This window comes from Anolis carolinensis, chromosome 3 (assembly GCF_035594765.1).
Source record: "Anolis carolinensis isolate JA03-04 chromosome 3, rAnoCar3.1.pri, whole genome shotgun sequence".
In the NCBI taxonomy this organism is placed as follows: domain Eukaryota; kingdom Metazoa; phylum Chordata; class Lepidosauria; order Squamata; family Dactyloidae; genus Anolis; species Anolis carolinensis.
Genome location: NC_085843.1, coordinates 32,723,203 through 32,795,291, shown reverse-complemented (window position 1 = coordinate 32,795,291; position 72,089 = coordinate 32,723,203). Strand labels below are relative to the sequence as shown.

General features: G+C 40.3%; 1 protein-coding gene and 1 long non-coding RNA gene across 2 annotated transcripts; one reads left to right on the top strand and one right to left on the bottom strand.

The window, feature by feature from the left end:
- Positions 1 to 21,087: 21,087 nt before the first annotated feature.
- On the top strand, positions 21,088 to 25,638 carry hmgb1 (high mobility group box 1). The gene is made up of 4 exons (XM_008107934.3): positions 21,088 to 21,237; positions 21,376 to 21,521; positions 21,735 to 21,909; positions 23,800 to 25,638. Exons 1-4 carry the CDS (start codon positions 21,088 to 21,090, stop codon positions 23,968 to 23,970), a joined length of 642 nt encoding a protein of 213 aa, XP_008106141.3. The 3' UTR covers positions 23,971 to 25,638.
- Positions 21,742 to 71,232, bottom strand: LOC107982679 (uncharacterized). Its single transcript, XR_010004096.1, has 3 exons — positions 69,092 to 71,232; positions 37,227 to 37,533; positions 21,742 to 22,568 (listed from the first exon to the last, which is right to left on the bottom strand). It is a non-coding gene; the product is annotated as an uncharacterized LOC107982679 (long non-coding RNA).
- Positions 71,233 to 72,089: the final 857 nt, after the last annotated feature.

Here is a 72,089-nt window from a genome sequence, read left to right as displayed (position 1 = left end):
GATTCAAATTGAAGGAAAAAGAATCCACCTAAACATTTAAGAAGGATTTCCTGATGGTAAGCGCTGTTTGGCAGTGGAATATGCTGCTTCCTTGGAGCATAATGTTGTCACTTTCTTTGGAGGTTTTCAAGCAGAAGCTGGATGGCCATCTGTCGGGAGTGCTTTAACTGGGTATTCCTGTATGGCAGAATAGGGTTGGACTGGATGGCCTTTGTGGTCTCTTCCAATTCTATGATTCTAGATAGTGCTCTAGCTTAATATAAAGGAACCCAGCTATCCAAGTTTTTGGTATCTGTGGAATGGTTCTGGGCTCAATCCCCCATAATCTCCAGAGGGCTGACTGTAAATTGCTGCAGCCTGTCCTATTCATATGCTCTTCCTCATTAATAACCTTTTCCATTTTGACAATTCTTTGATTTTGCCTGGCCACATAGCCTGTATACACTTTTCACTTAATATAAATTACAGCACAGGATAAAACTTAGCGAGTCAGTATTTCAGGCATTAAGGATGAGGCAATTCCACTGTTATAGACTCGGCAGCATCAATCAGTGAGATTTTTAAATGTTTATTGCATGAATTGATTCCTTGTCTCCCAACCTCCTTTGCTGACCATATCAGGGTGACCTAGGAACATATGTTACTTACTGAGGACACACACGTATCTCCTGCGCGCATTTATTCTTTAAGATTCCAGTGAGTCATATCTAAACGGACTCCTTTTCAGCAGTGAATTTTTGCTTTAAAAAAACAAAAGAAAAACAAAACTGCACTACCTGCTTCTGCCATTGGATGGCTTGAGATCTTGTCTCTGCATATTCATATGTACATACCATGTTACTTATAGTTGTAACAATCAACATTAATTTATCCTGATTTTTTGTAGATGTCATACATTCTATCCCCCAAGCCTCTACAAGTCTTTTGTGACCTTGACCACTGTCTATAATTCAAAACTGTATTTTGTGAAGTGTCTATCCATTGCATTTGTGCTTTATGTATTCTCACCAATATTAAATATAGACTTGAAATAGAACCCTCACATTTAAATGTTGCATTAATCTCCATATGACTGACTTAGCATGGGCTCATGGTTTCGATTGCAGGCATCCTATACAGAGAAAGCCTATAAAAGCTATTTGGGCTTTAGACTATATTTAATCTGAATATGTAACAAAAGGGAGCAGGGTGGTCTTCTGCCTCCATCATTGCTTTCTTTGCATGGGATGGAGAAAGGTAATGTGAATAAGATGGCATCTTCTCACCCAGAACATACATAGGGCAAACATTCAATGCCGATTATACAATTAACAAGGACAGATGAAACAGAGGTTAAGGCAGTTTTTCCCATCTTATTTTTGGCATCTTGGAGGCTGTTCACAACTCGGGGGGATGCTGTCGCTCTATCTTCCATGCCAAGGAGCTTTCCTCCAATCCATGTCCTTAAGGGCACCTTTATTACCTCCTCAGTAAAAGCGGTACCTACTTACCTACTCACATTTCTGCTTTTGACCTACTAGGTGGGTAAGTGTGCTGGGGCCAGCGGCGGGTGCTCACCCCCAACCCAGACTCAAACTACCAACCTTTTGATTGGCAGGATCTTTCTGTAGCACAGCAGTTTAGCCTGCTGTGCTAAGCCCAGCCCCTCAATAGATACAGTCCTCAATAAACACTCCTCTATTGATAGTGGAAATTCAGAAAAGGCTCCCCCAATTAGACATCTCTGTGTCAGTTTACATGGTAGTGATTTTTGGTATTAGAGGTGCTGAGTATATGCAAAATCTCTGTATACATTTTTGTCAGGAAATGCTCCTGAAAGTGGTGGTCTTTGCATTTGTGTTGGTCTGTGAGATATCCGCTGATGGTCTGGGGAGAGTTTCCAAGAATGAACAAAACAACTATAGCCAATGGAATAGAGTAGCAGTCCTTGGCACATTTGGTTGAGAAATAGCTGGTCCCTTTATATAAAAAAAACTTAAGAAGCACTGATGTAGGGTATACCTAAGTTTTCTAATGAGATTATAATGAGACCTCAATAAAATTATGAGGGTTTGAACAAGGGAGAGATCTTTTTCTTGTCTCATAGAACGCTCTTTCCTGGAAAATGTCTGATTTATTTCAAAATGTATGCAATTTTAACTGTTTTCACCTTTTAATCTCTTTTAGATAGTGGAATTATTTTACATTTTTTGTTTAATTTACTCTTCATTGTAATAAATTCTGCATTGTTTTAAAATGCTTAAATTGATTTCACTTGCATGCCACTCTGACCCAAGGTCATAGAATAAAGGCTATGTCCAGGCAGAGATTTGTATGTGATTCTCCCTGTTTCACTACCAGTGCTTTACTGGAAAACTTTTCCAGTAACATGCTAAATTAGAATAAATTGCATGATGTACAAATTAGATGTCTGGATTTAAGGAACTAAAATACGGCAACCCACTTCCAAATAGTTGTCATTGAATATGAGATAGTGTTAGAATAAAAAAATATGCAGGCATAAAACAGAAATCTGGTTGTTATTTGGTTCAGAAATTTTCTTCTAATCATGGATATATCTGATTGACTTGCCTGTACCTCTGAAATGACAAACACAAACTTCAAAATGTAAAGTTTGCAAAGCTACTTTTAAGGAGAATGAGTTGAATAACACGCTGAAACCATTAGTTAGCTGATCAAAGATAGAGACTCAGAGCATCATCCCATCCCCGACCAGAGTTATGCACGGCTTCAGTATATTGTTTTGTTCATTCCTCTTCAAAGCAATCTTTCAAACTATCCTTCCACAATAGATCTTGAAAAAGTTACTTTTTTGAAATACAGACTCATACCCCTAGCCAGCTTAGCTTCCAGCTGAAGTATTCTGGAAATAGTCCAAATGAGTAAAATTTTAAACTTTTGCTATACATTTGCCCTAATGTAGCGGAAGGAAAGGATCAATCATTGTGGCCATGATTGCAGTTGATGTCAGGGAAGCAGCATGTCTTTATTCATTACCATCTTTATGTTTCAGTTTTGAGGACGAAAGGCCAGCTTTTGGATGTCTAACCTTCCTCTTTGTTTGATTTCTATGCCACTTTTTGTTACTCATAGTATATACATTTACAGAACAACCACAAATATAAACACATGAAGCAAATAAAACATGGAAAATTGTTGGCCAGAAATATTACCGGTGATTGTTTTCAGGTGATTGTTTGATAAATGGAATAAAATGCTTTTTCAGTAATGTAAAAGCCTACAAACATAGAACCATGTGCCCTTTTCTAACCCAGGACTTAGGAAGCAGTGTTTCTTCAACCCTAGATGTGTTTCCCTGCTCCACAATTGGATTGCTGTTTAAAAGTTGGGCAGCAGATATAAATTATGTATTTGCTAGTGCAAAAAGTGTGGTCAGATTTGAGATTGACAAAAAATTAATATTTCGGTTTATACTACCAAACTACTCACGCAGCTCTCATATAAATGCAAGCATTTTTGCCTGACAAATCATCTTTCTTTCCGGCCCCATCTACATGGACGATTTAATGCAGTTTTAAAGAGGTATTGAAGAAGGTGGTTTTGCTGTGCAGATGATTACATAGGAAATCCTGGCATCGGTTTGAGGTCTGGATGGCAACTACACAAACCACAGAGCAGTGATGCACATCAAATACTTTATTTCATAGGAGTTTGTTGACAGTTTGAAGCTAAATTCGAACTACACTAAATAATCAGTGTAGATGGTGCCTCTCTCTCATCTCTATTTTTTTATTGCTGTCAACACTGGGCTGCATGGGGCTCATAAACAGAAGCTGAGCCCAGCTTTAAAAGGATGCTCTCAACCTATGGTTTATTGGATTGTGGAAATAGTATTTGGTTTGAACTGAACGGGGTTACATTATACAGGCAAACGTAAATTCTGAGAAAGAAGTTCTTATTTGCAAACTCTCTTTAAGCCTACTCAGCCCTGCTCCATTTACCTCCTCATCCTCTGATCAGACGGATTTTTAAAATAGCATTACAAAGATGGCGAAGGAATACTCAAAAGACATGTAATTTTAGTGTTTGTTTCCAGCAGAATGACTGCAATAAGCAATGCAGTAAAACTTGGACTGAGAGACAACATCATTTTAATTTAGCAGTTCGACTGTAGACATTTGTGCCTCACTAACATAGGTAAGGTCAATAGCAGCTGCCCTGAGATTCCCTGAGTGCATATGAATGAACAGCAAAAAAGTGAGAAAATACAAAACCTGCCTCACCAGATCTATAAGCTTGGTCACCAAAATGAAAATCATAAGAAAGGTGAAGACTAATGAAAAAAATCATTTTGATATATTTTGGATGAAGCTTTCAAGTGGTCTCCAGAAGGCTTGCAATGTTTTTGTGTAGTTATGCAAGCCTTGCCAGACTTGGCTGTTTCATTTTTCATGTGCAGATTTCTAGTTGTGGATTTAAAAAATTGTTGGAACACATTGAACTGCTGTTCTTTTTTAAGGCATAGGAACCAATCCCTATGTTTCTTGTTATTTCTACCTCCGGTACCAATATTTCTGTTAAAGGAGTAATACCTATGAACATATTTACCTCATTAATTGAGGCAGAACTGCAGTTGAAACTTAGCTGTATTAAGTTGGTGGAGAGGGACAATTTTCACCCCCCACAATCTGGAAAGCAACTAAAAAATGACTAGGAATAACTTCTGGTTTGATTTCTGGATGTTTTTGGTGGACTTAAAATGTTTGATGGCTATCCATTACTCAGGTTGACAAATTTGGGGCAACATCTTCCCTTTAAACTTGGGGATATATAATGTGGCAGGTGGAAGTCATTATGATGTAAGGAAAATAAGAGGGACTTTGCTACTCTGCTGCTGAGTACGCATGCCCAGTATGGAATACATTTCAACATGTAAAACAGTGGATGTGGCTCTAATGAGACATGACACATTATCACAGGATGTCTACACCCAACACCACTGGAGAAATGATATTGTTTAGCTGGTATTGCACCACCTGATATCTGCCGGGAAATAGCAGCCAGCAATGAAAAGACCAAGGCATTGACATCTCCAGCCCACCTATGTTCAGATATCAGTCAGCGTGCCAACGACTTAAATCAAGAAACAGCTTCCTAAGATCTATAGAGATACTTGCAGGAACACCTCAGCTAGCGAGAGTCCAAAAGTGGCAGGTAAAAACCTGAAAAACCTCAATCATTGGCTGATAAAGGGATAAGAAACTCCCTCCTGTGCACACAGAAGACTGGGCGACTTGGAAAGCACTGAACAGAATGCGCTGTGGTACCACAAGATGCAGAGTCAATCTTAAGAAATGTGGCTGCAAAGCAGAGTCCATGACATGCGAATGTGGAGAGGAGCAAACCACAGACCACTTACTATGATGCAGTCTCAGCCCTGCCACATGCACAATGGAGGACCTTCTTACAGCGACACCAGAGGTACTTGAAGTGGCTAGCTTCTAGTCAGACATTTAGTAAAATGCCAAGTTTTTAACTTTGTTTGTGTTTTTTTAAAATACATTATAACTGTACCGCTCCGGCGGGAAGGTAACGATGCTCCATGCAGTCGTGCCGGCCATATGACCTTGGAGGTGTCTCCGGACAACGCCGGCTCTTTGGCTTAGAAATGGAGATGAGCACCAACCCCCAGAGTCAGACATGACTGGACTTAACGTCAAGGGAAACCTTTACCTTTTTAACTGTATTCTCAATTTGCTTCTGACACGATAAACAAAATCTCCACCATTAAACCACTGTCTTCAATACCTGTCTGAAACAGATTTAACTTGGGAATGTAGAAAAAAACATTTTAATCACATCAGTGAATCAAATCTGCAGAAGTCAAACCCACAGATGTGGAGGGCTGACCGTAATGCAGTAAGATCTGGGAGTCCAAGGCTGAGCAGAGCTGTTAGGCTGTCTTTCAACAGAATCTGGAAATTCCAGTTTATCAGAGCTCATTAACCAACTTTGTAACTGGGTTTAGACTCACTTTGATTTACTGTAAAGGTAAAGGTAAAAGTTTTCTCTTGACATTAAGTCTAGTTGTGTCCGAACCTGGGGGTTGGTGCTCATCTCAATTTCTAAGCCGAAGAGCCGGCATTGTCCGTAGACGCCTCCAAGATCATATGGCTGGCATGACTACATGGAGCACTGTTACCTTCCCTTCAATAAAATGGCAAAATCAAGGTTTTCTTTTAGTAATTTATTTAGGAGGAAGGTTGAATATATGGATACAGAATTTGTGGATACAGAGGGTCGTCTGTGCGCACTTTTATATATAAAAAAGGGGGTACATATCTAAATCAAAATTATGACTAATTCTGGCACATTGTTCCTGTAGACACATCAGTTGCAAGTATTAATTTATGCAAGTTGTATAGTCAGATTGTGTGTAGAAATAACTCTTTGTTCTGTTCATAAAGTCTGGTATAATTAAATACAGACCTGGTATGAATGGAAGGTCTTTTGTAATCTTGATTCTAATTTAATGAAAAAGCCCAACTTGGAATTAAAAGCGTCTCTACAATATATGGAAATGTTGATGTTAGATGTTTCTTAAAAATAACTGATATATTCTAGGAGTACTCAGTGTCAACATGCTGCTAAGAGCACTTAAGATGCATCTACACTGCAGAATTAATGCAGTTTGACACCATTTTAGCTGCCATGGCTCATTGCCAAAGAATCATGGGAATTTTAGTTTTATAAGACCTTTAGCCTTCTCTGCCAAGGAGTGCCAATGCCTCACCAAACTTCAAAACCCAGATTTCAAAGCATTGCGTCATGACAGTTAAAGTGGTGTCAAACTGTATTAATTTTACAGTGTAGACGCACCCTTTGAAGTCTTTTAAGCACTTGGAAATAACCTAATTCAATCCGAGGCCACTGAAAATCATTTTGAAAAGTCCAGCTGTTACTGCCAGTCAGGCCCGTAGCCAGGATTTTGATTCGGGAGGGTGGGGGGCTGGGATTTTTTGGGGGGGAGCTGAAGCCCCTCAAGCCCCCTCCCCCCTGCTACATGCCTGCTGCCAGTATATGTGGACTAAAAAGGTTGAAGCTCAGGGCAAAATCATAGGCAGGTTTCCTTGGTTTTGCTGCAAATCTTATCATTTGAAGAAATGGGAAGATTACGGCATAATTCAAAATGTATTACTATTATGAACTTCTACTTATGTCTAGTGCTAGCCAGTGGCATGTTTCACAAAATGTAACATGCAAAGAATCTTATAGCACCTTTGAGACCGAGAGGAAGACCTTGGGAGCATAAGTTTGTATAGATTTGGTAAGTCTCCTTCACAGATACATGGCACGAAGTCTATGAATGAACATGTGTATTCAAAATACAAAACGTGTAGGTATGCTAATGAGGTGACAAGTTCAGTTTTAACTATGGCCATTTGGGGACAATGGCAGGAGGGAAAATGTTGCCTTAAGCACAATATGAATGGTGGAGGGAGGTATTGGAATGTGGTGTGATGCTGGCTGGGAACCAGAAAAGAGATGTGTTAAACCAGGGCTTCTTAAACCTTTTACACTCTCAACCCCTTTCTACCTAGGTATATACCGTAGGTATATAAAATAGGTATACAAACTAACATTTAGTGATAATACTTAAATAAGCATATATATGGCTTGCTAAACAGGCTAATTGTCCTTTTTGTGGAGTACAACTGAAGTATTTTCTACACATAGTTGGTAAAAGATTCCTGCAAATGGCTTAAACAGGCTTTCTGACATTCAGAAACGTTTTACTGTTTCCTAATTTTTCATGATCCCAACATTGAGCTAAGTCCCGTCCCGTCCCGTCCCCCCTCCCCCCCGGTTTAAGAAGCAGTGTGTTAAACGAATACAGTAGAGTCTCACTTATCCAACATCCGCTTATCCAACATTCTGGATTATCCAATGCAGTCGGCCTTTTAGTAGTCAATGTTTCTATAGTCAATGTTGTGATATTTTGGTGCTAAATTCATAAATACTTTAATTACTACATAGTATTACTGCGTATTGAACTACGTTTTCTGTCAAATTTGTTGTATAACATGATGTTTTGGTACTTAATTTGTAAAATCATAACCTAATTTGATGTTTAATAGGCTTTTTCTTAATCCCTCCTTATTATCCAACATACTCACTTATCCAACGTTCTGTCGGCCCGTTTATGTTGGATAGGTGAGACTCCACTGTAACACCATGTAACAAAATTTGGAATTTTTTTTTGTTCCTGTAGTTGTTAAATTCCTGAAACTTTGTTTTTGTGGATGCTACAAACTATGTTGAATTGGCTGAGACTATGGGATAGTCATTGAAAAGCTATTCCAAAATGTGCTGAAGGATGTTCCCACGAAAACAAAGTTTTTTTGCAGTTTAATAAACGTTTTCCAATGTTTAAGATAGAACCAATTAGGAAATGACATTAATAACCTAAGAATAATATTTGTGTTACATAATGTAATATAACACATTATTGTAGAAAATGCTACACCGTCTTATAGCAACATCAGAGGCACTTCAAGTGGCCAGCTACTGGTCAAAGGACATTTAGTATAATGCCAAGTTTAAACATAAACATATACAGTGAGATATCTTGGAGACCGGACCCTAATCTAATCATGAAATTCATATTTTCTTAATGTACACTTTACATAACATCCTGAAGGCAATTTCAAACATATTAAATAAAAGGATCTGATCCTCTGAAGATGCCAGCCACATAAGCAGGCGAAACATCAGGAGAAAATGCTGCTAGAACACAGCAGTACAGCCTGGAAACCACATAACACCTCAGTGATTCCGGCTGTGGAAGCTTTTGACAAAACATATTAAACAATTTTGTGCATGAAACAACATTCATGTATGTTGAGCCACCAAGAAAGCAAATATACCACTATCCCAGCCACCCCAAATTTAGGGTTTGGGAGCATTTTGGATTTCGGAATTTTGAATTCAACTTGTAAACAGGAGCATTTGAAACAGCAGTAGTGTACTAATGTACAGTACTAATGTATTAAACTGGGATTTTGCTTTAGTTCCAATGAAAATTACATTAATACTTCAGAAGAAAGGAAGAAATGGTGAGGTATAATGCTTACGTATTTCAGTCATTAGGGAACAAAACCAGAATTGTGTGGCTCTTAATTCCTCTTAGTGTAAAATGTCAATTTTCACTTTGCTTGGTGCTTGCCCTTATACTGCTGCCAGTTGTGTTGAAGACTGACACAAAGATGATAGTGACTGAAATATAAATAGAATAATTCTGAAAAACTGTATTGACTTTTGCAGAGAAGCATGAATAAGCTGAAATGGAAATAGTTAAAGACATAAAAGTGTTAATTACTATTCTGTGCTGGGATATTCAGTATTGACTTGAGCACAACCCTCTGCTTTGTAATCTCAAGAGGGTTCATCATAAAGGTATTTTAGGAGTCTATCATGCCAGGGGAGAATGGTAAAAAACGTGGTATGAATTGTCTCATATGTTTAAACTTGTTTGAGAATTAACTTATTTTTCTGGCGGAAGAGCGTGTTGGTGATGACAAGGTTGTGTTCTGCACATTTGGTGAGAAGCAGGATGCCATTCAAGTTGCTGTTTCCAACCCTATCTTTTCCTATGGTCCCTGGCCATAGGTCACAGTCTCGTCCTAACTCTTGTGTTAAAATCTCCCAGGATGATTTTGTCCTCCTTAGCTATCTCTGATAGGATGGTGTCCAGCTGACAGTAAAAATGTTCCTTGATGTCTTCATCAGCATCTAGTGTTGGTGCATAGGCACTTATGATGGTGGCCTGTTGATAGAATAGGGCTCTATAGTCACCTATGTACCCACCACCAAGACACTATACTAGGAAGGCCATCATATTCAGACAATGGGGGTTCGCCTAAGTAAGTAAGTAAGGTATTAACATTAATGACAATAAATGGGAATTGCTCATTATATTTGGGTCTATCTTTTTGAAACACCTTCATTGCATTTTGACAGCCCTAGAAGACAGGAAAAGCTTGCTTCCCATTCAATAATTGGATTGCATGTTTTATGTGCAATTTCACCTTAAATGATATGTAGGTTTGTGCTATTTTGAGAAGGAAGGCTGAAAGTCAAGCTACCCCTCTATTCTGCCTTGGTCAGACCACACCTGGAATACTGTGTCTAATTCTGAGCACCACAATTTAAGGGAGACGTTGACAAGCTGGAATGTGTCCAGAGAAGGGCAACTAAAATGATTAAGGGTCTGAAGAACAAGCCCTATGAGGAGCGGCTTAAAGAGCTGGGCATGTTTAGCCTGCAGAAGAGAAGACTGAGAAAAGACATGATGAGGGCCAGGTATAAATACAGTAGAGTCTCACTTATTCAAGCCTCGCTTATCCAAGCCTCTGGATTATCCAAGCCATTTTTGTAGTCAATGTTTTCAATATATCGTGATATTTTGGTGCTAAATTCGTAAATACAGTAATTACAACATAACATTACTGCGTATTGAACTACTTTTTCTGTCAAATTTGTTGTATAACGATGTTTTGGTGCATAATTTGTAAAATCATAACCTAATTTGATGTTTAATAGGCTTTTCCTTAATGCCTCCTTATTATCCAAGATATTTGTTTATCCAAGCTTCTTCCAGCCCGTTTAGCATGGATAAGTGAGACTCTACTGTATGTGAGGGGAAGTCAAAGGGAGAAGGGAGCAAGCTTGTTTTCTGCTGCCCTAGAGACTAGGACGCGGAACAGTGGCTTCAAACTACAGGAAAGGAGATTCCACCTGAACATTGGGAAGAACTTCCTAAGCGTGAGAGCTATTCAGCAGTGGAACTCTCTGCCCCAGAGTGTGACCATCTGTCGGGGGTGCTTTGAATGCAATTGGCAGAAAGGTGTTGGACTGGATGGTTCACGAGGTCTCTTCCAACTCTATGATTCTATGCTTGCCCATAGAAAATCATGTTTACCCTATCTAAGAAACTAGACCTGATGTGGTCTATCCAATGCAGTTTTCTGAATCGGTGCCCCAATGAAACCTAGAAATAGGCCTGAAAATCAAGACACCAATAAAGAAAATGTTGACCTTTGTAATCATAGTTGATTCTCTAAGTTCAACAAGCAAAGCAGGGATATCCTGTGCTTACAGCTATAAAAAACATGTTATTTTAAAATATTGTCTTGTGCTACATTTAAATAGAAGCTGTATCATCAGATTCCAAATATCATCAGTTTCAGAAAAAACATACTTGAGCTGCAGGCAAGAGGGCAGATTCCAAAATCTTTAAAATGTAAATATATTAAGTGTTTCTGCCTATAAATTCCATTAGGAATATAGCTTACTTCGTTGTAAGAGCTTGCAATAGGAGATTATTGTAAAAAATAGTATGCAAAGGAGCATTAAAGCAAGGGGTCGTTGGCAACAAAATGTATTTTGTGGGTAGAAACTTCCCAGCCGATGAGTGTATAATTGGACCTCAGTTTATCCATACAGAAAATGGGACTAGGCCTTGCATGACTGTCCTGTTACTTCTGGAGGCAAATTATCTAACACAGTGAAGTGGGATATGGTTATATATTTCACAGGCAGAGAAGGTTTAATGAAAAATGGGGTCGAGGGGAGTAGGGCTAAAAAACCCCTAATCAATTTTTTCTGCCTGCAGCAACTGCGTCAGGACCCGCGTGTGGCGTGGCTTTAGGGCCTCTCCTACAGCCTCCGAGGAGGCCTATTCCACAGCGGGCCCGACCGCGTAGCCAAGGCGGCGAGCCTCGTTTGGCCCCTATTGAGATCCGCGCCTTTGCCTATGAGCCGCTCTCTTCATACATTGCATTGCAGCAGCACTTCCAGCCTCATAGAGCTGTACATCCCGCTTCAGCCATCTCCCTCTCAGGCAGTTTTATATTTGCGCGCCTTTTCCATCCCCGGTGACGTGTCTCCCGCCGCGACCAATCGGCGCGCCGCTCTGGTCAGGACAATGGGAGGCGTTCCTCCAATCGGCGCGGCGCCTGCCGCGGCGGCAGCCAATCAGAACATCCCTGTGTTGAGAGTAATGTTACCAGCGCTGGAGAGAGTGAGCAGGCTGCGTATCGATCCCGCTCTCAGCCATTGCAGTGCATTGGTCTTACATAGAGATCCAGCAGCCGGCGGCGTGACTTGTGTGGAAGGAAACTGAGTGAGGTTCTGGTTCTGGGAAGAGAAGAGTGGTGAGTACGGTGAGAACAGGGAGAGAAGAAGAAGGGCGGGAAGAAGAAGAAGGGAGGGAGGCCCACGCAGGCGAGTGTGGGGCCAAATCCCCACTCCCCGCTTCCTTGGAGGCACACAAAGCGGGGAAAGGGATGACAGGGGGGAAGGAAGGAAGGAGAGGCGCTTCAATCTCCTTATACATATATATTAAAATATCCCTATTTGACAGATTTTCATTAAGGGAAGCTTGCGAGGATGGTGGTCATGAAAAGCGCTGCTTGGAGGGCTCCTTATAGAGGAGAAGCCGCGAAAAGGAGCGGAGAGGAGGCGGAGGAGGGCTCCACGGTGAGGGGACCCATTGAGGACCCCCACTTAAAGGGAGCGCCGCCTCTTTTCTGCTCCCCTCCAGGGCGTTGTTGGCCTCCCGGCGATAAATCACCTCGGGAGCTGCGCTTGCTGTAACATGGCTGACTAGAGCCGTGTGGAGAGGAGAGGGAAAGGAGAGGAGGAGGAGGGAAGAGGGAGGGAGGGAGGAAAACAAGGCGAGAGGGGGCCGGCTTTGAGGCGGAGAAGAAGCGGGAGGAGGAGGGAGAGGCGTCAGTGACTGGCCGGCCGACGGAGGGAGCGCCTCTTTCTCTCTGGACCTGTCTACACCGTTCTATCTTGTGGTTCAGTCCTGCTACAACGCATTATAGGACTCTTACGGCCCTTCTACACAGCCCTATATCCCAGAATATCAAGGCAGAAAATCCCACAATATCTGCTTTGAACTAGGTTATCTCAGTCTACACTCAGATAATGTGGGATTTTCTGCCTTGATATTCTGGGATACAGGGCTGTGTCCTATATCCACAGAACTGAATAAATCCCACATTTTCATGGCAGAAAACCCCACATTATCTGCTTTGAACTAGGATATATGGCAGTATGGACATAGAACCCTTCCACACAGCCCTAATATCCCAGAATATCAAGGCTAAAAAATGCCACAATATCTGCTTTGAACTGGGATATATGGTAGTATGGACTCGGCCTTCCACATAGCACTATAACCCAGAATATCAAGGCAGAAAATCCCACATCTCATTTGAACTAGGATATATGGCAGTATGGACATAAGGCACCTCCACACAGCCCTATAACCTGGAATATCAAGGCAGAAAATCCCACATGTTCTTTGAACTATGGCCCCATCCATACAGCTGGAAAAAAAATCCCACATTTTCTGCTTTGAACTGGGATATAGAGCAGTGTGGACTCATAACTAAATTCACAGTAGATATTGTGGGATTTTCTGCCTCAATATTCTGGGACTCCTTCCACACAGCTGAATAAAATCCCACAATATCTGCTTTGACCTGTATTATCTGAGTCCACACTGCCATATATCCCGGTTCAAAGCAGATAATGTGGGATTTTATTCAGCTGTGTGGAAGGAGTCCCAGAATATCGAGGCAGAAAATCCCACAATATCTGCTTTGAACTGGATTATCTGAGTCCACACTGCCATATATCCCAGTTCAAAGCAGATAATGTGGGATTTTATTCAGATGTGTGGAAGGGGTCCCAGAATATCAAGGCCACAATATTTACTGTACTTATATACTGCTTTTCTCACTCCAAGGGGACTGAAAGCGGTTTACAACATGAATAATGGCAAAATTCAATGTCTTAAGATACATATAAAACTAAAACATGAAACCTAAACAAAAAACACAGCTATGGATTACAATCAGTGTGGTATTTGAAACCTGTTTGGACAAACCAGTTGGAAGTGTGAATTTACAGCTTGATGGTATCTATTTGGCTTTTAGACAACACCAACAACATGATCATTTTCCTTCTCCTATATGGTTCTTAACATTTTTACCCAATGAAGGAGCCAGTGTAGCAAAGAGCTAAGGCATGGCAAAGAACTAAGGCACCATAAAGCAAAGAACTAAGGCACAGTGAGTGTGATCTGAGTCCACACTGCCATATATTCCAGTTCAAAGCAGAAAATGTGGGATTTTATTCAGCTGTGTGGAAGGGGCTTCAGATCACCCAGTTTAAAGATGTTATTGTGGGATTTTCTGCCTTGACATTCTGGGTTATATGCCTATGTGGAAGGGCCCTTACACTTCTAGAGAAGCCACATCAAGGATGTTCAAATGCATCATGTGGCAGATTCAGCTCCAGAACTGTGAAAGAGATTACTTAAAAGCCTCACTGGTTGTGTTTTAAAAGGAAGGGGCCTGAGACTATTAGGAATTGTGGGAGTTGAAGTCCAAAACACCTGAAGAGAGGGCTGAAGTTGGCCCAGGTCTGATCTATCGGGTTTAAAACATGTATACATCTCTATCTCTAGGCCTTTCCACACAGCCATATAACCCAGAATGTCAAGGCTGATAATCAGCAATACCCGTCATCTTTAAGCTGGGCCCCCTTCCACACAGCTGAAAAAAATCCCACATTATCTGCTTTGAACTGGAATAGATAGCAGTGTGGACTCGGGGCACTTCCACACAGCCATATATATGACCCTGAATATCAAGGCAGAAAATCCCACAATATCTGCTTTGAACTGAATCATATGGCAATATGGACTCAAGGATAACCTAGTTCAAAGCAGATATTGTGGTATTTTCTCCCCGGATATTCTGGGTTATATGGCTGTGTGGAAGAGCCCTGAGTCCACACTGCCATATATTCTAGTTCAAAGCAGATAATGTGAGATTTTATTATTCAGTTGTGTGGAAGGGGATTTAGATAACCCAGTTCAAAGCAGATATGGTGGGTTATTCTGCCTTGATATCTGGGTTATATGGCTGTGTGGAAGGGCCCTTGGTGATCTAAGAGCTCTTCTATACAGACTCTATATCCTAGGACCTGATACTGCTTTAAACTGGATTATATATAAGTCCGCACAGCCAGATGTGGGATAAACATAAAACCTGGGCTAAAGGACCTGTCTGGAAGGGCCCTGAGGCCACTTCCAAACAGCTGAATAAAATCCCACAATATCTGCTTTGAACTGGGTTATATGGCAGTGTGGACTCAAGATAATCCAATTCAAAGCAGATATTGTGGGATTTTCTGCCTTGATATTCTGGGTTATATGGCTGCGTGGAAGGGCCTTGGTTTTTCAGAGTCCATGCCATATATCCCACTTCAAAGCAGATGTGGGATTTTATTCAGCTGTGTGGAAGGGTCCCCAGAAGCCCTATATCCCAGAATATCAAGGCAGAAAAATACCACAATATCTGCTTTGAACTGGGTTATCTGAGTCCACACTTAATGTGGGATTTTCTGCCTTGATATTCTGGGTTATATGGCTGCGTGGAAGGGCCTTGGTTTTTCTGAGTCCATGCTACCATATATCCCACTTCAGTGCAGATAATGTGGGATTTTATTCAGCAGAGTGGAAGGGGTCCCAGAAGCCCTATATCCCAGAATATCAAGGCAGAAAAATACCACAATATCTGCTTTGAACAGGGTTATCTGAGTCCACACTGCCATATATCCCACTTCAATGCAGATGTGGGATTTTATTCAGCTGTGTGGAAGGGGCCCCAGAAGCCCTATATCCCAGAATATCAAGGCAGAAAAATACCACAATATCTGCAATAACAATAACTGGGTTATCTGATAATGTGGGGTTTTCTGCCTTGATATTCAGGGATACAGGGCTGTGTGGAAGGGCCCTGGATTATATGGCTGTGTAGTGTGTATGTAACCCAGTTCAAGGTGAATTTTATGCAGCTGTGTGGAAGGGCTTGCCTATGTATGTATGTATCTTATGTGGAACAATGAGAGGTTTTAATGGCTTTACTTCAATCCCAAACCCGCCTGACTGAGGGGGGCGCCCTTGAGGGGATTTTCCCCCTTCTTTATTTCTATTTCTCCCTCAGAAAAAGCCTCTCCGATGGGGTTTTAATATACATATATATACACGTTAGGAAACAATAAGGGGTTTGGTGGTTTTAATTCAAGAGAAACCACCCCTCCTTCCCCTCAAACGCCGCCTGTCATGGCTGAGGGAGGGAGGAAGGCGCGCTCCCATCCACACAAAGGGAAGGCAGCCAGGAGCCATATTCTCCTCCTTCTCGCTTCTCAAGAGGAGCGGCCATTCCGAGAAGGCAGCATGTTTTCTCAAGACATTAATAAATAAAATAAAAAAAGGGAAAGCGGGTTGCGCGCAGGAGACAGTCGCCGTTGGCTGCAATGGAAAAGAAGAAAGGGAAACAGCCTGGGAGCCGCGCCTTCCCCCCCCGAAGAGCTCGTGTGGAGGGAGGGGAGTTTCCTTCTCTCAGCAGCAAAGGCGCCTCTCTCTTCACACAAAATGGAAGGAGGAGGAGGAGGAGGAGGAAGGGAGCTGTTTTTGCCGGGGGTGACCTCCTTAGGCAGAACGCCGTCGCCATTGTAGAGCCAAATAAAACCAGAAATCTCGAATAATAATCTCCACGGTTCTCGATAGCGTATATCGAGGCAGAAAGAAGCCACAAGCTGTACGACTAATTCTATTTATTGTCGACCTTGCCTTTGCAGACAGGAGGATTGCCATAAGAAGCTTATGGCAGGGCGCATGCAGTTGCTACAGGCAGAGTGGGCTTGGGATTGCTTCAGAATGGGCTTTTCCCTCAGCCAGCTAGCTAGGGATTGCTTCAGGATACTTATTTCAGCAGTGCAAGATGTTATTTTTATTTTATTTTCTAAAAATGATATTTTACTCTATAGATTACCTCACAAAAAAACTTTTCTTCTGCCAGTGCTCATGATTAATATTGACAAAATTCAAAATATATTTTTTAACATAAACCACTTGGATATTTGGCCCTTTTGGTACTTCACTAAAAAAAAACTTTGACCCTGAAAGTGCCACTGATTAATATAGATGAAATTGAAAATTAACTTATTTTTATTTTATTTTTTTTCTCCTAAAATGGGATTTTCCTCTATAATTACCTCACAAAAAAACTTTTCTCCTGACAGTGCCCATGATTAATATTGACAAAATTCAAAATATATTTTTAACATAAACCACTTGGATATTTGGCCCTTTTGGTACCTTACCAAAAAAACTTTGACCCTGAAAGGGCCACTGATTAATAACATTCAAAATTAACTTATTATTATTATTATTATTTTTTCTAAAAATGGTATTTTACTGTTTTGATGATCTCACAGAAAACTTTTCTCCTGACAGTGCTCATGATTAAGATTGACAGAATTCAACATATATAAATATATATAAAACCACTTGAATGTTTTACTCTTTTGATGCCTATGATTAATATAGATAAAATCTATTATCGTATAGCAGAAATATTTAATATGCTGGGATGTCAATGGGACATTTTAAATACTTTGTGAATCAGATTTTAAAAATAACTTTATCAAAAGAACTAGATAAATATAAAAGTAGGTTTTGAGTCTACAAGTCTCTCAATTTCTTTTTTAAAATGGTTTTTCCATTTGCATGTTAGCCTTGTTGCCTAAATACTCCTCTTTCATGTGAGAACTCCTTCGCTGACCCCAGTTTCCACTGCAGGCCTTTTAAGTGTTGTTTACCTGACTGAAACTTTAGACCAGACATGTTTAGTCAGAAAGTGCAAATCCATTTTTTCTCTCAGTCCACATCCCAAGCTGATAGGAAATTCTGCTTTCTGTAGCAATACCAGCTAGAAGTGTGCACATCTTCCTAATGTTGTGCAATGTAAAGGAGAGAAGATCTTTTGTTGACAACTATGAGGAAGCTTGGTTGAAAGCAATGTTTTCCTGTCAAAAAAGAGAACCTAAGTACAGATATGAAAAAATGAGTGTTTATAACTTGAAAATATTTCCTCTGATAAGAACATCTCTTCCAAACCAGGCCGCAGTACTCTGTTCGAAAGTGGCTGACCAGCTGCTGTATAAAAAGGCATGTCTCTGCTCTCAACCTTTACCTTATTTTTAAAATTGACATCATCCCTTTCTCCAAGGCAACATTCAATGTCTTGTTAACAAGCCACAGAATTGTAACATAATAATTTGCTTTATTTCTACCCCACCTTCTCATAGAGATTCAAGGCAGCTAACAATAACAAGGCACAACTCAATAAAATGTAAAAACAAGGCAAATACATATTTTTACAAAAACAAACATATTTGTCATGGATACAAAGTTAAAATACAGCTTTATTTTTTATTCCTTTCTTAATTATCCTCTACCATGGTATTTGCTTTTTTCACAGCAACCACACATCAGGTCAAGATTTTCATCGATCCACAGCTAATTTTTCATCGATCCTTCCGTTTTTATTCACGACCAGTTCATATCCAGTTAGTATTTATGTGAAATTTGGTTCTCTTTTATCCAGTTGCCTCACTTAATATTTCGTTCCATGGAATTGCAGTTGTCATTTTATTGTGAATCCAGTTTGCAGAGAGCCACCCCTTTTTTGTTTTTATGAATAATTTGGTGTCATTCACAAACGTAGTCACCTCACTGCTCACTTGTCATTTTAGATAATTTATTAAATTGAAAAAACACCCTTGAGGTCCTACACTGCTATTACTGTTAAAACTGGCCTTATAGTCTGACTTTGCTTCCTGTTCCTTTAACCAGTTACATATTCATAAGAGAACTCATTACCTTAACCTGTGAGTGCTGTACGCTTTCAAAGATCAAGCATTCAATATATTGGACTTATTTGTAAGGTCAGAAAGTAGTTGGGCCAAAAGTTAGTACATATGGCATCTGCTGGAGAGCTTTCATCCATAACCACGCTTAACACATCACTCTATCCTATCGGCATGGTTTGTATTGGCACAAGGAAACCTGTATTAATGACAATAGTATGCAAGGCGGCTGGATAGTCTGACTAGGCCCTTTGCATTCAAATATTCAGTTCCATCCTGTGGTCTAGAACATGGTCTTAGTGCAAAATATATTCGCACAAATCAGTTTCCAAGAGAGTTCATGAATCATAAAGGTCAGTTTGGTACCCCTCTGGTGGGAAGGTAACGGCGGTCCATGTATTCATGCCGGCCACATGACCTTGGAGGTGTCTACGGACAACGCCAGCTCTTCGGCTTAGAAATGGAGATGCACACCAACCTCCAGAGTCGGACACGACTGGACTTAATGTCAGGGGAAACTTTTACCTTTACTTTAGAAGATGACGGAAATGCTGTGGATGTTACTTACCATGATTCCAGAAAAGCATTTGATAAGACCTCCTTGTGATACTTTGTTTAGCAAACTGACAAAATATGGAAACACCATTAGATGTTCATCAGTTCTCATCAATGGCTATGTTTCAGATTGAAACAAGTGCTACAATATTGTGTCCTAGAGCCAATGCTTCTCAATATTTCTTAATCACTCATTTAGATGATGGGATAGCAAGAATCCTTAATCAGATTTCCATATGACACAAAACGGGGAGTAGGGGGGGTTGCTAGCATATTGGCAGATGAACAGAATTCAAATGGGCCTTGATAAACTAGAAAACTTGGCTGAAATTAATAAAATGAAATTCAACAGAAACAAATGCAAAATTTTATATTTTGTACACAAAACCCAAGCTCACGTACCACACGTGGAGAAAGAATTTTAGGTTTTTCATCAGTTGGGCATGAGCCACCACTGTTGCAAAGGATGCAAATGCTGTTTTATCCTGAATTGATAGAAGCATAGCTTCTAAGTCAAAGGAAGTAATAGTCCCCCTATATTCTGTGCTGGTTAGCCTGCATCAGAAGTATAGTGTTCAGTTCTAGCCTCCTAATTTTAAAAAGGATATAGATAGGTTGGAATCATCTTAGATAAGTACAATGAGGCTAAAAGGTATAGAAAACAAAACATACAAAGCGAGGTCATAGGAGCCAAGCATGTTCATGATTGAAGAAAATATTTAGTAGTGATATGATTGCACCCTTTAAATATCTGAAGGACTGCCACAAAAAAGAGGTTACTAGCTTGTTCCCTGTTGCCTCAGAGGACAGGCGTAATGGCTTTACATTAGGTAGATTTCAATTAAACATTAGAAGGAGTGTTTTGGTAGTAAATGAGGTTCAGTAATGGAACCAATTGACTTGAGGAATTGTGGGGGTCTCCTCAGAATATCTTCGTTAAAAGCCTGGATAGTTGCCTGCTGGAAATGCTCTAGCTGGATATAATGCATTGAGCAGTGGGTTGGACTGGTTGGCCCATAGGGCCCCTTCAACCCTATGATTCTGACTATGGCCCTTGGTCTAATTTAATGCTGGAATTAAGGGAGAAACATGAAGGAGATAATGAAAGATAGGTGGTTGGAGCATTGCAAGAAAGAAACTTAAACTTGGCTGGATGTTCTTACACGCCTGGCAAGACCAGTCTAACTTTCCCCAGATAGCCTGTTGGGTGGGGAGCCCAGAAAGACTCAACCTCTTTTGAAGTTTTTCTTTCTAATTTTAGGTTTGCACTACCATTTATACTGAGAAGGCAAGTTCCCTGTTTTATATAAGTTCAATTTTTTGTTGCACACTTATTTGATTGTATAAGTCAGGTGTAGGATCATACTTCCCTGTGTCCCCCCCCCCCCCCTTTGAAATATGAGAATTGGTGCTTCTGGGGACTTGTACTTCACATTTTTCAACAAGAAGTTCTCTCCACCTTCCTGCAAAAGAATATTTTTCAGGGGGTTTGAACTGAAGTTTTTGGAATTGGGAGCCACATTTTTGCTTCTTCCAGCTTCTTTTGAAAGTGCTGGAGGATTCTGGGGCCAGAAGCTTGCTAACCTTTAACCTATATAGCTGTCCACGTAGGTAATTAAAAATATTACAAAAAAAGTTCAAAATGCCAGTTTGACGTTCCATTTTTATTTATTGATTTATTTATTTTTTAAAAAAAATAAGAATGGTCTATCATATATTATAGAAATCCTGTGAATTCTCGAAGATCTGTGTTTTATCTTCCAGGAATAATTAAAAATGGGCAAAGGTGATCCTAAAAAGCCAAGAGGTAAAATGTCCTCATATGCCTATTTTGTGCAAACTTGTCGGGAAGAACACAAGAAGAAACATCCAGATGCTTCAGTGAACTTTGCAGAATTCTCAAAAAAATGCTCAGAAAGGTGGAAGGTAAGTATTTTGATTTTTGAAATAGTAGTGCAATAGATGCCCAAGTAAGTGGTAATACTTGGTAATAAGAAATAAAATTACACAATACAGCTGGGTGCCATGTCACATTGAGGGTGTATATTGTATTTATTTTTATAGACCATGTCTGCTAAGGAGAAAGGAAAGTTTGAAGATATGGCACGAGCTGATAAAGTTCGCTACGAAAGAGAAATGAAAACTTACATACCACCTAAAGGAGAATCAAAAAAGAAGTTCAAGGATCCCAATGCACCAAAGAGACCTCCGTGAGTAGTTTTATAATTAACATGTGGCATTGCACTGATAATACACCCAAAAGGTGACTAGTTGAATGTTAAATTTAGCTGTTTATTTGTATTTTATTGGTATCATTCTATTTTATTATAAAGTTCTTGGGAGAATAGTACTAAAACGTCTAAACTTGCTGTGCATGATGAAGCATTTTTTTCCATTCTTAAACTTCATAATTTAATTTTCAGTTCAGCATTTTTCTTGTTCTGTTCTGAGTATCGTCCAAAAATCAAAGGAGAACATCCTGGTCTTTCTATTGGAGATGTTGCAAAGAAACTTGGAGAGATGTGGAATAATACTTCTCAAGATGATAAGATACCCTTTGAGAAAAAGGCTTCCAAACTGAAAGAGAAATATGAAAAGGTACACTTGAATAACTATTTTTGCAGGTATTCACAATGCCATTGTGCTTTTGTAATAATAAAGAATACACCTATATGGCTTGTTTTATCTAACAGTTTAAGCAGAATGCACTGCACCCCCTCAGCAGAATATTATTCCAAATATGTATATTGGAAGACACAGTATTGAAAAGACCCAGTGGGAATATTATTATAAGTCATAAGAAAAAGAAATCTCTGGGAGTGATCTCAATAAACCAAATTTAGGTTTATGCAGACCATTCAGTTTATTCAGACCAAATAGCTTTCTATTATTACTGTCACACATAATTATGTATATAGTACAATAATAGTACTTCATCTTATAGCTCACATGTGATGTTAATTTTTGAGAGTTGAGGACTATTATGACATAAATGCTTTGAGTTGAAGCATATAATAGAAAATACCTGGAATCTCACATTATCATATACCTATTTTGTTCTAATATCTAGGCATGAAATAATTTGTAAGAGATGCACATGTGCAAAAGAACAGAATAAAATACCTAGAAACTGATCAGGAAGGCACTGGGTAACCTCTTAGTATTTGAAAAGAGATATCTTGAATTTGTATGATATTTCCATGGATGGTGATATTTTCATTTTGGTATCCTTTTAAGAGTGAGAAAGGGATAATATTCTAGGGGAGAGGGGGTAGATAAAGAAATGAAAGAATTAAACCATGTCCATCTGATACTGAGAAAAAAAATATGCCAAACAGCATAACATGAGTTATGACTTTCCATAAATGGCATTTTCTTTTTTGTCGTATTGTGTAACATCAGCTGAAATGTCATTGCCCTGTTTGAAATCCATAACTATTCTAACTGAACAATCAAGACAAAACTATTACTATAATAAGTACAGTAAAACCCCGCTAAATCGAGCCCCGCTTATCCGAGCATCCGTGTAGACCGAGCCAAATTCCTCCCCCCCCTCCCCTCACTCACCCTGCCAGATCCTGGTGCTGCCAGAACCCAGCTGGGTGAGTGAGTGAGCAAGGGACGGAGGGTGGGCTCGCTCTCTCGCTCCTCAGCCAGCCTGGCTCCGGTGCTGCCAGCCGCAGCCTGGCGAAGGAGCCGAGGCATGGCCGGGTGAAGGAGGAGGGCGCCAAAAGTCGTCCTCGTTCACCTGCCTGCTGGCTGGCTCCTCCACCATGCTGGGCGCTGGCGCTGCTAGCCCCAGCATGGCAAGGAAGCCGAGGCATGGGCGGACGGGTGAAGGAGGAGGGCCCCAAAGTTCCTCCTCGCTCACCCGCTGGCTGGCTGGTTAGGTGCCCCGTGCATGTTGCTAGGTAGATTGCAAGCTACCTAGCAACACGCAGGGGTACTTAGCCAGCGAGCGGGCCCAAACGCCCGCCAAAGGGAGAATTTTCCTCTCCCTTCGATGGGCGCTTGGACCCAAGGAAGTGCGAAGCCTGCCGCTTCCCTCTTCCCTGGGTCCAAGCGCCCGCCAAATGGGGAGAAAACTTTTCCCTTCGACAGGCGCCTGGGCCTGGTAATTCGAGTTATCCGGGTAAACTGAGATGAGGTCTGCCTGTTTAACTCTAATTACAGAGGTTCTACTGTATTGAGATTTTATTTTGAGTGCTACATGCAGTGCAAAAACAAAGACTTAGTACATGCTGAAGGTGGCACTGTCTGCTGTGTAACTGAAATTCATGAAATCTATGAATAAGCTCTTGGTCAGAATGCTTTGATTCGTAATATGTAAACATAAATATTAGACTGTCATCTGAGCAAGTTGTAGATTCTGAATTGTAATTGTTCCAGAATGTGAGTCAAGTACATATAGTTGAAGGAATAGTTTCTCAGTCATAGAGGGTGGATATACATTAGATGCTTAAAATTCTTCTGATTATCTCTTCCAAGGATATTGCTGCATACAGGGCCAAAGGGAAGCCTGAAGTAGCCAAAAAACTAGCTCCAAAGCCTGAGAAAAGCAAGAAAAGGGAGGAAGAAGATGAGGATGACGAGGATGATGAAGAGGAAGAAGAGGATGAGGAGGAGGAAGATGAGGAGGAAGAAGAGGATGATGAATAAGTCTCCTTTTAGATTATTTTTGTCTGAAAAGAATCTAAACCCCCCTGTACACAACTCACTCCTTTTAAAGAGAAAAAAGAAACATAAGGTTGTGCAAGATTTGTTTTTAAACTGTACAGTGTTTCCCCCCTTTTTCTTTCTTTCTTTTTGTATAGTTAACACACTACCAAATGTGTCTTTTGGTAGACCTGTCCTCTAGTGGTATCTCAGTCACCACTATCTTTGCCTAGTACAGTTATGGGGGTTATAAATTGGCATGGAAGTTTATGGAGATTTCCTGTTGGTGCACAGCACAGATTAGTTATACATGCGGATGTAGTTCATTATTCATCTTCAGTTGTCTGCATCATAAAAGTAGTAGTTGTTTTGTTTAACTGAATACCACTCTGTAATTGCAAAGAAAAAAAGAAGAAAAGTTGTAGCTGTTGGCATTCTGATTGCTTCTAAGTAAATACATTTTTTAAAAAATTAGTATTGTTGTCCTTTTAATAGGTGCCCTTGTAAAGACAATATTTTCTTTTTTCCTGGAAAGTTCATTTTTATGCTCTTGGAATCACATCACAATTACACTTCATATAATGACCTGATGTGAGAGCGTTGATCTACTTGCCCTACATAATCATGATAGGGTAGGAAATAAAATATATACAGGAATATGCAGTGCAGGGCTTTTTCTTATAACAGGTCATAATTAAAAACAAAAAATCAGCACCTGTTTAGTTAATCTATTCTTGCTCAGTTTTTCTTGCATACAATATTCTATGGGGCTGTGTAAATTTACCAGTTTGGGAAATACAAACTTCACTGACATAGGGGAAATAACATCAGACAAGTGTCCTTGGAGGACCATTGAAAGAGTATATTCTCATTCTGATTTGTGAGGAAATTAAATGTATGATTTCATTGGCTGGTAATGAGAGTTGTATTTGCAAATACCTGAATGCAGATGTGAGTGTACCTTACCTAAGTAGGTAATGTTAAATGCTAAATTACTGTAATCCTTTAAGGATACTATGACAAGCGATATTTGTGGATTTTATACCAAGAAATCTTTTGGTACTAAATATCCCACATGAAAAGATTTTACTTTGCTAATGTTTTCCATGAGTGGTACTCTTGTTTAATCTGTATAAATATATGTTTTCATAAATGCTAGTTTTAGCCCATTTTCAACATTTTACATGGTCTCAAAATGAGATAAGATGTATCATTCTATTAGTCTTATAATGCATTCTTGATGTTTGCCCATTTTGTAAGTTAAAAATAAGGGGAAAGTACTTTTTTTGATTTAGGTGTGAGATGTAATGTGCTGTTCTAATGACCTCTGATTTGATAAAATATAGGTTGCTTTGAAAACCAAAGTTAAAGTTTTTAGTAAAGTATTCAATAAAAAGTGCTGGCAGTTAACTCTTTTACATTTACCTGCAAACTAATTTGGGGATTGATTGGCAATTCTGTAGTTACAAAATGATGGTTCTCAAATGCCAGTGTTTAAAGATAGCATTCTTGTAATTTACACACATTTTTGATGGGGTATTGTTTTGTTATGCATTTTGACTTTTAAGATTCTTACTTCAATTTTGCATTTGTTTATGTATAACCTCAGGAGAATACTGAACATCTGATTTCCTGGTTAATACTAATAAAATAATAATTACAGAGGTTTTATATATTTAGTTAAATGAGTTTACTTTAAATGTGTTGCTCTTTTACCAAAAAGTAAAAAAAGATACAAAACATATAGGATATACCTTAAAATTGTTCATAGGAAAAAAGTTTCTTAATGCATCATAACTGTCTTTGGGCAAGGGATCAATGTAGAACAATGTGATTGAACATGGGAGATTGCTGGAAGGAGGATAGGAAGCTACTTCCATTAACATTGTAGAGAGAATAATCCTGGTGTGTCTGCTCAGGACTACGTCCAAATGTCTTCAGTGAGGTTTACTTCTGATTTCAATGGGTTCTAGTTAGAGCAGACATACCAATATGGCTCACTTATCCAGTTTCCCATTGCCCCACTTACATCCAGGAACATGCCCTCCACATATATGGAAAGTCATACTAATTCACAGAGTTTTGTCCTAATTTGAACACATTAAGTAAAAAAGGATAAGGAAAACACAAACAAGATTATTTTACAGCTGGCACATGTGTCACAAATCCCTGGCTGAGTATTGGAACTAATCCAGGTATTTTGTTCTAGCGAAGGTATATTTCAGCTAACAAGTAGATTGTTCTTTCACTTTACCTTCTTTAACACTTTGATGCCAGAGGTAAAAATATGATAGAACAATTGGGGGATAGGTTCCTGCACCACAAAGAAGGACAGTTCAATGTGTTCAGCTAAACTTTATTGATAGACTGGAACCAAACTATGGACTCAAAACTGGAGGACCCAGAGACATCCACAAACACTTCCAGGGCAGAATATTTTTTGGAGCATGGGTAAGTTAAAATCATGGATATTGTATCTGGGTAAGGGAATTTTACTGTATTGAAAAGTGGATGCCTGAAAAATGTTTTTATGTGTCATTCCAGATCTTTCTAAAACAAGGCATGCCAGCTATTTCAGAATAAATAAAATCCTGAATGAAAAGGGGTCATCCACACTTTACAAAAGAAATCTTGTTGCAGTTAGATTTCCTGTCTATTGGTGCTGCTGCTGTTGATTTATATCAGTGACAACATTTACTCCACCCGTTCCTTGCCCAGTGAACATCAGCCCTCCTTCCATGTTGCCATTAATGCCCATTGTTTCAGTCTTTGTGGGAGAGAACACTGCATTCTTGGTTCAGGCTCCTATTGACTGTTGATGTTTTAGTCAGAACTTTATAACTGCTTTCGTAGGTACTGCACCTTATTCCCAAAACAAGTTCATCATCTTGAGGCATATCTACACTATCCACTTAAGTCCATTTCAAACTGGTATTGAAGAAAATAGTCTTCCTGTGTAGATGGGTACAAGGGAAATCCTGGAACCAGTTCAAGGCCTGGATGGTAATTACACAGCAGTAATGCACATTAAGGACTTGCTTTTGTGGGCATTTGTTGTCTAGCAGCTGCAGTTTGAAGCTGCTGGGATCAAAATACAGAATGGATCCAGTAGTTTACTGACAAAGCAGCCACTGGCCACCACCAATTTGGAGAGAGTCTGTTCCCTACCTCAGCACCTCCAATTGGGATTGATTTTGTACAATCATTAAGCTTTGGGACTGGTGAAAGAGCAACAGAGTTGCTTGTAGACCATGAGCCACACACCCCTGACGAGTGAGCAAAAAGTGATAGCAAATGCAAAGCTGGGTTTATATTCATTAGCAGAGCATCTTAGTTGCCCATTGCCCTTAGCAGGTGCCAACCATACAAATTCCTGTTACTGGACAGCAGCATAATGTAGGAATGTGTAGGTAAAGTTGTACTAAAGTCAAAAATTGCAACATGTTATTGCACATACCTTATAGTTGAAACATATCCAAGGAAGCATATAATGCATAAAGCATCAACCTCTTTTAATGCAAACCTTAAGACATGAAGCACACACCGAAAACTAAAATGTAATAGAGTATGTTATGTTTTATATGCAACTGTGTTCATTGGAGAGCTGAAATTGGCTTTTGCTCCATTGGGCATGTGCTCCATGGCAAATTTGTGTCTGTTGCCGTCTGATGTGTGAAACTGGCGGCTCACAGTATGAAAACACAAATGTGAAAGCAGCCGTGCTTATTTGAATATTTCTGAAACATTCACACAATTTCTTATTTTCTGGATGAGAAATTGTTACCTGCTGCTTTTGTGCTTTTGAATACCTCACCAAATCTGCATATCAAAACAGATCAGTACTGTACTTGATGTGCCGAAGTATAAAATCTGCTGCTTGTTGGAATAATTGAAAGAATAAAAATAAGTCTAATTCATCCATTTATCTTCTGCCAAATGTATGCTTAGTATGAGAGTGGGATATTAGTGCTCCAGTCTTTGCATGTTCTGTAAAAGGAAATTGTTAATAATTTTGCTGTATGCTTCAGTTGTTTACCTAATTACTTGTGAGAGAAAACAGCTGCAAACTTACCACACCATCTGGAAAGCTGAAAATCAAGATTTTATTGACTCTTTCCATAGTACCTCAAGTGAAATATGGTAACAAAAATCCAATCTATGAATTTTGGAATTGGGTACTTATTAAAGCGGCTATACACCTGAATGATCAACTGATTAAATAATTATAAATTTGATTTATTAAATGATTCTGTTAACCAATTGAACAAATGGGTCCTGCAAAAATAAGTTGCAGAATATACTTTCTTTTTAATGAGAGCCAAATAAGTATGCCCTCCTTGGAATATACTTCCTGCTTCACCAATTCCTATGTGCCTTTTTTGGATTTTTTTTACACTTAATATCCATGCCATGCCCAATTTCAAGATTTGCTGAAACATGAGACCTTTGAGATGAGACTGAATGGAAAGCAAGAGCAGGTATAATTTAATCCCCATGCATCAGTTCTGTATTTTTTTAAAAACTGAAAGAATGAGATATTTTCTGGCCCCAATGAAAATTGCAATGTATGGAGAGGACTGTGGTTAGGATTAGGGTCACTGGTAAAGCTGAATGTACACTTCCTGAATTTCCTGAAGTCAATTAGTGGCTTTGCCCACCTTCCTGGAACACAATAATCACTAAACAGTCTCTTGTTTCTGCTTCTTAGCATTGTTTTGCTAAAGGACAGCACAAGATTCGTTATTGTCTCAATATATAGGCTGGTACAAAAAAGATCAGTGACAAAGCAATAAATTTGTTGGCATCAATTTTGTCCCAAGTTGAGGTATTTTGTGTAGCCTGTTCCCAAAGAAAACTAATGAAAGTCACATCCACACTGATGGAAAATGCAAGTGCCTTATATCAGATAGCCTGAGAAGCACTGTTGTGAGGGATGATTTGGTTTTGGCAACAGCATGTCTCAAATGAATGACCCAATAAATAATATTGTACAGAGATGCCTAATGGGGACATTTAGTGAACACACAAGATAAATACAATGACAACATTGGTGAAACGCAAACATGGAAGAGCTTCACAAATGCTAACCAATAACAGTAAAGTATGTTTCACAGACTAGCAAACTAGCATCCAAAGAGGTTTGGATGTGCTTAGGTATTGAAGGACATTAAATTCCAGAATTGGCCTTTTCATGTTCAAGCTCCAGTCCCAGCAGAACAATTAGACTGTTGCGGCAGAAATACTAGAAAAACAATATTCCTGTAGGAGCCAACTGCTTCGCTGTCTGCAAACAAAGGTCTTACCAAACATATCATTCCAGTTGGATGTTTCTGCTGCAATGGCCATATGACAAATCCTGTCTCAAAACAAAAAACAGGGCCATCCTGAGCCAAGTTTTTTCTTGAGTTCCTCACTCATTACAAAGCAGATTTGCAGATGTTGCAAAGAGCCGTTCAGTGCCACCCACTGTTGGCAGCTTGGAAAAAAGGAAGGTTATTTTAGGTTACGATAGCCAACCATTGCTCAGTTAAGCACAGGAAAAAACACAGATCTTGGCTCTTGCTCAATGTGTCAGAGGTGATCTCTCTTCTCTGTCTGAGTGAGCTTTAGGGGAGCATGGAAGCGTAGTTTCCGCAAAGCACCACTGCACTGAGCTGCTCGGTTTTGGTTTTACTGGTGCGGTTTTTAAACGATGATTTCCAAATAACTGATCCTGTTTTGAGCAAAGTGAGCTGCTTTTGCCGTGCATCGGGCCGTTGCAAAAGAAAGCCTTTGCCTCAAATCATCTGGTGTCACTTGTCATGAAATGCTAGCTTGGAGGAATCAAGATCAGAAATTTTTGGGAATTGTTCAAAAAGAAGACAAAATCTGGCCAGAGATGAAGACCGAATTCCTGGATTTTGTTGTTTGTTCCTCTGCTGTTTTTAATTTTAACATTTATATGTCTTTTATATCCACATACACACAGATTCTTTATAGCATATCAGTCTTCCCCAGCCTGCTGCTCTCCAGATGTGTTGGACCACAAACACTATACATTGGCTGGGAGTTATGTGCTTGTACCCCACATCTGAAGGATACCAGATTAGGAAAATAATGAAATGACCAGTCCTCGTTTCTGAAAACACCAAGATTGGTTACAGCTTACCACAGAGTTCTCCAAAGAACAGAGCATGAGGCAGTATTTGAAGGAAATGTTCTTCCTTTTCCACCATTTAAGGAGGCCACAATACTGTAACTACAGAGAAGATGAAAATACTATGCTGCAAAAGGGATTCACTATTTCCCTATAAAGGTACAATCATACTGTGAAACATGCTACTTCTTTCTTTCCTTGGGGGGTGGGGTGGGGGAGAAGCAGCTACACTGACAAGTTATCGTCAATCAGCATCAGCAATCACTTGGGCCAGTAATATTTTTAAGGGCCTCAGTAAAGCTTTTGTAAAAAGGTTGCACCCCAAATAGTGATAGAAATGTGTGGCCAAGATGACCAACCTTTGGCCATGAATTTAAGAGAGATTTAGTCATGACAAATTTTGTGCATTTTTAGTGGTGTGGCATTACTCCAGAAAATGTTCATAGAATTGATCATATCAAACAAAATTATGATTCTAAACAAAATATTATCTGTCAGTGAACCCCCCCCCCTTTTTTTTTTTTTTACAAAGGCTCCACTTTTCCACATTCTCTTCTGTCTCAAACTGAATGTTTTTTTAGCAGCATCAGCATTTGAAGTAAGGTTGGAGAAACATAGACATTCAGTGTCGGGTCACAGCAGCATTGTCTGCAATGAAACTTGAAGCAGGAAAGGATGGATTACCTGAACTGGTTTTTCATTTCATGTATGTACATTTTTATCACAAATTAAAATTTTCCTGTGGAGCCAGGGCTTCCCAGATGAATAACAATAGGCACTTCCAGAGAACCGCTGGTAATATTCACCACTGAATGCTTTGTTGGCCCTGGCAACTGCGATATGACCTAGAAAATGGATGTCTTAGGAGCTGTATAATTTTATTTTTTATTTTTACAAGTAACCTCAGTGGCCTGAAGTTAGGGAAACTATTAATGGTACCTGTTGTAAGTATTAATTGTGTTATATGGTGTGTTTAAATTGGGTTATTTTTAAATTAGTATATGATGTTTTAGTTGATTGTGTATTTTGTGTGTCCATGTATATCTATTCCTTTCTGCTTTCCTCTTCTTCTTCCTCTTCTGTCCCCCCCTCCCGAATCATAGAATAATAAAGTTGGAAGAGACCACATGGGCCATTGAGTCCTACCCTCACCTCGTCTTCTTTCTCTATTCTTCTCTCCCTCCTTCTTCTCTTAAAGAGCTGGGCTTGTTTAGCCTGTCATGTATAAAGATGTGAGGGGAAGTCATAGGGAGGAGGGAGCAAGCTTGTTTTCTGCTGCCCTGGAGACTAGGACGTGGAACAACGGCTTCAAACTACAGGAAAGGAGATTCCACCTGAACATTAGAAAGAACTTCCTGACTGAGAGCTGTTCAACAGTGGAACTCTCTGCCCCGGAGTGTGATGGAGGCTCCTTCTTTGGAGGCTTTTAAGCAGAGGCTGGATCGTCATCTGTTGGGGTGCTTCGAAAGGGATTTTCCTGCTTCTTGGCAGGGGGTTGGACTGGATGGCCCACGAGGTCTCTTCCAGCTCTATGATTCTATGATTCTCTTCTTTTCCCTCCTCTTCCTCCTCCTCTATTCTTCTCCGCTTCTCCTTCTCTTTTCTCACCCTTCCTCTCCTTCTTCTCCCTCCTTTCTTCTTCTCACCACTCCTCTTTATCTCCTCCTTTTCTTCTTTTTTCCTCCTCCTTCACTTGTCTGGGAGTTGAGGACAGGGAGAGACCTTACTGCAGAATTAACTTTTTCTCATTTGTGAAAATGCATGGCAAGTGAATTATAATTTGCTGCTGTTGTTGTGTGCTTTCATGATGTTCTTGACTTATAGTGATCCTAAGTTGACCCTATCACAGAGAGGGTTTGTCATCTCTTTCCTTTGAGGTTGAGAGGGTGTGACTTTCCAATTCACCTGGTGGGTTTACATGACCATGTGGGGATTTGAATGCTGGTCTCCAGAGGCATAGTCTGAGCTCAAACCACTACACCAAGATGGAAGAAGTCATACCTATGCTTATTTGTGAATCTCACATGAATCATATCCAACAATTCCTGGATTCCTGATACCTACAACAGTGGCCCCTTCTACACTGCCATATAATCAAGATTATTAAAGCAGATAATCCATATTATCTGCTTTGAATTGGATTATATGAGTCTACGCTGTCATATAATCCAGTTCAAAGCAGATAATCTGGATTTTATATGGCAGTGTAGAAGGGGCCAGAGGTGGCAGATTTTCCAATACTATGATTTTTTTAAAAAAAAGAGTGATTTGTAGAATACATTCCTCTGAACAAAAGCAGTACCTGGAGGTCGAGACATGACCCTACTGTACTGTTCCACAGGCTATGACATTAAGTCTCTCTTCCCACATAAAACAACTGAATTTGAGAGACAGAACTGGAGGCCGCCAGTGTCAACATTCAGAACTCTGAATGGCTTTTTGATAGAAAAACACATTAAAGATGTGGCTGACTGTTAAAAACACAATAGCCTCAAGAGTCAAAACCACACGTGTTTTGGGAATGTCATAGGGTCATCTGTTTGGGAGCAGTTGGTTTGGCTTGATCGTAATTCTCCAAGGTCTCAAACAAATGTTTTTGCCAGCAATGCTACCTGAGAGATGATTCTTTTAAAAATAAAGAACACAATAAAGAGCTTTCCTGTAATCAAAAACACGGTCTCTACAGCTAAAAGATGGTTTCCAATGCATATATGTGGGAAGAAAGAGATAAGCGGAGAATAGATTTTCTAATGAGTGGCCCCTGTAGAATGAGAGCAATTTGATACTACTTTATTTGTGGGGCTGGTCATTTTGTGAAGTGAATTGTGGGGTTGGTAGTTTTGTGAGGTGTTGGCTTTCTCTGTCAGAGATCTTGGGTGCCAAACTATAAATCCTAGGATTCTTTAGATAAGAGACATATAGTTAAAGTACTGTTAGGGTTTTATACTTCTGCAGTTTGGACATACAGGGTGTTTCCCATACTTTGGACAGACTTCATCCCAATAAGTGGAACAGGCTGCACAGGTGTGGGGAATTTGGCTATCCAGATCATTACCGTTATCATAAGGCTCTTCCAGACATCTGCTTAATTCAAAGTATGGAAGTGGGATTAAAAATCCCAGTACCTCAAGGAGAGTCCACACACTGAGCTATTAATCCAAGGAATTGGTCTAATGGCATCCATAAAGGTTTGGTTAATGCAGATTGAAGGGAACCACAAAAGGTATGGCAGGATATCCACCAGAAGTTTTCTTTTCTTCTTTTTCCTAATTACGCACTGAGATGCACTGCACCTCATAAGTATTTTGTTAAAGTTACAGCACTGATGTGGATATAATAGAGTGCGCACAAGCAGATTTTCTGTCATCGCCTCTCCTCTTCCTCACTCCTGGGGCTTCCAGGTTTGCCTTTTTTGAACCCCGTTTCCTGTGCCATGCTGCTGCCCACTTTCTAATTTCAAGCTCCGTTTCCTTTCAGTAAATACAGGAAATGAGAACAAAAGAAAGGTTGGAGAGAATTCTCATGGGAATTACTTTCCTCTTGTGTTTCCATTTAGCCACCTGTGTGTCCGTGGCTCCATATGTTTACATCCCTCTGTCAGCTGTTTTGGGATTGTCAAATGAAGATAAGCACTGGATCAGTCTACATCAGTGTACCACAAGGAACTCTCATTTTTGGGGAATGCTGGGATATACAGTGCTTCATAGCAGCACATTTTTTGCCTGATATTGGATTTTATGCAAACCTATTTATCACGTGTTTTTCATGCAATCAAGTGCATAAGGTGGGTGTGCATTCCCCCCCCCCCCCCCCACACACATACACCTTTTATCCCACTTTCTACTGTGTAGATGGGCCCATAGTTTTATCAGTTTAGCACTATATGGGTCACACGTAAACACCACTAGAGTTTCTTTAAACAGGGATGTAAGTGGAGCATGTAATTGCTGCCTATTGATAGGTGTGTGTGTCTTTAAAATGATCGTTTAAAAATAAATTTCCTGAATAGTTCATATTATACTTCTTTTGTTTATTACAAAAAATAGCTAAAGATTTGGGGAGGCTATAGAATAGGAGCGGGAACTGTGCAGTTCTCCAGATGTTGCTGGACTGCAACTCCCAACAATTTTAATCAGCAAAGCCACTAGTGGAGAAAACTGCAGGTCAACAACATTTGGAAAGCCACATGATTTGATCCCCACCTCTGTTGTAAAGGACCCCCATAGAAATGAAAAAGAAATTGTGGGGTTTTTTTTAAACCAGAAATGACATATTTCTAGGAATTTCTAAGTTTTTCAGCATGACTTTATGATTGACTTTTGCTGGAAGTTAACAATAGCATTGCATTGGAAGACCTAGAGATTCCTAGAAAGGTGTTCTCTCCAGCAATCTCTAGGTTCTCTGGCACTACTGAAAGAAGTTGACCATGAAGTCACGGTGGAGGACCCAGGAATTCTTACACAGAATATTATAATCAAACTCATGAATAATAAAATCCGCAAAAGTTTTAATCGCATTTGTGGAGGGACGACTGTAATGGTAGACTGCTCCTGCTTCCCTCGGATGTTTGCAAAATACTATTCCAATTGTCAGTCTTTATGTAAGATTAATTTACTACTTGGTTTCTGTATAAATATACAGAAGGATATTTTTTTCTCCTAAGACCACAAAATATCTTGACCCAGCCTGGTTTTCCTGTCTTTTAACAGGGTGCAAAGCCTGCAATTTGGTGTGATTCCTTCATATTCCGTATCATGTGAGGCTGTCTGATTCACTTAAATTTTTTGCCTCAAAGGGGGAGAGATTTTCCTTTATCCTCCAAGTCCTGCTCAGCTGTAAACAGAGCGTCTGAAGTACCTTCTAGTAGAGAGAAATGCCTTAGATACAAATGTAGCTGTGAAACATAGAATTGCATGTAATTTCCACAGTTGCTGCCCTTGGAAAAAAAATCTCTGCAGTTTGAACTTCTGCCTCAGTGCACAGTGTACTTGGCCTCTCCCTTATTCTGCTTCTATGGTGAGTGATATATTTGCTGTATTTGTATATAAAGGCTGGGTGGTTTCCACCCCTTGCCCTAGTTTGCTGGGGAAGAATCTAGAGGGCGAAGTTTTGCATATCTGCCAGCATCTGCTTGTACTTATTGCACAAGTATTTAGCGCAGAACAGCACATACTTGCCTGAAGCTTGAAGGCAAAAGTGAAGTGCATACTTTAAAAAGCAAACCAGCCGCAGAGCGAGTTAAAAGAAAATGACGACGGTGTGGATGATTCGGCAAACCTAATTGTTCTTAGTGGGTGTAGTTCAGCTGCAGGTCCTTAATACTTCAAAATCTGATCAGAGAAGGCACTAGGTTATTCCATGGGTATTGTACAGTACCCGTAGGGAAACAGACATTGTTTTTGAGTCCACAGTGAAAAGAGTTATTTGCATGGCAGAAAACTACGGTTGGATCAGAGTTCTTGGCACAACCACTGCTAACACAGTGCTACATAAAGACATTGGATATTAACTCCTGCCAGGCTGGCTGGGGATGAGGAGAGTTATAGTCAAATAGATCTTACTGGTGCGTCAGTTTAGGGAATCTGATTCTAATTGTATACATTTGTACCATCAATGAATATATAGAATAGGGCTGCTTCAGAATCTAGTGCAGAGATAGGGAAAGTGTGCCTTGCAGTATATATTGACTAGGGCTAATGAAATCTGAATGTCTTCCTGGCCTAAGGTTCAATGATTCCTAACTCCTTCAAGAGTAGGTCAGAGGTAGGAATTATGTGACCTTGTAGATTAGTGGTTCCTAAACATTGGTCCTCCAAATGTTTTGAATTTTAGCTCTCAGAATCCTTCACATTTGTCCAAACTGGCTCAGAGTTCTTGGAATTCAAGTCCAAAACTTCTGAATGACAAAAGTTTAGAAACTACTATTCTTGTTGTTAAGAGAGCCACTCCCAGCAGATCTTGTGAGCATGGTAGTGTATACTGGGAGCTAAAGTTAAACAATATTTGGAGGGCCACACAGTTCCTGCCCCTGGAGTAAAGGTGGATTCCATTTGCTTTCATTGCTTTTATTAGCTTGGCACCAGAATTCAGTGTTGTGATTTCCTGCCACTTTTTATTTGAGCCATACTTTGGAGCTGGAATGGTGTAATGGTTTCAATTGGATCAAGACTCTAGAGACCGGGGTTCAAACTTCCATTTGTGCATGGAAATCCACTGGGTGGCTTTGGACAAGTAACATTCTCTCAGCCTTAAAGGAAGGGAGTGGCAAACCCTTACTAAACAAATCAAGTTATAAGTTCACTTTAGGGTAACCCCATGTCAGAAATGAATTCAAGGCACGTAGCAATACACTGTGCATTTGGATGGGTATGTACTGTCCACCACTTTCCATGTTGAATCATAATCCCCAGTACCTCCTGGTGACACTGCTGATCTATCTAAATGGTAAAGAAAATTGCAGTCCACTACACAAGTAGGTCGGAGTGGTGATCCCTATTCTACAAGATGACTCAAATGACAGGTGGAAAATATATATTTTCCTCTGTCCAGGAGTCTGACCAAACATATATTCTGAAGTTTAATTATTTTGGCATAGTTATGTTCACAGGCACAGCCTTCTGTTTCTAAACATGGCCAAATGCTGTGAAGGAAGCTTATGCTTATTTTGGAATGTGAGATTCTAATTTTTGCATCATCCATCATATACTATTCCAGGAAGAATCCAGATTTTTATCTCTGCTTATGTATACGTTGGTGACAAAAATCTGATTGACACACACCAAATGTAGGTTGAAACCATGGGTTGTTGTACTCTAATGTATCTGGAATGTTGTGCACAGATCTGGTATTGTGCATGTTATGGAGCTGAAAAGAGTCAGAATAATAGTTAGAATATTTTGGGCTGTTTATCCTATACAAAATGGAAATATGGTGTGACATGATAGAATCATCACAGCATTGAAAAGGATTGTAAGGGCCATCTAGTCCAAACCCCTACCATGCAGGAATACACTACTAAAACACTCCTGAAATATACCAAGTGGAACTGGATACAAGAGCATGGGAAAGGTACATCTTGAGAAACTTTTTTCCAGGCTACATGAACCCGAGAACCCATACTCACCATGAATATACCACTGGCTGTCTTCATGCACACAGTAGCTTCTGTAAGTATTTCTTGAGTTTTCAGCTTAAACTGACTGTACCCCATGTTTAGCAAAGTTGAGGAGCACTCTGGAGTTTGCTGGAAACTTTGTGTTATCCTATGAGTTCAGGGCAGCCTTGGCAGAAGGACCAGGTTCTACTCTCCAGATTGGACACTGGTGTCATTGCTCTCATCAGCACTTGGAAAACTTATATATTGTACCTGTGTCACTGCTACTCTAAGTTGATCATGGAGTTTAATCTTCCAGGACACCGCTTTGAATCTCCTTGAGAGAAAGAAAGTGGGATACAAAAATTACAAATGAATAAAATCATCAGAGGCACTTGCAATGACTAGGATATCGTATGGGGCTCCATGGCCAGTTAGGAGCAGTGGTACACAGAGGAGGTGGCAGTGGATGAACTTATCAGCCATCTCTAGATAATGGCTTGGGATTGGTCATTTATTTATTTATTACATCATTTATTACATCTACCCTGCCCTTCTCACCCATCAGGGGACTCAGGGCGGCTATGGTCATGAACATGCTAGATCTGAATCTTCTCCAGAGGAGATCTACATCAGGTTAAAATGCCCAGATTTATACCAGGTTAAACTGCCATTGTTCAGAATACTAAAAGTTAGGATTTTCCACAGCAGGTGAAGGCCAGAGAAATAAAATACAGATATCTGAAGTTCAGAGAAAAGAAAGCCCCTTTACTTAACACTTATGTAAAATTAGAACTCATTGCCACAGTAGCGATGCCTACCCACTTGAATGGCAATTGTTTTAAAAAAAGAAATTAGATAAATGTATGGAGATTAGGGAACTCCATAGCTTCTTGTTTGGATGGTTATGTTACTCTATCAGTACCAAAGAGAGAGTGCATTTATTGCTGGGAAAACAGGAAGGTACAGCTCCCACCTCACATTGTAGGTTTTAAAATTGTGTGGTTTTTAAGGCTGTGAGCTGCTTTGAGTCCCAGTCCTGGAGGAAAAGCAGGTTACAAACAACAACAACACAGCTGCACTCATATCCAGCTATTAAGGTTGGTTTCCCATTGACATTAAGTCTAGTCGTGTCTGACTAGGTTTGGTACTTATCTTCATTTCTAAGCCAAAGAGACGGCATTGTCCGTATACACCTCCAAGATCATGTGGCCGACATGACTGCATGGAGCACCGTTACCTTTCCGCCAGAGCAGTACCAATTTATCTCACATTTGCATGTTTTCGAACTACTAGGTTGGCAGAAGCTGGAGCTAACAGCGGAAGCTCACCCCGCTCCCCATATTCGAACCACCAACCTTTTGGTCAGCAGCTCAGCAGTTTAATTCACTGCACCACTGGGGGCTCTAGCTATTAGGCTTTCAACAAGCAACCGCTTAACCATTAGAAAAACAGAAAAATGGGCTAGAGATACAGCATATACATCAAGGCTTGGCTTACATGCTTATGTATTCCTGTGCCCAACTGTGAGAGCAGAAAATGGGCTGGGAAAATGTTGTTAATTGTATAGACTCAGGGTGATCAATGTGTGGCTCTCCAAGTGTTGTCGGATTACACACCCCATCCATATCCCAAGGGCAATGTAAGGGAAGATATTATTGAAGTCCAATAACATCAGGAGGAACATATGTTTCCCATCCTTGCTTTAAACTATGTAATCTTGCACCAATAGAGTTACTATATAGTTTGTTGCACAAATCCTAATTAAATCTCTACCCCCCCCCCACAAGTGGTGCTACCCTACTCTTTTAATGCATATGTTACATAATGAATCCTATAAAAAAAGAAAAACAGAGGCTAGAATTTAAACCTTCCTTTCGGTTGAGCAGATGTTTAGTCTAAAAAGGTTTCTTTAAGGAAATTAATGAAGTCACCATAATTTGACAGGTGACTTGAAGACACACACACATAGACATATTGCTCACAGTGAATGCCTTCCCTCAAGCAGTAGAATATGCAGATTTGTGACGAAGAAATCAGGTCTAGGCATCCTTTCACACTACACAATTATTGAGCTATGACTCCATCTTTAACTGCTATAGCAGTTAAATATAGGTCTAAAAGCGGGGGGATATAGCCACGTAGCCACAGAAAACTGGTGATATATCAAAATTGAGAAATTCCTTTAGAATAAATTATTTTTTAGAAGATACTTTAAAGGTTTTATGCAAAGAGATTACTGGCGAGAAAACGAGCATCGAGGCTCATTTCGAGACTGCCCACTCTTTAACATCACTACATTGATCTGACACCTGGGAATCTGACAGTTCTCCTCCCAAATGAGTGCTTTTAGCTGTTTTTGCACAAATTGGGATCTCTGAAGATGGACTGCTACCCAACCTGTCAAACCTCCATTTCTACACACTTGGAACACATTTTAAAGACAAAGTCTCAGAGGGAACAGCCAGAAGTAGTTTTGCATCATATGATGGGCTTTGCGGAACTCTGTCTTTAAATTGTTTTTAAAATGTGTAGAAACGGGGGAGGGGGGGGAGGGATCATGTGTCTGATGAGGTCTTACAATAGGAAGATGAGTTAGTTAGCAGGGAAATAGTTAAATTAGTTAGTTAGATAGCTAGTTAATAACCCATGTTAACTTTCTGATCTAGATATGCAGTTGAATAAATAATAATAAATAATAGTGAGTCCCATCCAGGGTGAGAAAGGTGGGGTAAAAATATTGTAAATAAATATATAATAAAATATAACTTTTTAAATATCCTGTCGTATCTCCTCAAAAAGAGCAGGCCATCAAAAAGAGAGCAGTTAAAAAGCAGGGAATGCCTGTAGCTTTGTTCAATACCGGAGGTAGGGTTTCCAGATTATGATATGGGCCATCCGCTTTAGTCAACAAAAAGAGCCTGAGGAATCTCAGGGTGAGAATATAGCCTAACAAGATAGATAGGTAGATATCAATGACAAAATAAATCATGGCCTTAACAAGATATAGATAGATACACACACACACACACACACACACTTATTAGACTTTTTTTTTTAGTTGAATCACAGTATTCAATACTGTGATTGAAGCTTAAGGTATTATGCTTCCGCATCAATTGTGATCCCACCTTCACAAAACTGATCCCAAATCACAAAGAGCTTCTTTCCCTATATATCTTAGGTTTGAGCCCTGAAATCTCAGGATCTGTCACAGCCTTGAACTGGCAACCCTAAATAGAGGGGCTATGGCAGCTGGATTACCACAGCTGGGTTTTTCGTTTCAGAATCACAGCTTTCCCTTCAACTTTTCTATTCACTTTCGGATTTTACTCCAGGGACACTATATTGCTCTATAAAGGGGTTAGGAGGACAAACCATTCAACAAAATGACTGAGATCAATCACCTGTTGAGTTAATTTAACTCAAAATTATTCATTCCTAACAGAAAACAAGACACAAATTGACCTTGCTCTTTTCCTCTCTATTTTGATCCAAAGATCTGTATATTAACTCCTACTCATTGATTGAACTGCTGGGTAAATTTGAACCAGTTGTGATCTCTCAGTATAATCTATTTTACCAATTTGTTGTAAAAAGGAAATTACCAGTATGAGTGCTGATTTGAGATCCTTGGTGGAGCAGCATAATAAAAAGTAGAGGTGGAAATACCTTCAAGCAGTAGCAATCATCAGCAACGTAATAGCAATAATAATTATTAATAGTTATTTAGTTTTATTGAATGCAGCTGGAGATGGAAACGAACACGCTTCAGAAGCATCTATAAATAAACAACAGCCAAAAAAGAAAAAGGAAAGAAAATCCATCCACAAAGCAATCTCAAAACTGGCAAAGAACCTGGATACCAGATGGCTTCACAGCTGAATGGATAAAACCTTCATTTTTCCCTTCTATCCTTTTATGAATCTCACAGCTCAGTCCCTAAACCAAACAAAGAGCACACTTCATGTGACAAATACAGAGCCATCTTATGAAGGACTCATGACTATAACGTACATACTTTCAACTTCTGTTTTACTGATTTTTTATGTAGACTGCTCTGGTAACTTATTTTGATTGAGGCTGAACAGAAGTGTTCCAAATAAGAATAATCTTCGATAGAAAGGCGGTGAAAAGTAATTAAGGTTCCAATTAACAACTGTCAGTCTGGTTTTCTTAAGAGTCTGGGCAGAGAAGAGGGAGCTCTCCAGGTGGTTTTTTTGGCTGTAACCCACGCAATCTCTCACCACCATTATTGGCCAGGATGCTGGGAGATGCAGTCCCAAAATGCCCAGAGGGCAGTGCTGATTAATAAGGACATTTAAAATGTATAGATCTAGTATAAGTTTTAGAGCAGTTTTAGAACGGGGTAGGGGGAATAGAAGCTAGGTTTTGTAACAAAAGCATGTTGGAACTTGAAGGTTTTATAACACGAGCCCCACTCTGAATATTTCCAAAAATAGACAGAGAAAGGTAAGGTAGCATTTAGGCAGCATCAAGTTCCATAGTTCACTGCGGGAAAGCAAACCAATTTCTTCCAGAAAGTAATTCACCTTTAAAGGGCCTCTGGCACTCTTTTGGTGTAATAGTTTTAGTGTTTTGACCAAGACTCTGGGATCAAAGTGTTTGAAATTTGGCTTGGCCATAGAAACATACTGGGTAACTTTGGGTAAGTCACTGTCTGCCACAGAGGAAGACAATGGGAAACCCCCTTTAAACAAACCTTGCCAAGAAAACTCTACAATAGGATTACCTTAGCATCCCCGCAAGTGGGAAATTACCTGAACGTGCACAACATCAACAGTATGGCCTCCAGGACAGACCTGGGGGTCCTATCTTCATTTATAGGTGGAATCACCTGTCCTTGCTTCCTGCCTAATGTGCCATGGAAATGTGCTTATCTTGTTGCATACAGACATCTTATGTTCCTTACACACAGCTGTATAAAACCCACATTGAACTGGATTATATGGCAGTGTGGACTCAGATAACCCAGTTCAAAGCAGATATCACGGATTATCTGCCTTGATATTCTGGGTTATATGGCTGTGTGAAGGGCCCATACATGCTAATGATGTAATCATTCTGTTTGGAAAAAAGGACACAACCTGCATAGCAAGGCACAAGGAACAAGAGCTTGGAAAAGTTAGTCGTTTGGATGGTAACTACAAACGAGTCACTTTTCCAAGCTCTGTTTAGAATAAACAAAGGCAACTTCTGTATTGGACATTTTGTATTTTAAAATGTCTCTTGTTAATACATATCCAGAAGGGTGTTTCTATTTCATGCTGTCATCCATTTCTATGTCTTGGTTTTCCCAATATTTTTTGTGTCCATTTTACGCATATCTCAGTTCAGAAAGCATCTGCTTCTGAAGATCCTTTTTGTGAAGGCTTTCAATGCCTACCTAGTATTTCCTTTCCTCTTCTTCCTCTATTGAGCTGGAACTTATAAACATGCTGGCATTGGACAAATGGCGAAAAAGAGAGAAATGCAGAATCTTAAGTATTGGGTTGCAGCCATGTGTCTTCAACAAACAGTGCAACAAACAAAGCTTGAACTGGAAGACAGTAACTGATTCTCAAGCTGTGATGAGGAGAGGTTGGACATTAATAATAATAATAATAATAATAATAATAATAATAATAATAATAATAATAATAATAAAGATCCCAAGCGTAGACTCTGCAAGCAAGCAGCACAGACGGACTACAAGCAGAGGCATAATACTGTTCCTCAGATGTTCCATTGGAACTTGTGCCACAAATACCATCTGCCTGTGACAAAGAACTGGTGGGATCACATGCCTGAAAAAGTTACAGAAAATGAACACGTTGAACTACTCTGGGACTTCCAAATTCAGACTGAGTTTTGGAGCACAATACTTCTGACCTCACAATAGTGTTAAAAAACAAAATATGGATCATCGATGTTGCAATTCCATATGACAGCAGATGTAATACGAAGATTTAAAGATCAAACTGCAAAGACTCTGGCATAAGCCAGTAAAGGTAGTCACGGGGTTATCGGCACACTGGGTGCAGTGCCTAAAGGCCTTGGCCAGCACTTGAAAACAAGTGGCACTGACAAAATTACCATCTGTCAGCTGCAAAAGGCCACCCTACTCGGATCTGCATGTATTATTTGCCGATACATCACACAGTCCTAGACACTTGGGAAGTGTCCGATGTGTGATCCAATACAACAGCCAGCATAGTGATTTTGTTTGCTGTTATTTGTTGTGTATCTAACAACAACAACAACAACAACAACAACAACAACAACAACAACAACTGATGCCTCACTAAACTACAAACATTGAGTCTGGCCATGAAATTCGAGATGATGTCCCTTTGAAGAAGCTTCCCCTTTGGCTCAGCAGTAAGATTATCATATTACAGTAGAGTCTCACTTATCCAATGTTCTGGATTATCCAACACGTTCTGCCTCCCACCTGGATCCACAGCTGTTTCTCTAGGCAGCAAGGACTGAACTTTTTACACATTTAATTTCTGACAATGCAATTCTATCTTTATTTGTAGTCAATTTGCTAGTAGCCAATGTAGTCAATATTTTCAATACATTGCAATGTTTTGGTGCTAAATTCATAAATACAGTAATTACTACATAATGTTACTGTGTATTGAACTGTTTTTTCTGTTGATTTGTTGTAAGATCATAACATAATCTGACATTTAATAGGCTTTTCCTTAATCCCTTATCCAACATTTTCGCTTACCCAACGTTCTGTAAGCCCTTGGATAAGTGAGACTCTACTGTATGTGAATCTAATGTGAACCCTAGTTTCGGCAAGGTAATTTAGCCAAAAAAAGGTGAGTATGAGATTCGAGTAAATAGGGCAGTTCCTATCCTGAGAAGTCTTGATTTACTGTGAAATCTTATTGCAGTCTCTATTGCTTTGGTGAGCAGTTAGTCTTTTCCTTTGAGGTTATTCAAACACTCTTTTCTTTAGAAGAGAGAAAGACGTATTCCTTCCCCATTTAGTTAGACTGCCACAGACTATTGAGTGCGGTTCAAGATACTGTATCTGTTCTTGTAATATGGTACTTCCCTAAGTGCTTTGGGGTATATTTATCATTACTAATCCTAGGACCTCCCAAGCAGTTCCTGGCACTGTGTTAAGATCAGGGTTTGCTAATGGAGAAAATGAATAATTATTTTAATTAATCCAAGAAGCCAAAAGTAGCTATATTACATCTTGGAGCTATTGCTTTGCCACTATTGTATGCAAAATGCTGTACCATATCTTACTATGGTCATTCCAGTTGAAATTTGCATTCCAAATCTTCCTAAATGGCTCTTAACTCCTTTACATGAAGCAAAATGAGCCTAGCCAGCATAGTATTAGTGGAATCATTTATCAGCCTGCCTTCAAATTCCTTTTTAAAATAATATTTCAAAGATGTCTTCACCTCTCCAACACTGGAATACAAATACCATAGGGATATAGAGAAGAAGCAAAGTCTCAGGTATTTGAAAATACAAATTTGTTCTTCTAATTAGCCCAATGCACTATTAATGTTCAGTGGCTGATAAATGATTATATAAAGTAAAAGAGATAATTTGTAAGCAACAAAATATAAAGACAAATTACAATTTGCTCTATCCTATGTACCTATGTCTTAGGAGTCCCTGGTAACACAATGGGTTAAACCCTTGTGCCGGCAGGACTGCTGATTTGAAGGTTGGGTTGCTGACTTGAAGGTTGCCGGTTTGAATCCAGGGAGAGCGTGGATGAGCTCCCTCTGTCAGCTCCAGCTCCCCAGGCGGGGACATGAGAGAAGCCTCCCACAAGGATGGTAATACATAATAATAATATAATAATAATAATAATAATAATAATAATAAAAATAATAATAAAATGAGCATGCAAAGATACTGTGGGACTTCCGAATCCAGACTGACAAAGTTCTGGAAGACAACACACCAGACATCACAGTTGTGGAAAAGAAAAAGGTTTGGATCATTGATGTCGCCATACCAGGTGACAGTCGCATTGACGAAAAACAACAGGAAAAAGTCAGCCGCTATCAGGACCTCAAGATTGAACTTCAAAGACTCTGGCAGAAACCAGTGCAGGTGGTCCCGGTGGTGATGGGCACATTGGGTGCCGTGCCAAAAGATCTCAGCCGGCATTTGGAAACAATAGGCATTGATGAAATTATGAACTGCAAAAGGCCACCCTACTGGGATCTGCGCACATCATCCAAAAATACATCACACAGTCCTAGACACTTGGGAAGTGTTTGACTTGTGATTTTGTGAAATGAAATCCAGCATATCTATCTTGTTTGCTGTGTCATACAATAATAATAATAATAAACTTTATTTGTATACCACTCTATCTCCCCAAAGCGACTCAGGGTAACAACATAGGTAAAGCATTCAATTACCAACACAAAACCATACAACACAACCGTAATAAAACATAATTACTATTAAAAACAAACATACTCATTTAGAACCTGTTTCAGTACTACTCCATTGGGTGAAATTCAACTACCCATGGTCAGATTCCAGCGTGGGCCTAAACAACTATGAGAGGCTGAGCCAGGGCTAGTGCAACAAAGTAACATAGAGACGGGAGGTGGGTAAAGTGCAAGCTGATGGCCAGGATAGGGCCAGGATTACTTGATCTCAAGGCCTACTGAGCAGCTATAAGAGGGTTAGACTAGTGCAATGAGCCAAGGAAGTGGGTAAAGTGCAAGCAGGGACCTAACTGGTGGCCAGGGTAGGGTCTGGGCTAATCATTTTCAAAGGCCTGCTGGAACCTCAGGTTTTCAGGTCCCTGTGGAATGAGAATAGTGATGTGGCTTGCCTTATCTCTTTGGGGAAGGCATTCCAAAGGTGTGGGGCCACCATTGAGAAGACCCTCTCTCTCGTCCCCACCAATTGCACTTGGGCCAGTGGTGGGAGCGAGAGGAGGGCCTCCCCGGACGATCTAAGAGCCCACGCCGGTACAAAGGGAGAGATGCAATTACGGATAAAACATCAAAACATTCAGGCGTTCCCTGGACAATGTTCTTGCAGACGGCCAATTCTCTCACACCAGAACGACTTGTAGTTTTTCAAGTTGCTCCTGACATAAAAAACTATATCTTACATCAAAATGCATATAAAATGTCTCAACTTTAAAAACTCATGTCTTTTTTCTTCTCTACATCTCTTCTATTAGATGTACCAGTGCTCCTTGTTTGTTAGACACATAGCATACCCCAAAAGAACTATGATTATTTTCTTCTTCTTTTCACATGGTTTTTCTCTTGGTAGAACTCATTTTGGCTGCAACAATGCCACTATCCATGAAATCAGGGACACAAAACAGGTCCCTAGACTTGTTCTCCGTGCCTTCCATTCGATTTCAACTCCACCCCCTATATATATATATATATATATATATATATATATATATATATATATCCTCTGCTTTTGTGTAGCATGAAAGCAGCAATTTCATTCAGGATTGCTGTGGATTCAGCTACACTGTAGAATTAATGTACTTTGACACCACTTTGACTGCCATGGCTCAATGCTATGGAATCCTGGGAGCTGTAGTTTTGCAAGGTCTTTAGCCTTCTGTGCCTCACCCAACTACAGCTCCCAGAGTTCCATAGCTTTGAGCAATGACAACTAAAGTTGTATCATACTGCATTAATCCTACACAGTGTAGATGCACTCTGGGAGAAGGGTGAGGTTAAAGGTGCTACCTCTTTTTGTCAATTCTGAAGCGGAGAGATATCTAGACAAGGGACAAGGTTAAAATTGTCCCATTCTGAGCATCCCCTCCCATGCATGTTAACAAAAAAGCATGTGTACACGTGTGCCTGCAGCCTGACTGGTTCTCCATCTGAGACAAAATGCAACCCTCAGATCTGGAAAGTCTTTACATCTGTCTTCCAGCAAGCCTGAATGGAATTGAGGTTTAAATGTTCTTTGTTGAGAACTACTCTAATTAAAGAGCCATATATTAATGTAGACTTAATGACTAGATTAATTGTACTCATTAAACTACATGATCTTATTCATTTTTTCTATTTTCTTCACTTAATATTGATAAGCATCTGCTATGAATTAGCTTTGCAATTATATTTCTTCTCTATTATTGTTTTATTGCTTTTGCTGTTAGGACGTGTTCTCACAGCATTGCTTTTGTGGTCTGATGGTCTTTTCTCTTACTGCCGGCTGCACAATACTAGACATTCCAAGGCATCCTGCTTTTCAGGCTTAGCCAAAGACGTGGAAATAAAGGCAAAGGAGTCACTAGGCTGGACGTCATCCTGCTGATGAAAACCAGAACCAAATAATATCTTTCTAGTTCACGACCAGTTTCAGCTTCAGTGTAGTGGAAGACGAACAAGCGAGATCTCAAACAATCTTGTGTAAGGGGAGGGAAACTAGTGACATACAAGAGCAACTCACATAAAGGCAACATTTTTGCCAGCTTGATCACTTCTCTCTCCATTTAAACTTTTCTTCAAGAAAAGAAAAGAAAAACTATAAATATAAAAATGGCCAAGGAATTAATCAAGACAGCTTTGCATAATGTAGAAACAGTCAGTCCCCAAATTACAAATAAGATAGGTTCTGTAAGTTTGTTCTTAAGTTGAATTTGTATGTAAATTAGGATAAGAACATTTTCAAGTGTAACCACACACATGCACACACAAACACACACACACATATGGGGGCCATGGTGGTGCAGCGGATTAAAGCGCTAAGTTGCAGAACTTGCTGACCGGAAGGTCAGTGGTTCGAATCCGCAGGATGGGGTGAGCTCCCCCAGCCTTTGCGAACCTAGCAGTTCAAAAACTTGCAAATGTGAGTAGATCAATAGTTAAGGCTTCAGTGGGAAGGTAACGGCGCTCCATGGAGTCATGCTGGCCACGTGACCATGGAGGAGTCTACGGAAAACGCCGGCTCTTTGGCTTAGAAATGGAGATGAGCACCAACCCCCAGAGTCAGACATGACTGGACTTAATGTCAAGAGGAAGCCTTTACATTTACCCTTTACCAATACACACACACACACACACACACACACACACACACACACACACACACATATATATATATATACATATATCTTTGGATAGCATAGGGAAGATTTAACACTTCCGTGGTGTTTGTTTTGCTGCCTCTGCCCCCGTCCAAAAGATTTCACAGCATTTTCCATCCCTGTGATAATTGAATTTTGAAAAATTGTCTTATTGTGGAAACAAGGATTGGTGAAAAAGCTTCAGTTGAGACACCTTTTCCCCATGATAACATGAATTTTCCCTCCAAGGGTTAGATTTCTCGCTCTTTTCCTGTCATCTTACCTCTGTTCTTAATTACGAATTGTTTGTAAGTCGGATGTTTGTAACTGCCCATAATTGGCCAAGATCCAAACAATGCTGGTGCTTCTGTGATTTCCCCTCCCAAGCTCCAATTGCTCTTGCAGAGACTTCTGAAACAATGCTTATAAAAGTTAGTGGAGGGGGGCAAACAGTCCAAGCTGTGTTGCATGTTCCTTGGCATCCTTAGGCCAGAAAGGTGAGCAGGGTAGACAGCCAGGCCTATGGCAGGACAGAGAGAACAACATCCAGTGAACACACAGGAGCTCCTGATATTCCACTCCATCAAGCTTCACAGTACATTACCCTCTAATATAGGGGTCCCCAAATGAAGGCCCATGGGCCAGAAGTGGCCCTCCAATGTCATTTACAGTACTTTAAATTTAGGGTTGCCCTAAGTCTGAAATTATAATTGACTATCTCATCAGCCAAGCCCACGGTTCCCATTGAAATACTTGTAAGTTTATATTACAGTTGATAATTTTAAATATTGTATTGCTCTTTCATCTTTTGCATTACAAATAAGATATGTGCAGTGTGCATAGGAATTTGTTCATTTTTTTCCCCAAGTTATAGTCCGGCCTTCCAATAGTCAGAGATTGTGAACCGGCCCTCTGCTTAAAAGGTCTGAGGATCTCTGCTCTAATACCATTATGTGTTGCACAGATGTGTTGCACAGATTCAGAGTATGGGCATTTCTCCATACATGGGTTTGACTTTTGCAGATTTTATTATTCACGGATTTGATTAAAATGCTCTAAGAATTTCTAGGTTTAGGTGTGAGACTATGGTCAACCTTGGGTCATGCTGAAGGAGCTAGAGCAGTGGTATCCAATCTTTTGTCCGCTAGGTGTTTGGATTTCAGCTCCCAGAATTCCTGACCATTGGACAAGCTGGCCAGGGCTTCTTGAAGTAGAGTCCCAAACACCTGGAGGGCCAAAGGTTGGACACCACTGATCTAGACATTACTAGAGAGAACATTTTTCTAGAAATCCCCAAGTCCTCAGTGCAATTCTGTGGTCAGCTTCCAGCAAAAGTTGATCTTGGAGTAATGTTGAAGGACCTATAAATTCTTAGAGAGGCATTGAAATATAAATTTCTTTATAAATGCTGTTTTACTTTCATGGAGGTTTTGTGCCATAACTCTTGAGCAACAAGGAGAGGTGAATAATATATTTGTTGTTGTTGTTGTTGTTGTTTGAAGGGCTGACTGTATTATTTTACCCAAATTAATGATGTGTGTTATTTGGTTTTGTAAGTAACATTGCCATGTATAACTGTGGGCTACTTCTACCTTGCCTGAAGTGATGTTCTGTGTAATTCATACTGTCTGCATAAACACCTTGCCCAGTAGCAGTTATTAACATGTCCCATCTGAATAAACCTGGAGCACTGCTCTGTTTGTTTTGCGGAATGACATCCTTTGTTCTAACGCTTGCGTATACATTGACTGACACTTTTGCCCTAAGTCATATTCTGTAATGAGCAAAGTCCAATTGCTTCATAGTTCAGCTCTCTTGCAAAGGGCTCTGCTGTCCAGTATTTTGCTCCGGGGAGATTAGATTGAGTGCCTTGAGGGAAATATGCTGACAACCCCAGAGTGCGCTGCACGTTACTCAGAGGCTCTTTTCCCCTCCACCCCATCTTCATTTGAGGCCAATTGAGATAAAAAAGAAACAAGGAAGGAAGCTTGAGGCTGGTAGCTTGGCAGGTGCAAAGGCTTTTCAGATAAACATCTGCTTTAGTGGTAACTCTGGGCCAGTGAGCGAAACAGTAAGCCTGTTTTCCCTCTCCATTTCTCTTAAAAATAAAAAACAAACGCTGCTTTGCAGACTTTGAGAAATGGATAAGCTGCTATTTCACTCGAATGTGTCCATTCAGGCTTTGCGCTGTCATATTTGTACAGGAAAGCTACCAGACTTGATCACTGTTTCCTGTTAGACCAGTAACTGTTTAATGCAGCTGCTCCTCTAGTACACAATAGCATGGACTGCAGATGCAGTCGCAAAACAAATCACACCTTGCATGAGGTGGGATTATGATTGCTGGGGCCTTAGAGGAGTTCCAGAAATTAAGATCCCCCGTTCCTCACATGTGTGGGATAGTCCAGGAAAAATGGTACAGAAACTAAATGAATGAATTCATAAATAAATGAAATATAGAGCATAATATACATTGACACCAATGTCTTCATTTGTGATCCTCCTGAACAAGCCTGACATTTCTGTGAGGCACCCTCCACACCTGTATAAAATCCATAGTGAACTGGATTATATGGCAGTGTGGACTCAGATAACCCAGTTCAAAGCAGATAATGTGGATTATCTGCCTTGATATTCTGGGTTATATGGATGTGTGGAAGGGCCCTGAGACTCACTTAGTGATCTTATGCAGTTTGACTCAATTATTGAAGCACCTCCGCAAGATACTGATGGGCGATTTGGGAAGGAACTGGGGGAGAAAAGCAAGCAACAGTATCTTTTCCCCTCAGGACCATGTCCCCTTGCTAGAGCAATTGCCCCAATTAAACCATTAATCATCTGGCCCTGGCATTTTATCAGAGAAGCTTTGTTTACAAAGTATTTCTCTTATCAAAGGGCCCAGATGCAAAATCGTGTAGCATTGTGGGCTGTTAAAATCCTGTTTCCCTTTCCTTCAGGTTGCTCAGCAGATGTTACTAGGACCAATCTCTTTAACACTGGACCTTTGGTGTTTAGAGTTTTTTTGTTGTACAAATGAAGCAGAATCCTATTATAAAGAGTGCTTTGGTAAAGTGTGGATTTGGGATGCACATGCCATCCTGATGTTGTCGAATTGCTGTTCACACCTGTTCTAGCTAGTGCAGCCAACAGTATAGTATAGTGTGTTGTTGAAGGCTTTCATGGCTGGAATTGCTGTGAGTTTTCCAGGCTGTATGGCCATGTTCCAGAAATATTCTTTCCTGACATTATTTGAGAACACAAAAATGCTGGAGCACTCTAACACAGGGAAGCCATTGAAATCCACAAGCATGTGGACAATTTCAACAAAAAGGAGGAAACCATGAAAATGAACAAAATCTGACACCCAGTATTTTAAAAAACTCTAAAATCAGGACAGTAAATAAAGAACAACACTCAGTAAATGGGAATTCCAGACAAGAAACAATCAGGGCCAGCTAAAGCCTCCTAACAAAGGATTCCCCCAGGCAGAAGCAGTCAGCCTTTGAAGCTGTAGGCTAGTCTATGCTAATGAAGGTGGCCAACTGCAACATTCACACTCGCCTCCAACAGACAAGAGTTCTATCTCCCACCCTGGACCTTCCACTGATATATAAACCCCACTTGCCTGGTTTCCAACAGACCTCACAACCTCTGAGAGTGCCTGCCATAGATGTGGGTGAAACATCAGGAGATAATGCTTCTGGAACATGGCCATACAGCCCAGAAAACTGACAGCAACCCAGTATAATATAGACTTTCTAAAACATTAAATCAGGGGTCCCCAAACTAAGGCCACATGCGGCCTATCGAAGCCATTTATCTGACCCCTGCTTTGGCAGCTCCCTCCTCCTCCGCAGAGAAAGGTGAATACAGCACACCTTTCCTGTCTCCTCCCTCGCCTGGTGCGTGCCTTCCAAAGCTTTGCTTGTTTATAATGGTTACTTAATAATTAATTATTAAGGGGTGCTTTGCTAGTGATTTTGGTGCACAAAGGCAGAAGGAGGTTGGACTAAATGGTCCAAGGGGTCTCTTCCAACCCTCTTTATTATTTTTATTATGATTATGATTAACATTGAGGCTGTATTTATCCCTGTTTTGTTTTTTTTACTTCAAAATAAGATATGTGCAGTGTGCACTGCATAGAAATTGGTTCATAGTTTTTTTTAAAAAAAACTATAGACTGGCCCTAGAATGGTCTGAGGGACCATGAACTGGCCCCCTGTTTAAAATGTTTGGGGACCCCTGCCTTAAATCATATAGAATCATAGACTTGGAAGAGACCACAAAGACCATTTAGTTCAGCCCAACCCAAATTAAAATACTTCTCTTTAAATCAAATCTAAAAAGTTTTATAAACAGCTAGAGCAGACTCTCCTAACTTTATGACCCAAACGGAAAATAAAACAATAGGTTCTTCTCTGCCCTGCAGAATCTCAGATGGGATGGCCAGCCCAGTTTCTATTGGGAGAGACTTCCACAGTCAGAGCACTGCTTCCGAGTGTCAGGCCTGCCTACCAGCCTAGCCTCTTGGAGCTGTGGGAGAGGCAAGAGTCCCTCTACTGGAGATTATAGATTTTGGACAGGCTCTTATGGGAGGAGACACCCTTGTAGATGCTCTGGCCTCAAGCTGTGTAGGGTTTTATAAGTCAAGACTCCCTACAGCAATTTACAATGGTATCATAATCAAAGGCGATCACTTGTGGCCGAGTATGATTGTCTTCCAAGGATGAAGTTTTGGTGGTGGGTCCATAAGTAACAATTAGAAAGACGCATGGTCTTTCTAATTGAGAGGCGACTAAGGTAGGGATCTCTGTAGCTAGTTTTGCCTTCACCAGGAAAGGGTGCAAATGGCATACCAACCAAAACTTGACAAAGGTGCTCCCGGCCACACCAGCCACCTAGTTTTCTTTGAGCAGTACTGGACCAGAGTACTTTCAAGCAACAAACTAGATGTCTCAGAAGGAATGTAACTCCATTCAGAACAAGGTATGATCCCAATCCCAGGCTGGCTTTCTTGCAAACCAAAAGCACTTCATAGAATCATAGAATCATAGAATCATAGAATAGTAGAGTTGGAAGAGACCACATGGGCCATCTTAGTCCAACCCCCTGCTAAGAAGCAGGAAATCGCATTCAAAGCACCCCCGACAGATGGCCATCCAGCCTCTGCTTAAAAGCCTCCAAGGAAGGAGCCTCCACCACGGCCCCGGGGAGAGAGTTCCACTGTCGAACAGCTCTCACAGTGAGGAAGTTCTTCCTGATGTTCAAGTGGAATCTCCTTTCCTGTAGTTTGAAGCCATTGTTCCGTGTCCTAGTCTGCAGGGCAGCAGAAAACAAGCTTGCTCCCTCTTCCCTATGACTTCCCTTCACGTATTTGTACATGGCTATCATGTCTCCTCTCAGCCTTCTCTTCTGCAGGCTAAACATGCCCAGCTCTTTAAGCCGCTCCTCATAGGGCTTGTTCTCCAGACCCTTAATCATTTTAGTCGCCCTCCTCTGGACGCTTTCCAGTTTGTCAACATCTCCCTTCAACTGTGGTGCCCAAAATTGGACACAGTATTCCAGGTGTGGTCTGACCAAGGCAGAATAGAGGGGGAGCATAACTTCCCTGGATCTAGACGCTATTCCCCTATTGATGCAGGCCAGAATCCCATTGGCTTTTTTAGCAGCCGCATCACATTGTTGGCTCATGTTTAACTTGTTGTCCACGAGGACTCCAAGGTCTTTTTCGCACACACTGCTGTCAAGCCAGGCGTCCCCCATTCTGTATCTTTGATTTCCATTTTTTCTGCCGAAGTGAAGTATCTTGCATTTGTCCCTGTTGAACTTCATTTTGTTAGTTTTGGCCCATCTCTCTAGTCTGTCAAGATCGTTTTGAATTCTGCTCCTGTCTTCTGGAGTGTTAGCTATCCCTCCCAGTTTTGTGTCGTCTGCAAACTTGATGATCGTGCCTTCTAACCCTTCGTCTAAGTCGTTAATAAAGATGTTGAACAGAACCGGGCCCAGGACGGAGCCCTGCGGCACTCCACTTGTCACTTCTTTCCATGATGAAGACGACGCATTGGTGAGCACCCTTTGGGTTCGTTCGCTTAGCCAATTACAGATCCACCTAACCGTAGTTTTGTCTAGCCCACATTTTACTAGTTTGTTTGCCAGAAGGTCGTGGGGGACTTTGTCGAAGGCCTTACTGAAATCCAGGTACGCTACATCCACAGCATTCCCTGTATCGACCCAACTCGTAACTCTATCGAAAAAAGAGATCAGATTAGTCTGGCATGACTTGTTTTTGGTAAATCCGTGTTGACTATTAGCAATGACCGCATTTGTTTCTAAGTGTTCGCAGACCACTTCCTTAATGATCTTTTCCAGAACTTCCATCATGCCTAGACTGAGACTTAGTTTCTTCATCAACATTCAAACTTGTGCTGAATCTAGACAATGATTCGGGACTTCAACACCCACTTTTGCACCAGCTGCAAAAGCAAGATAAAGATATGCTGATGACACTTGATCTCCAAACTCAAGATGGTCTTTCCCAGTGGCTTCAAATAGATATTTAAAAGCACGTGGAAACAATACTGAGCCCCACAGAAGCCTCCAGATTAATGGTAGGAGCCCAAATAAGTCCTCCAGACCCACCTTCTGAAAATATCGAATAAAAAAGGACCGAAATTACTGTAGCATATTACCATTGAGTTCCATGTTACTTGAATGGCTCAGAAGGATACCATGACTGATGATATTGAGTGCCACTGAGAGATCCATTAAAATGAATAGGGACACATTCCCAATCCACTTTCTGCCACATGTCCTCCACTAAGGCAGCTGATGTAATTTCAGTCCTATAACTATCAGTTCTGAACCCAGACATGAATGGATTTCATCCAAGAAAGGCTGGATCTGTTCTGCCACCCCACTTATTCCTTTTAAGAGGGGACTTGAAACTGGTCAATAGTTATCAAGTAACGGTCTTGGTCTTACAACTATGCAGTCTTCTTTCAAAGAAGAATTTGCTGGCTGCACCATCCAATTGGCTAGCCCTTCTTATGCAGCTTTAAACAGCCAGGTTGGACATGAGTCTAACAGACAAGAGATTAAACTCAGTTCTCCAAGCAACTGGTCCACATCATCATGTTGAACAAACTGAAAGTCACTGCGGAATGGGACACGTTTTGGTCTTACAGCTGCAGCATATTGGTCTGTGTTGTGTGTAAGGTATGGCTCACCAATGCATCTTCTTCATCTTGGAAATAAGTCATGAGTGGAGTGCCGCAGGGTTCTGTCCTGGGCCCGGTTCTGTTCAACATCTTTATTAACGACTTAGACAAAGGATTAGAAGGCACGATCATCAAGTTTGCAGACGACACCAAACTGGGAGGGATAGCTAACATGCCAGACTACAGGAGTAGAATTCAAAATGATCTTGACAGATTAGAGAGATGGTCCGAAACTAACAAAATGAAGTTCAACAGGGACAAATGCAAGATACTTCACTTAGGCAGAAAAAATGAAATGCAAAGATACAGAATAGGGGACTTCTGGCTTGACAGCAGTATGTGTTAAAAAGACCTTGGAGTCCTTGTGGACAACAAGTTAAACATGAGCCAATAATGTGATGCGGCAGCTAAAAAAGCCAACGGGATTTTGGCCTGCATAAATAGGAGTATAGTGCCTAGATCCAGGGAAGTCATGCCACCCCTCTATTCTGCCTTGGTCAGAACACACTTGGAATACTGTCTCCAATTCTGGGCATCACAGTTGAAGGGAGATGTTGACAAGCTGGAAAGTGTCCAGAGGAGGGCAACTAAAATGATCAAGGGTATGGAAAACAAGCCTTATGAGGAGCGGCTTAAAGAGCTGGGCATGTTTAGCCTGCAGAAGAGAAAGCTGAGAGGAGACATGATAGCTATGTATAAATATGTGAGGAGGTCATAGGGAGGAGGGAGCAAGCATGTTTTCTGGTTTTAAACTACAGGAAAGGAGATTCCACCTGAACATCAGGAAGAACTTCCTCACTGTGAGAGCTGTTCGACAGTGGAACTCTCTCCCCCGGGCTGTGGTGGAGGCTCCTTCTTTGGAGGCTTTTAAGCAGAGGCTGGATGGCCATCTGTCAGGGGTGCTTTGAATGCGATTTCCTGCTTCTTAGCGGGGGGGTTGGACTGGATGGCCCATGAGGTCTCTTCCAATTCTATTATTCTATGATTCTATGAAAAATACCTCCTGCCTCATGATTTCTACTCTGTGCCTCAGCTGTTGATATGGTGATTGTTCCAGTATAGGATCTACTTCTAGACATACACACATACACCCTAGGGTTCACTTGTTATGAGCGAGATGATGCCATGGCTTTCTACTTGATATGGCACATTCCTCTCCATCGTATTCTGTGTATGTCCATGTGCTTTAAAGATGGGAAGAATGGAGGAATGGGGGAGAGAGAAAATGTATGAAATGGAGATGAGTGGCAACAAAGACCCACTGAAGAAGGGGACACCCAATAAAGCCAAAGCAGAGCCTATGATGTTGCAAACGATGTTCCATTCGTTTTATGTAACTTAACCTTTCTTCACAAACTTTATTTCTGATTAGAGCCACTAGGTGGCGCTTGATTATACAGTTATGAGTGGTTCTCAAAATGTGAAAGCTAAGTCACACTGCCCTTTAGCATGCAAATCAGGAAACCAGGTAACAGCAGCTTCAGAGCAGTCATTTTCTTTAGAAAGGAGGAAAAGGATTAAACTCCTTCTCTGCATCTTTCAGGAATCTGACCTTGTTAGGAATCTATTCATATAATTGAAATATGCTAACTGACTTAACATCTAGATTAGATCGTAGCCAGGGCATTTTTTTCAAATCACCTACCAAGTAATTTAATTTTAGGGGAGACTTCATGTTGTCCAGGGATAGTGGGAGAGATGCAGTATTGGTTAGACAAAGGAATCACTCTCTAATTTGAAAAAAGAAAAAGAGAAAAAGAATGCTAATGTCAGACAATAATAGATATTAAGGGTATTTGGGAGGTGAACGTGTATCCAAACTGATTACAAATACCAAAACATCCTAAATTTTGTTCTTGTTCATTCCAATTTTATTTTGCAAATCCAGCTATGTTTTGTTAATCACCAAATATTTTCTGTCAGCATGGACTACTATCAGAGACTTTTTATATTAGCTCCCCACATCAATTTATTTTAATCCAGTATAAAATCAGAAAAAATAGGAATAAAATCTGGGATTTTTCACTCAGTCCGGATATGCCCTGATTCAGATTTTCACAGGAAATTTTGGAATTGGCTGATGTGGGATATACTTTATCTTGACTCATGTACTTGTCTAAAACATACCCTACTTCCATTGTTTTAGGGGTTTTTTTTTTCATTTCAGGAGAAATTTGAGAAACTGCAAGTTGTTTCTGGTGTGAGAGAATTGGCTGTCTGCAAGCATGTTGCCCAGGGGACGCCCAGATTTTTTATCATCCTTTGGCAGGCTTCTCTCATGCCCCCACATGGGAAGCTGGAGCTGACAGAGGGGAGCTCACCCCGCTCCCCGGATTCAAACTGCCAATCTTTCAGTCAGCAGTCCTGCCAGCACAAGGGTTTAATCCGTTGCACCACCATGTTTTGAAAAAATGCTTCCAAGCAGTAGATGGTTGAATCTGTGGATACAGAATCTGTGCATATGGATGACCAACTGTGTATAAAGGATTTTGAATGAATATGCCCAAATAGATTCTTGTATTCTTTTCATTTTTCTACCAGTGCAGATAGTATTTTGCTGACTTAGACTATTAAAATAACTAATATTCCTTTGGGTAGTCAGGGAAAGCCAGAGGACAAAATGAGTTTGAATCGATACCAACAGAGCCAGGGATCCTGAGTAACTTTGTCTCCTCACCATTTTGTTGTTGAGAAAACTGACAATTTATACTTTCCAGGCTGTAATATGCTGAGAGAAACACAATTATCTTTTCAGTTTCTCTGATGTTTACATTGAGGTTCTCAGCTCAAAAGCTATGAATAAAAATGCATAATCAGGAAAAGGTGCATAAAAGGCATGTTTTCATGTAGAAAAATCCATATATTGAAGGGGAAACAAAATGTGTATTTTAGGAAGATGTATAAGGCGTATATTAGTGAAAGATGTATTTTTGTGTAGTTAAACAGCCTATTGATAGATTAATACAGAAACTAGACACAATGGGCTTATAACTGCTTATACGTGAAATTGACACGGGATAGATATAAAGTTGGTCTTCTGTATGTATCAGATTCTGTATCCACTGTTTGAAAATATTATCCACCTCTGGAAAAAAACCCAAAGGAAATACTTATTTTTACCAATGTATATAAGGGACATCATTTTATTATGCCATTGTACATGGGCCCGGTTCTGTTCAACATCTTTATTAACGACTTAGACGAAGGGTTAGAAGGCACGATCATCAAGTTTGCAGATGACACCAAACTCGGAGGGATAGCTAACACTCCAGAAGACAGGAGCAGAATTCAAAACGATCTTGACAGACTAGAGAGATGGGCCGAAACTAACAAAATGAAGTTCAACAGGGACAAATGCAAGATACTTCACTTCGGCAGAAAAAATGGAAATCAAAGATACAGAATGGGGGACGCCTGGCTTGACAGCAGTGTGTGCGAAAAAGATCTTGGAGTCCTCGTGGACAACAAGTTAAACATGAGCCTACAATGTGATGCGGCAGCTAAAAAAGCCAATGGGATTTTGGCCTGCATCAATAGGGGAATAACGTCTAGATCCAGGGAAGTCATGCTCCCCCTCTATTCTGCCTTGGTCAGACCACACCTGGAATACTGTGTCCAGTTTTGGGCACCGCAGATGAAGGGAGATGCTGACAAGCTGGAAAGCGTCCAGAGGAGGGCAACTAAAATGATTAAGGGTCTGGAGAACAAGCCCTATGAGGAGAGGCTTAAAGAGCTGGGCATGTTTAGCCTGCAGAAGAGAAGGCTGAGAGGAGACATGATAGCCATGTACAAATATGTGAGGGGAAGTCATAGGGAGGAGGGAGCAAGCTTATTTTCTGCTGCCCTGCAGACTAGGACACGGAACAATGGCTTCAAACTACAGGAAAGGAGATTCCACCTGAACATCAGGAAGAACTTCCTCACTGTGAGGGCTGTTCGGCAGTGGAACTCTCTCCCCCGGGCCGTGGTGGAGGCTCCTTCTTTGGAGGCTTTTAAGCAGAGGCTGGATGGCCATCTGTCGGGGGTGCTTTGAATGCGATTTCCTGCTTCTTAGCGGGGGGTTGGACTAGATGGCCCTTGAGGTCTCTTCCAACTCTACTATTCTATGATTCTATGATTCTATGACTTGAGGGACTTGAGCATCCACAGATTTTGCTATCTGTGGAGGGTCTTGGAACCAAACTCCAGCAGATACCAAAGAACCACTTGTAGATCAATGCATGTATCTTTGAGCACCTTTTATCCCTATAGTAGTTTCTAGATTGTAACTTCTACATTCCCTCACCATGTTTATGGGCAAATAAGAGAGGTAGGCATTTATCACAACAGACAGGCAAATCTCGATTACAGCTGGACAACAGCATCTCTTCCTTTGGTTTATCACATGACGTCATTCTTTTCCTGCTGCTCTCTTGGTGAGAAACAGCTTGGAAAGCATTTCTCTTACAGACACAAATAATCCATTAATGACCTCCTTTTGTAAAAGAGATGCTTTTTAGGAATGACGTCATGTGATGAGTCCAAGGGCACCAGCCTGTTGTCTCACAACCTTCATGTTGTGAAGCAAACGGGAACATACACTTTGAAGATAATCTCTTATAAGCATTCAGGCTATTATGCTGTTTTGACTTAATCCATAGCCCTGCACTTGATCTTTCCCGCTGTCTATTAGCTACCCATGCCTTCCTCCCCATTTATGCTCTACTCCGTGAATGTGTACCTTCCAATATTTTATATTTATTTTTGAAGCAGATACGCCATTACAGCAAAAAAAAAAAAATCTAATTTAAAAAAATGGGAAAGGTGGTTTGTTATTTGGGGAGGATTTGACAGTTGTCTAGTTGCAATGATAGGGACTAGACAGGGGAAGCATTATAGGCAGAGGACATAATCAGAGGTCATCTTTAGTGATCAACAAAGGATTTATTTATTTATCATGTCAGAAGTGAATTGAGGTTAGTTATAATATATTTAAAAACAAGTAAAAGCAACCTCATTCTGGGAATAGTGAAGGGAAAAAATGGAGAGGTGAGGAGAATAGTGCTCACTCTAGCTACTGGTATCATAACTGCAGTGCACCAGAGACGGAAATGGAAAAACAGTGATATTGAGAGCTATTTACGGGGATTTCCCATTAACAGAAAGGTGCACGATAATTATTGAAATGCACACCAGCAACTGGACAGTCACAATGTTGTGTGATAAGGAATGGTCACAGACACTATTTTACAGCTGCAATAGTGCTGTGCTAGCCTCATCTAAAAAAGTCCCAAGGCAAAACTGCTGTTGTCTTGCTGTAATTGTGATTTGCTTGCCTTGTGTGATAAACTTCATAGACCAAAACACCTGAAAGGTAGAGATATTCACCCTTGTTTTAGTCCACAGCATCACAGAACATTTCATCTACGATGACTCACCTTAAAGCTCTGTTATAATACAATGAGAGTCAACAGAAAAGCAGGCAATCAATTTTTGTCACCTGGAAAAGTGCCAAGACTCCCTGTCTCCTAATCTGCTGTCTTTTCTAGATCTAGGGAATGCATTTACCTGTGCTCTAGCCATATGGATATATCAGGCAAAGGGGATAAAAAGGGAAATATTACCACGCGTTATACGATAAGGAAAAACAGTTGCTGTGAACCAGTCTTGGAGTAAACGTGTTTGCCATTTTCTGTAAAACCTGCATAATTTTCATAGGAGTAGACAAGATCTATAATTCTGATAACTTTCTTTTCGAGTTATTCATAATTGTTACTTGTCCCTTTAGAAATTTAGGGCTTGTAAAACAAAACTCTGTTCTCTATTCTCAACTGCAATTGTATACTTCATCTCCTCGGTTCCTTATTCTTTTTTAAAAAAATTATAGTTACATCAGTGTTCCAGGATTATTCAACAGGTTATAAACTACACAAGATGTAGTTTTTTAAACTTCTAAAGCAATTTAAAAATAATAATGTTCAAATCTCAGAATCTTTACTGCAGCTCATGTTTTCATGGTGTCTGCTCCCACTCCCATGTCCCTCTGTCCTCTCTGCTCCCCAACTGATGCATAAAACTCACAAATTAGAGAGGCAGGAGGAAAAAATCATGCTATGTGACCTATTCTTCACCCCTGCCCCCTTGTTGCTCCAATTGAGTCAGAGCACATTCAGTATCTAGGAAAAGGCAGAAGTCTGGCTATGGTACATAGAAATGTAGTTCCTTACAACCATGGCCATTACATTAATTAATGTCAAAATGTTGTTTATATCTTACGTTTTAATGGTTTTATTACTTAAATCATAGTTATACATTATTGTTCAGACATATGATTTGGTTTACATGTATGTTCGGCATTGAATGTTGCCATTATTATGTTGTAAACTGCTTTGAGTCCCCCCAGAGGTGAGAAAAGCGGTATATAAATACATTAAATAAATACAGGCAAAAGAGCAACACCATCACAGCTCATTACAGGCAGTTCCCGAATTACAAACATCTGCCTTAGAAACAACTCATAGTTAAGAATGGGGGTTAGACAACAGGAGTGAGAGAAATCTACTCCTAGAGAATCAAGAGTTATTATAGGGAAAGGTGCCTCCACTGAAGCTTTCTTGTTCAACAACAAACCAAATTATTCAAAATCCAGTCACAGGGACAGAAAGTGAAGTGAAATCTTCTGAACAGGCGTATAGACAGTAAAACAAACACCTTTATTTATTTATTTGGCGATCCCTCTTTCTCTAAGTATGATGGCTTTCCAAGTGTCTTCGTGGTGAGTATGTAGGTGACTGTGGACTGGAGCCCTATTTTTGACCCGCATGTTCTTCCGTAGTGAGGGCATCGGTTTCCAGGTGGAAGGCAGTCCCGGTCAGGGTTGGCCTTATGCGCCTTCCTCTTGGCATGTTTCTCTCTTTCACCCCCTATTCATGCCTCTTCAAATTTCACAGCACTGCTAGTCACAGCTGACCTGCAGTTAATGTGCTCAAGGGCCAGGGCTTCCCAGTTCTCTGTGTCTATGCCACAGTTTTTAACATTAGTTTTAAGCTCATTTTTAAATCTCTTTTCCTGTCCACCAACATTTCATTTTATGTTCTTGAGTTGGGAGTGTGGTAACTCCTTTGGGAGATGGTGATTGGGCATTCGGTCAACGTGATCAGTCCAGCGGAGTTGATGGCTAGGAGTATCGCTTCAGTGCTGGTGATCTTTGCTTCTTTCAGCATACTGACATTTGTCCGCCTATCTTCAGAAGAGATTTGCAGGATTTTTTGAAAGCAATGCTGATGGAATCGTTTGTGGAGTTGAGTGTGATGTCTGTAACAGTCCACGGTTCACAGACTATAACAGGTTTGGAAGGACAACAGCTTTATAAACAAACATTTTGGTGTCCATACGGATGTCCCCATCCTCAAACACTCTGCTTCATTCGGAAAAATGCTGCACTCGCAGAGCTTAGGCGGTGTTGTATTTCAGTGTCAATATTGACTTTTGTGGAGAGGTGGCTGCTAACACAGGGGTGTTGACCATCCCTATGTTATACAAAGCTGCAAAAAGTCAGGGGATGCTATGATTTTTAACTTTGAATGTTTTAATGGATTTTAACAGTGGCCCCTTCCAGACAGGCCCTTATATCCCAGGATCTGATCCCAGGTTTTCTGTTTATCCCAGATTATCTGGCAGTGGAGACTTCTTTTTAGGTTTTCCCCTGACATTGTCTAGTCAAGTCAGACTCTGGGGGTTGGCGCTTATCTCCATTTCTAAGCCAAAGAGCCAGCGTTGTCCATAGACACCTCCAAGGCCATGTGGCCGGCATGACTACATGGAGCGCCATAAACCTTCCTGCCAGAGTGGTACCTATTGATCTACTCACATTTGCATGTTTTGGAACTGCTAGGTTGGCAGAAGCTGGGGCTAACAGCGGGATCTCATCCCACTCCCCGGATTCGATATAATCGAGATCCTGGAATATAGGGTCTGTCTGGAAGGACCTGGAAAATGTTAATACTGTTATGTTTAAATCTGTTTTAATGTTTGTACATTTTAAATTATGTGGTCATACTTTTAATTGTAAGCCACTTTGAGTCTCCTTCAGGAGAGATAAGTGGAGTATAAATGATAATAATAAATATATTATTATTATTATTATTACAGACATATCTCAGGCCTCTTCTACACTGCCATATAAAATCCAAATTAACTGCTTTGAACTGGATTATATGCCAGTGTAGACTCATATAATCCAATTCAAAGCAGATAACATGGATTATCTGTTTTGATGATCTGGATTATATGGCAGTGTAGAAGAGGTCTTAGTTAACAAAGCTTCTGACAAAAAAATCCCCATTTTACAAGTTTTTTAAAAAACACATGGCCAGATCTTCTTTTGTTCCTCATCCTGTCTACTGATTTTTTTAATTTTTTATTTAGCAGCAACAGTATTGGGAGGGCCTTTGAAATGTAACCCGAAGGACACTGTTGAAGATGCGTCAAAAGAGGATCAAACTATAAGTATTCAATAGCCAGATGGAATATTGTCTTTCACCAGAAAATTCAAAAGGTGTGTAATTACTTTTGGAAATAGCATCAGGCAGCCTTGGTAGACTGAAATAAGTTTCATTCATGACTATAGAACAGGTGTGGACAAACTGGCTGTTAGGAATTGTGGAAGCTGAAGTCCAAAACACCTGGAAGCTCAAAGTTTGCCCATGCCTGCTATAGAACAAATCTTAGATGATTTGTGAGAATTATTATTCCTGGAAAGGTGGCCTGCACACATACGGTATTTACCATGAACAGGCCTGGCTCCAAGTACTGAAAACTGCATGTAAAGCTTACCATCATTTACTTTGTAGAGATTACTTTGGACCATTGTCATTAACAGACATGTCAATACTACTGCTACTTTGTAATTGGTACTGTTGCTACTGTTGCTGTTACTATATTTTCCTGCCCTTCTCCCGACTTAAGATGATTTGCAAAATTTAAATCATATACAGTTTAAAAAACTGTATCACAGAAAATAAAAATAATTAAACCATATATAAAATTAAAAACAGTTCAAAGCATAGCAATCAAAAGAACAATAAACATAAACAACACAGGCACATGAAAAGTCTTTCCCTCAAGCAGTTGGCCCTCAAAGATCTGCCAAAAGATAAAGTTCTTCACCAGCCTATAAAAGAATAGCAAGAAGGTGCTTGTTTAACATCTCTAAGAAAGGGCGTTTCTTAGAGCCTGGAAGAAGTCAGTCTCTTATATTTCCACCAGATGTACCTGTGAAGAGGGTGGGACAAAAAGAAGGGTTTCGCCAGAAGATCTCGAGGCATGGGAAGGCTCATATAGGGAGATGTGATTTTTTTAGGTAACCTGAACCTTGTGGGGTTTGTAGCTCAAGACCAGCACTTTGAATTGTGCCTGAAAAGAGACTGGCACTTCATGGAGTTGCTGCAAAGGAGAGCTGGATGCTCCCTGTAGCTAGCCCCAGTTAGCAATGCCTGAAATTTGCTTGGGGACTTACATCTTTATAAGTGGATTTATTTCAGTGGGAAATAGAAACAAGCAGTTCCACAACATTGATATCTAGCAAGGGGCTGCCTGTTATGTTATTATTGTGGGGCCTGCTAAGTGACTGTTGTGTTTCCAGACCAATGCACAATGTGACCGATATGTAACATGATCGAAGCACTATGAGATCAGGTGTGCAATGGGTCCAATATGCAATTGTTGGAAACTCCAACAACCCATCAGCAATGATGGAGCCTGCCAGAGCCTTTCCATTTGTACCAATATGCTGGTGATGGCATTACATCTCACTTCTGGGCCAAATTCTAGATCAGTGCTTTAAAGACTGATGCAGGGGACCAGCAATCCTATTGCATATTTGTTTCATTGGCTACAACTACCATATTTTATCGCATAATAATCATACTTTTAATCCCTTGCTTTGGCTGAAAAAAGGGAGTGCGACTATTATGCGGTGAAAAAAAATCCAGGTATGGGGCTTCACTTGGCCAGCAGCTGAGTAGCTGGAAAGAGGGCAAGCACACAGGCAAATCACTCACCCACACACCCACCCCTTTGGAGCTCTGGGGTTTCACTTGGCCAGTAGCTGAGCAAAGCCCCATAAGTCCAAGGGGGCAGGTGTCATGATGGCAGGGCTCTGCCAGTACAGAGGCAGAAGTGAACCAAAATGAATACCCAGCTTGTGTCAAATTGTTTAATTAAAGCAGCACTTACTGTCTGGCAGTTTTCGTAGTCCAAATTTAAAACAAAGAGAGCACTCAGCCACAGAATATAAAACAAAGACGGATAGCAAACGCCAATATAGGTTCAAAAAAACACCATAGTCAAGGGTTCAATTATTAAAGTCCAAGGGTCAAGAGTCTTTAACGTAGTCAATAGCCAGTCCAGAGATTCAAGGTTCCAGGGTTCCAAAAGTTCAGGAGACAAGTCAAGATACTGAAAACCCACAAACCTGGTGGAAAAACCAGCAGCATCCACAACCAAAGTAAGACAAATACTTTTCACCAGAGGATCAGCCTCCAGGCTAGCTCCTTATATCCAGTAAAACCCAGCTGCAACCTATCTCTTGCATGCTTCCACTCTTAAATGCTTTCATTTGTAACTCTTACTTACAGATTACTCAGCCCTTTAGAACTAAGACTTATATTAACCCCTTCCATCACCAACTACTAGGCCTGACACGACCAACCACCATCAACTGCAGAACATGATACATAACAGCAGGTGCACGGGTGAGTGAATGAAGGGTGTGATTATTACATGACGAAAGAAAAAAAAATACAATTTGGGGTTCCCAAAAAGTGGGGGTGACTCTCTCCCGGTGGGGACTATTTATTTACATAGTGAAATATGATACCTCTTTCTTCCCTGCAAACATGATGTAGACCAAAAGTCAATGGTTCACAGAGGAGTTCATCACATTGAAGCAGGGAAGTGTATGGAAGAGTAGGTTTATCATAGAGTTTATCATACTGGGGGAAACTAATAATAAAGTCATACTGGATGACCTAGATTCCTAAAAAGAACATTTTAAATCTAATTTGTGGATAATCAAATCTGCAAAAGTCAAAACTGTAAATGTAGAGGGGTGACTGTGGTCACAGATCTCCCACATAGTAGCTGATTTTGCCCTACAGCCTTTACTTTGGAGATGAGGAACTTTTAACCCTCCAGATGTTTCAGATTTTGATTACATTAACCTCTACCCAGCATCGATTAGGGAGTTCAAAACCAAAATACCCAGAGGGCAAAAGTTTTCAATCCCTGCATTAACTGAAAGATGATATCCCTATAAAAATTCTAAGCAAAGATCCCAAAACAACAAATAACTGTGTTTCTCGTTTTAGACAATATTAACTCATAAATAGGAAATTGTATTTTACTCCTAGAACCTCGAATTGAATCCTTATCTGCAAGTTCCTGTTTCAAATTAATGTTGAAGTTTTCATGGCTTTGTCTTAGACATCGCACCAAAATTATAGCACACTTTGCAGTTGTTCATTGAAATCCCTTTTCTTTTCATGCTCTGCAAATGTTCAGCCGTTTTCAGCTCAGTTACTTGGTACTTCTCCCCAGAGAGTCTTAAGCTCCTTAAGAATCTCCAGGTTGCCAGATTTCTTATATTCTCTCCCTTTCATTCTCTCCAGGAAACTAATTTTATATCTTAAACTCTCGAGATTAGCTTGACGGCATCTTCCGTGTGTTCTGTGCAACAGCCCAGTAAAACGTTGCTTAATTGCTGCTTTTGCAGAATCCCAATGTGACAGTATTTGTCTTTAGACTATCGTTCTGGACAATAAATTCTACTCAGGCTGGAACGAGTAAGCTTTACTGTTGAAAGCCAAGCTGCATTAAAAATTAGATCTTTATCTAGGAATCCAAGTAACTATGGTTGCACTGCATACTCAATGGAAAAGTGATATGCAAGATGTGAATACCATAACTGACTTAAATGCTTTTCAAAAGAAAAAGAAGTGTTTCTAAATACAATAGTTAGTCTGGTTGGAAATCAAAATCAAAGCGCTTTTTGTTACTAATGACGAAATTGATTGACCTTTCTTCCCACTGTAGGATTGGACTGTGACTACAATTTAGCTGGATCTGAGCTCCTCTTGTTAATTTAGAGCAGAGCTTTCAAAACATTTTGGATTGGTAAAACGCTTTTTAGGAAGGCAACATTTCACAACACAGTAATTCAGTTTGCAAGCAAAACAGAGGTTAAACCAAGCTCTTATATGAGATAGACACAGAAGTTGTTGAAAATGCGACCCAAAACATGAACCCCTGAATCAATGGCTGTATATATGAGGAACCAATTGAAAGCCCATGATAACCTTTCCCCTAGTACCTTTCACTGAACCCATCTAGAATGTTGCACAAGCACTACATGCACACTTCAGGGAATGTCCAGGCATTTGTTAACACAATCCTTCCACAACACTCTAAGAGACACAACAGAACATATACAGTAGAGTCTCACTTATCCAAGACCCACTTATCCAAGGTTCTGGATTATCCAAGGCATTTTTGTAGTCAATGTTTTTAATATATCATGGTATTTTGGTGCTAAATTCGTAAATACAGTAATTACAACATAACATTACTGCGTATTGAACTACTTTTTCTGTCAAATTTGTTGTATGACATGATGTTTTGGTGCTTAATTTGTAAAATCATAACCTAATTTGATGTTTAATAGGCTTTTCCTTAATCCCTCCTTATTATCCAAGATATTCGCTTATTCAAGGTTCTGCCGGCCCGGATAGCTTGGATAAGTGAGACTCTACTGTAATAAGCTTAGGAAAAGCCACATTATCTGACTTGATTCTTGGGAACGTTTCCTCGCTTCTATTGCTAAATCAGACCCCTTCCCTGGGGTCTCCACTGAATTTTCCAACACCCTGGACACCTTGAAGTCACTCAACACATACACAAAATATAACAAAATTTATAGGGACAGAATGTATCTCATGAAAATCTTTCATTTATATTTTTAAATACACACACACACACACACACACAATAGCTTTCTAAGACCTACAGAGACATTCACAGGAACACCTCAGTCCAAAAGTAGCAGACTAAAATCCAGAACCTCAATCAGGGGTTGATAACTGATGATAAACTCCCTCCTGGGAACACAGAAGACTGGGTCACTTGAGGCGCTGAACAGGCTGCCTTCTGGAACCACGAGATGCAAGCTAACCTTAAGAAATGGGGCTACAAAGTGGAGTCCACGACATGCGAGTGTGGAAAAGAGCAAACCACAGACCACCTACAACAATGCAGTCTGTGCCCTGCCACATGCACAATGGAGGACCTTCTCGCAGTGAAAACAGAGGTACTCCAAGTGACCAGCTTTTGATCAAAGAACATTTAGTATAATGCCAAGTTTTTAACTTTGTTTGTGGGTTTTTTTAATACTGAATTAGCTTCTGACACGATAAATAAATCAATATAATTTGTAACATTGTGTCATTTCCTGTTATGCACTGCAGCCGACACATTAATGTGTACTGACACACACTTTGGAGTGTTATCCATAATTCGCATTACAATTGCAAACAAACTAAAAGCTGTTAAAATCATAACTTTACTAGACTTTTATAAGACTTACCTACCTAGAGACAAATATTCTTCGCTTAGCAACCTTGTCTTGTTCATGCCATCGTTTTTTTGGCAATATCAACATTTGTGAGCAACTATTTTCAAGGATGACGCACACGAAGAGCAAAATTGGAAACAAAATATCTGATGATGTTGGAGACAGCAACCTTCTCAAGCTTCCTCTATTTAATGTTTTATCTGTTTCATAATGTGTCTGTTTATTTCCTGAAGTGTATGACTTCTTTGGTTTGCAGTTTTCTTAGCTCTATGTACTTGAAGCAGTAGGAGGGGCTGGTGGTCATGTGACTGTTTAGGATGCATTTTAAAAAGGATGATAGTTGGGGAATGACAGTTGAGGCTTGAGTTTGTTTGAGTACAGAAGCCAGTGTTAAAAGTCAGAAGTCAGTTGAGGCTTGTGTCTGTTTGAGTACAGTAGCCAGTTTTAGAAGTCAGAAGTCTGTTGAGGCTTGAGTTCCTTGGAAGTAGGCTGTTATTAAAGAGAGCTGTACAAAGCAATATAGTTTTGAACAGACTGTTAAAGATTATAAGTTAAAGATACAAGTTGAAACATTTTAAAGTTTAGCCTGACAAGAAAGGTATCTGTATATTTAAATACATGAAATTATGGGTAAAGGCAAAGGTAAAGGGTTTCCCCTGACATTAAGTCTAGTTATGTTTGACTCTGGGGGTTGGTGCTCATTTCTAAGCTGAAGAGCTGGCGTTGTCCATAGACACCTCCAAGGTTATCTGGCTAGCATAACTGCATGGAGCGCCGTTACCTTTCCGCTGGAGCAGTACCTATTGATCTACTCACATTTGCATCTTTTTGAACTGCTGGCTTGGCAGAAGCCGGGGCTAACAGCGGGAGCTCAACACGCTCCCCGGATTCAAACCGCCAACCTTTTCGTCAGCAAGTTCAGCAGCTCAGTGGTTTAATCTGCTGCACCACCAGGGGTTCCCATGAGTAAAACAAGCATGTTATTTTACTACTACTTGAATTCAAGTCTACTTGAATCTTTGTCTGCTGAGAGCATCAAATAGAAACAAGATATTTATGTGCCCAGTGATCTTCCATTACCCAATAAACTAATGGAACACTCCTGAAACTCTGCTACCAAATAGGTTATGACCATAATTCAATAGTCCAATAGAGCCACAAGCGCGGCTGGTGGGAACGAGAGAGGGGCCCTTCTCCATGATTGCCCTCCGCCTCTGGAACTCCCTCCCTAAAGAAATAAAAATGACCCCCTCCTCCTCTCCTTTAAGAAACAGTTAAAGACAATTCTATGCACCTTAGTGTACGGAGAGGAGAAGGATTAACATAATTGTCACCCCATAGCAGCTATGGTCTAAGTGAAACTACAACAAATACTGAACATTTTCTGCAACTTGGTCATTTAATTCGGTCTGTGCAATAATGTTTTTACTGAGTGTCATGTTTAAATCTATTGTTTTTTCTAACTTGGAATTTTTATAATAATTGTCGTTTTATACTTTTGATATTAAGTGAAGTAGTTGTGGGATTGAATGCTTGCCATTTATATGTATGTTAACCACCCTGAGTCTCTCTGGGGAGAGAGGGAGGTCTAGAAATAAAGGTTTTTATTCTTCTTCTTCTTCTTCTTCTTCTTCTTCTTATTATTATTATTATTATTATTATTATTATTATTATTATTATTATTATAGGGTTGTTGTATGTTTTCCGGGCTGTATGGCCATGTTCTAGAAATATTTTCTCCTGACATATCGCCCACATCTATGGCAGGCAGGCATCCTCAGAGGTTGTAAGGTAACACATATTATTATTATTATTATTATTATTATTATTATTATTATATTGACACAACGACGTTGTATGACACAGCAAACAAGATAGATATGCTGGATTTCATATCACAAAATCACAAGTCGAACACTTCCCAAGTGTCTAGGACTGTGTGATGTATTTTCGGATGATGCGTGCAGATCCCAGTAGGGTGGCCTTTTGCAGTTGGCAGATCGTGATTTTGTCAATGTCTATTGTTTCCAAATGCCGGCTGAGATCTTTTGGCACAGCACCCAGTGTGACCATCACCACCGGGACCACCTGCACTGGTTTCTGCCAGAGTCTTTGAAGTTCAATCTTGAGGTCCTGATAGCGGCTGAGTTTTTCCTGTTGTTTTTCATCAATGCGACTGTCACCTGGGATGGCAACATCAATTATCCAAACCTTGTTCTTTTCCACAACTGTGATGTCTGGTGTGTTGTGTTCCAGAACTTTGTCAGTCTGGATTCGGAAGTCCCACAGTATCTTTGCGTGTTCATTTTCCACAACCTTTGCTGGTTTGTGATCCCACCAGTTCTTTTCTGCTGGGAGGTGGTACTTGAGGCATAAGTTCCAATGGATCATTTGGGCCACATAGTTGTGCCTCTGTTTGTAGTCTGTCTGTGCGATTTTCTTACAGCAGCTGAGGATATGATCAATGGTTTCGTCAGCTTCCTTGCACAGTCTGCATTTTGGGTCATCAGCTGATTTTTCGATCTTGGCCTTAATTGCATTTGTTCTGATGGCTTGCTTCTGGGCTGCAAGGATCAGGCCTTCTGTTTCCTTCTTCAGGGTCCCATTCGTGAGCCAGAGCCAGGTCTTCTCCTTATCAGCTTTTCCTTCAATTTTGTCAAGGAACTTTCCATGCAATGTTTTGTTGTGCCAGCTGTCAGCTCTAGTTTGTAGTGTGGTTTTCTTGTACTGGTTTTTTGTCTGCTGTGCTTTGAGGAGTTTCTGATTTTTGACTTCTTCTTCTTCTTATTATTATTTATAGATGAGCACCTTGAGAATTCACAGAATTATATGCAGACCTTTTTGGCTATCATCAATTTTCGTGTATTTCCTGACCGTATGAGCTGTTCAACAGTGGAACTCTGCTTCGGAGTGTGGTGGAAGCTCCTTCCTCGGAAGCTGGATGGCCATCTATCAGAGATACTTTGATTTTCCTGCATGGCAGGGAAGCCCAAAACACCTGATGGGCCCAAGTT

Bases quoted from the DNA above. Each gene is read 5' to 3' on its own strand.
- hmgb1 (XM_008107934.3), top strand. From the start codon at position 21,088: ATGGGCAAAGGTGATCCTAAAAAGCCAAGAGGTAAAATGTCCTCATAT. The intron at 21,238-21,375 runs GTAAGTATTTTG...TTATTTTTATAG, and splicing joins AATGCTCAGAAAGGTGGAAG to ACCATGTCTGCTAAGGAGAA. The intron at 21,910-23,799 runs GTACACTTGAAT...ATCTCTTCCAAG, and splicing joins TGAAAGAGAAATATGAAAAG to GATATTGCTGCATACAGGGC.